The sequence below is a fragment of the Pinus tabuliformis genome, chromosome 3_2 (genome assembly GCF_031772625.1).
Source record: "Pinus tabuliformis cultivar Carrire ecotype Pingquan chromosome 3_2, CPIR1, whole genome shotgun sequence".
NCBI classification, from domain to species: Eukaryota; Viridiplantae; Streptophyta; class Pinopsida; order Pinales; family Pinaceae; genus Pinus; species Pinus tabuliformis.
Genome location: NC_142302.1, coordinates 874,582,524 through 874,654,612, shown reverse-complemented (window position 1 = coordinate 874,654,612; position 72,089 = coordinate 874,582,524). Strand labels below are relative to the sequence as shown.

The following is a 72,089-nucleotide window of genomic DNA, read 5'->3' as shown; positions in this document are numbered from 1 at the left end:
TTTGACTTAATAATATTGACTCACCCCCCCTCTCAGTATTATTTTCAACAGGATATATAAAAGGAGTTGCAATAGTTGAAGAAGAAACTCCGGGAAGAACAGGAGTTGCGCAAAAGAGAAAATGAAGTGCAATAGGGATAGACACAACCGGATGTCAACATGCACATATTGATGAAACCGTACCCATACAGGTTATAGAATCATTCGAGAAACTAGCATAGAGAAAGCAGGGTGAGCAGTCACAGGAGAAGGACTTAGCCCAAGAGATTGAACATATGCTAGAAGAGATGGACACAGACATGGTCCAGCCAGAGCTAGATCAAGATACATACCTCATGCCTCATAACCAAGAGGTCACCCCACTGACTTCATCATATCTGGAAGTAGAGAAAGTCCCAAGCGATCAAGGAGACATAGAGTTCCTTGAAGACAATCCAAAGGAAGAGATGCACAACATATCTTTCAGCGAGTCGCAACACAAAGTTGTGCAGTCACACAGAGTGCCTACTTTGGATGTCCACACATCTCCTGCACAGTTTGAAGAATGAGTGATCATATCTTATGTGTGAAAGAATCCAACATCATTGTCCAATGCTACCATAACATATGCCGAGGTCACCAGCTCGAGTGTTCGATTCTTGATAGTAGAGAATGAGTGCATGGCCAAGGAGTTAAAGGAAGCCAAGCAAGGAGGAGAACAGTTACATCATCTGCGAGAGAAGAGTTGAAGAGAGTGATATTGGATGAAGTATCGTCCCTCGAAATAGTCATGCGGATGTTGTATTCCATATTTGGCACCATGCATAAGGCCGTTGTCCATCTCAACGGTTAGCATCAACGTTGTGCTAAGAGAGCACGCATCTTACCAAATCTGCACACTATTATTGGCCACATGTAGACATGGAAAATGAGGTACAAAGGAGCCCCATTTCATTTGAAAAGATGATGAAGCCGAAGGTGGTAGAGTTGAAGGCACGCATCCAGAGTTAGATCCGGAACTATGAGAAACTCTCGCAGGTCATCCCAGTTTGTAAGCTTCACATGCAAGGGTGTTCAAAAGCATGGATGTGATTGTGTGCATGCACGTGATCCCATCTATTGGCACACTCACCGAGGTGAAGCCAAAGAACCAAGTCCAAACAGAGCTAGACATTAACCTTGACGAGTTGATGCATGTAGCTTCGAACATAGACTTGAAGTTTAGTGAACACACTATGCATCAGTATGTTGCTGGTCTTGATGTACTCAAGACTATTATGCACATGTTATCAGACAAGTTGGATAGAGGAGCTAAATCAGTATACCCGGATGCAATGGAGGAAAGAGTTTGCTTTGAGAAATATGTCACCATTAAGATGCGGACACCATCACAGACTACCAATCTTGGCATCAGTTCTCCACTATCTAACATCATGAGGATGTCGAAGACTTGGTCTTCCCATAGTTTTTCGAGTCTTAGTAGTGCCCTGCATGGCTTGCTCAAGCCTATTTTGTCTCACATGGGTACATGTGCAGATTGTAATGTAACATCTTGTAAAAGATAAAGACCAAGTGTTGATGGTCGAATGTAATAATCACGTAGTAGTTGAAGAGTCCAGAGGGTAGGTGAAGAGTCACAAAGGGGAATGTCAAGGGCCACCCCACCCTTTGCTATTTATAGAACCTTATAAATCATTGTACATGCTTTTGGTGCAAAAAATTGTTCTAGGTGTATCTTAGATAACTCTTGGAGTGTATTGTAATGAGCCTTGGCTTCTCCACAGTGCAGAACTAGTACATCTCTTTGGAGGAGCAGGTGGTATTGACTGTAACTTTCCATTATTGGAACTAGTGGTTGGTCATGGTTGTACTGTATGATTAGATCTTTCACTCTTAATATAACATAGCCAACACGTTTCATGCATATGTTGTTATTGTATTTTAGTTGTCTTTGTTTCTCTAATGATATATCTAGTTGTTTGTTTACACATGTGTATGAACTCTTTCTGTATATTTATGTATGAATCTTATTGAGATGTGTTGTTAGTCTAACCATCACTTTGGATTTTTGGTTCACCTGTCTTCTAGCCTGTGATGTATCTTTGCTTGTGTGTTCCCTTCCAAGCTACGTGTTTCCACAGGTTTCCAAGGGCCACACTCGTTCCACCTTCAGTGTGTTAGAACCCTTCATGCACCTTCCTTGGCTTGCTACAGTGGTCACACCCTTGCTACCAAAAAGGACATCCTACTTGCCTCTGTGCGCAAACGTGGTCAAGGCGATACCATATGACCCACTGCTGGGACTCCTACACCAAATGGTCTATGGTATAGTTGGGACTTCTTACCGAGGAGATCCCCTGACATGTTGGCTAGTCCAGTACCATCAACACAACTGTATTCTATTTTCGAGGTCGATCCAAAATAGTAATATTGAATTCTTGTAAGAGAAATAACCATGTTGTAATTATGCCATTAGTAATTGGTTTATTCATTAAGTACCTAATTTCATAATGATCTGTATGTACAATGTTTTCATAGCTAGTGATGTAATGTCTAAAAATTTTTATGGCATGGACAGCAGCTAAAAACTCCTTTTCTGTTACAGTATAGTTTAACTCTGCAGGAGTCAAATTTTTATTGGTATAGAAAATGGCATAAGGAGTTAAATGTTTTTTTCCTAGTACAACTCCTAATGTTGTATCTGAAGCATCGGTTGAAATGTGAAAACGTAATTTCCAGTTTGGCCCTCTCAGAATGTGTGCTTCAATTTTTTTTCTTTTGATGGTTCAAAAGATTTTTGGCAATTGAAACTCCAATTGAACTCACAATCTTTTGTGAGCAATTTGAAAAGTGGAGATGCAATTTTTATAAAGTTTTTTATAAATCTTCTATATTAACTAGTAAAACCAAGAAAACTTCTAGCATCTCATTGACAAGTTGGAATTCACAATTTAGAAATAACTTCTACTTTAGATGTGTCCACTCTAATTCCATTTCCTGAAATATGGTGTCCTAAAACAATCCCCTCAGTAAACACCATAAAACATTTTTCATGGCTTAATGAGAGATTTGCTTCCTTACATCTAATGAGATTTTTTTCCAAATTTTTAAGAGCTTCTTCAAAAGAATTTCCATAAACCATAAAATCATCCATGTAAACTTCCACAAAATCATGAATTAGATCAGAAAAAAATCTTAAAACTACCCTTTGGAATGCTACCGATGCATTACACAACCCAAAAGGAAGTAATCCGTAGGCATAGGTTCCCCATGGATAGGTGAAAGAGGTTTTATATTGATTTTCTAGAGCTATCTAAATCTGGTTATATCCTCGAAAACCATCTAGAAATGAGAAATATTTCTTTCCTGCCAATGTGTCTAAAACTTGATCTATGAAAGAAAGTGGAAAATGATCTTTTAAGGTGGCTTTATTCAATTCCCTATAGTCAATGTAAACTCTCCATTTTCCATTCTTTTTAGGAACAATTACCAATGGTGAAACCCACTGGCTATAAAATATTGGATAAATGAAATTCAAATTTAACAATTTTTGTAATTCCTCTTTAACACTTTCTCTCAAATTTGGATTCATTCTTCTCTAAGGCTATTAGATTTCTTTAGAAATTTCTTCAATGTAAATATGATGTATACAAGTATTAGGATCAATTCCTTTCAAGTTAGTATATTCCAATGCATAAGCAGAGGAATGTTCTTGTAACAAATGTATTAAATCTTTCTTTTGAAATTCTTCGAGATTATTATTGATATTCAAAGTTTTTCTAGGAAGATTTCTATTGGAGAATTGCCAATTTTTCCATAGAATGTAAAGATAATTGACGAGATGATAAATATTAAATATTGCATTGTTGAAAACTTTGATTAGATTCATAATATGAGGAAGACTCATTATTTTCCATTAATTTCAAAATCTGATCTTCCTCTATTTGTGAAGTAACAAACATTAGTTGCATATCAATATCATCATCTATCCATTCTTCACTTTCTACTTCTATTGTTGTTTTTGTAGGAGGATATAATGTGAATTTTTTTGTTGAACTTCAATCAGAAATAAACATATCACCAGATCTACAACTTATAAAAGCATCAGATGTAGCTAACCATGGTCTTCCTAGAATCAATGGATGTCCTCCTAAGTTACTATTGGGTGTTAGAATCATAAAATCAATAAGATACTCCCAAGAATCTAAGGATACAAATATGTATTCAAATACACCATCAGGTTTAATAATAGATCTATCTATTAATTACAACAATGTAGGTGTATATTGAAGATTAGGAAGTTTCAATTGATTCATAGTTTGTTTACTCATGACGTTTATAGGCGCTCCTAAATAAATCAATGTATTTGGAATTTCATACCATTGATACGTGTTTTCACAATGGGACTTCTTGGACAAGTTATTTATGAATTGTTGTTTTTCCCATCATGATATCTATAATTTTTCTAACTAACTGAATTCTTTTGATTTATTTTATCTTTCTTCCGGGTCTTTTAATACTCAACTCCCTAATTGTCTTTGCAAAAATTGGTATTTCCTTAATGGCTTGTAGCAAAGGAATTTTTATATAAACATTCTTCACCTCGTCTAACATATCATTATTAGGCAATAAAATCTATTTTTATACCCCTTCATCAATTTTTAATCTTTTAGGACAAGCTAGTTTTGAAATAGATACTGAAGGTTGTTCCATAATAGGAGTTGGAATGTCTTCAGAATGTGTAGGGGTGACTTGTTTTTTACATTTTTATTTTTCATTGAAAGGCTCCTCTTTTTCAGAGGCATTTTCCTTTTCACATTCTTGAATAAAAATTGTTGCAGACTTCTTTTCCATTATTGTACCAGATCGAAGCTGGACATTATTTAGATCTAGTGGAGTTATCATGTAAGTTTGGAAATGCTCTCCTTCCATATTGTAAATAGATTGTGAATTTCTATTATTATTTGGATTTGGAAGTGGTTGAGCAGGAAATTGATTTGGTCTTTGCAAAAATGGTAATGAAAGTTGTGAATTTGGATTTGGAGGTTGAGTTGGTTGAACATGTTGAGGAAAATATTATGGTCGAAAAATAGGATAAGGTTTCTGATATTGAAGATATTGAGAATATTCTCCATAAGGATTTTTCCATCCTTGTGTGCAAGGTGGAGGCTAAGATTGCTAAGGCATGGGTGTAGTCCAATTGTTTTGTGATGGTTGTGAAAATGCTTGAGTGTTAAATACCTAAGTCATATTTGGCTTTGCATTTTTCCATGGTCTCTTAGCAATAAAACAAAGAGGATCTTTTTGATTTGGTATTATTTTTTCTTGATAAACTACTCTAAGACCTGGTATTGAAGGACACACTTTGATATCATGATTTTCAGCACATATAACATAGGTTTTTACACCTTTTAAATCAAGAGGGAATTCTCCTAGAGCATGTTTCTTTCTAAATTTGGGAAAAAATATTGACAATGCAACATTTTCAGCATTTTCATTGTTTTTCACTTTAAGGGTATCTATTTTTTCACTAAGACTTCCCAAAATTCTTGTTTTAAAGTTGTCAAGCAAATTTATTAATTCAACCCTACTTACAATCCCAGTTGTAGATTTATTAATTCTAGACATGAGAGGATCTCTTGGATTTTTCCCAGTTCTTTCCTTACCTCTTGAAATGTGTATGCACAACTCAGAAATGTCTCCAAATGATAACTAAGAAATATCTCCCTTACCCATCAAATTGATGATATCAATCCACTCATTTCTCATGGATTTTAATAAGAGAGATTTAAAAGTTTCTTCATCTAGTTCATGCATTTTATCCCTTCTAACATTATAAGAAAATATTTCAATGAAATCTACAATATTTTCATCTTCTTTTTGCGTCATTTTAAAGACTTCATACTTAAGATTATGGGGCATACAATAATCCTTATATTTCTCTAATAATGTAGTTTTCATTTCTTCCAATGTTCTTATAGAGTGTGCTCCTAAGCCCACGAACCATTTTAATGTTGCATCCTTAAGATTTGTTGGAAACAATTTCGACTTTTGAGGGTCAATCAAATAATCATAAGATCTACACAAGACTTCAAACTCAAAGAGAAATGTTTCAGGATCCTCACTTCTTAATACATGAAAGTTTGGAAGGATGCAGGGTGAGGTGTTTTTCATTGTAGTTGTTGTATCTTCATTAAGGATAGGAAATTCAAAGGGTTATGGATCTCCCCTACCACCACCTCTCCCTCTTCCTCCACCTCTATTTCCTCCTCTTCCTCCTCCAATCCTAGGTTGTTCACCATTAACATTATGTACTTTCCCTTCCCCTTCTTTAGTCATTGTAGATTCTTCATAACTAGTATAGGGGTCCAAAATTGAATTTTCTAGTTCTTCTTCTAGCTCTTATAGTTTTGGTTCTTCTATCAACGATAAGTTAAAATATGTTTCTTCCTCTCCTCATTCACTAGGGATCTCTAGCTCTTTTCGTATAACTATTTCTCCAGTTCAAGATATGAAAACTACTCCTTCCATCGGGGATGTAGGATCTTCTTATTCTATTACTACTTCGGTTGATGAGGTTGGTGAATCTCTAGGTTGTATTTCGGATCTAAGTACCTCAGGAAGTTTATGTTTTCCTACAAAATATGGAATATGAGTTTGAGTTAGTTGTGTGTCACTACGAGGTCCTGGTGTTGCGAGAGATGTTGTTGGAATTAAACTTTTACCTCTACCTACAAATCTACCTCTAAAATATCTTTCCCTATGCATATCATTTTTGTTTTTTTTTAAAATAAAAGTAAAACTCCTATTTACACTTCCGTGACAATGACGCCAAAATGTTTGGTAATTTAATTAAAATTAAATTACTTGCATAAATTATCAACAAGGGCTAGTAAATTGATGAAGTGTAAGTGCACTGTTTGTGCTAGAATTCCTTGGTTATTCACACCTTTAAATTAAACTGAGTTATCGAAATATAGATTCTAAGTTAAGTTATTGAAATGCACATGAGTAGAGAAATTATTCCTAGAAAATAAAAAGATCACACTCTTTTATCAAAGACTACTTATGGAAATCTCACACTATGATTCAAAAGAAACTTTCACAGCTTTGCAAAAAAGTAAATCAATCCCACACCTATGAAAATTAATTGCACTCTTATAAAAATTATATCTAATTATGAAATCCACACAACTTATGAAAATATCAAACTTATAAATCAATCTCACACTTGTAAAATGAAATTTAACTCATAAAAACACACACACTCTCTCTCTCTGCTATATCTCTGAATTATTCTTTGAAAGAAACTCAATTCTCTAAAGGAATCAAATCATCTATCATAATAACACACTCTTGCATGAAAATCCAAAATGAATTGAAAATATATTCTCACTTTCTCAAAATCATAAATCGCTCTCGCTTGAAATAAATCCTATAATCAAGTCCTCTATTTTTAAGAATTACAATTTTAATATAAACACAATCTCTCACTATTGTTATCGTTACTCATTAAACTCAATTCATGTGCTCTTGAATCAATAAAGAAAATTAGTTAACAAGACAATCACATTGCTGCTAGTTAACTCAAATATAAACAAAAGAAAACGTTTTACAACATGCATCGAGAAAACAAGCTTAGGAAAAGAAACAAGGAAATTATACTTAAAGACATAAAAGAACATTGCGACTTTAGGGGGGCCTCCACAAGCAGATGGTCATGAGATCCAACTGAACAATCAACCATGCATCGAAATAAGAAGAATTCTTTATAACTGAATTGGAAACATAGTTTTAATTCTCAATCTCGCATCATAAAATCACAGTGTTTATTTTTTCTTACGAAGCCTTTTTATAAATCTCGTATCATTAAATGTGCAGAGCTTCATGCCTAGCTTCGCTTAAAAAGATACTAAAATTAACTATGAAAGATATCTTAATGGAATTCACTAATGAATTTCTATTAACAAAGAAAATTGTTAGGCATATATATCGCTCATCACTCGCCTCTATAGGTGACAAAGTTGATGTTTGCCTTTGATCATGTAACTGGAAGATTCCTTTGCCGATCTGGTTCATGAAGGTAAGAAGGAATCATGGAGTATATTGATCACTATCTTCCCATATATTTCTCGCTCCATCTAGCACCATAGAATGTATGAAACAATGGACTTGGTTGCAGAATCAAACATTAGCTACAGAATCATCCCAATCTGGTAGCTAAAACAAATATTAAACTAATAATAAAGAACATTATTAAATTATGAAATACAAGACTTTTATATACCTGTCATGCCATAGATTCTGTGATTTGTTTCCCATTGAGTGATTATGATGATAAAAAATGAGTAAAATAGATGGAAAAAGGTTGTAAAAAAGAAGCGATTATGAGGATCAACACATAATACTAGTTTAAAACACTCTACTACTAGAGAAATTGTTGTTCGTGAATCCTGATGCAAAGAAGCTGACCCTGATACCCTGGAAATTGTGAAAAGAATGACCTTTATTTCTATGTTTTCAATATTCTTGATTGGGATTTGTGACCCAACCTTGTCAGCGTTTGGTGCACAATACACGAAAATGAAATCATCAATGTTTAGGCCTCCATTGGCCATTTCCTTCAAATTGAGCACTTCTCCCCTCCCGGAAAGACCTGTAATGAAGTAAATATCTTCTACTTCAATTTGTAGTGGCATCAAATCTATGAAGAGTTATTCTTGCTCTGGGTCCCTATAATTGATTAACATCTCCAGTAATCTTGTGTGGGCTCTCAAATTTGGCATCATAAAAAACTTGAAGAAGACACAACATTTAAGTTTTTCCACATTCTTGGTCCTCCAAGACTTGGCTATCAACATCATTGTGCTCCCTTTCTCTCCAAATGATTGGCGTCCTGAAAATTTGGCAATTTCAATCATTAGAAAATTCTTTTCTGAATTTGGCTCTGCGTGTACGTGGTTTCTGTAAAACACAGTTGCATATATATGTGACTTTCCTTCTAACAACTCACATATAAGACTTTCTATATGCGGACCAATAGAACTAGACCCACGTATACACAAAAACAGTTTTTAAATTATTTTAAACAATTAAAGAGATCAATTCAATCATTGAAAATTAGATCCAAATGAATGAGAATGTGGTCAAGAATTACCTAGAGCATGCAATTTCCAAATCCATTTGTGAAATTGGTTGAATTTTCTTGCCCAAGTTTGCACCTAAAGATCTCTCCTCGACACTTTAACGGTAAAAATGAGTTGGGTAAGTTCTAAAAGATTATTTTATAATGGAAAAACTCAAACCCAATTTTATACTTTATTATTTTAATTTCATGAACTTTTTGACCTTGCTTGAGGTGTTTGGAAGTTCCATTTTCAGGGTAATGAATACTTTTCTTATGAATTAGTGATGTTTTCCTGTTGTTTCGATTCCATGATCGCTGACCTATCATGGCAGGTATTGTATTCTATACTGACATATATGCTAAGATCATTTTCCATTGCATTTTCCATCTTAACCCCATACTGAAATACTTAGCCACATGGTTGACCCCACTATGTTGTGATTTTTTAAGCTCTCTCACTCGCCATTTCGTAAAATTGTAGCATAGTGGTATAGCATTTTCTTCCATGGGATTCCTAGTTATAACCTCACTAGCATATGTTTCCCATGCTGCAAATCTTGTATAGGCTCAAGAGTTTTCTTTAGTCCCACCATGACTTTGTGTTGAAGTTGCATTCTTCTTCTTCTCTGATTTTATTATGGATTTATACCCTAGTGGCTCCCATGTGTTAAGTTGTGCTATTGCATTTCATATTGACCACTTGCACCCCTTTTGGCATTAATTAGGCTTCATTGGACTCGTGTATAAGCCACTTTTGACCATGACCTTTCTGTAAGATCAAGCCATGCATTCATTTGCATTTTTCGACTTGACACCCTTTTTCGTGGAGGAAACATTCCCCGAGTGTCGATGACCAATATCCACCACCTTGCATTAAGCATAGGAATATTCCAAACCCAGGAACAAGTGCACTTTCCCTTGACACTTGTTCTCTCCACTGTACTATAGGAATTGTTTTATTCTTTTCAAGCTTTATAATATGAGAAAAAAATTAAAATATTCCAAAAAAAGAGCGGGAATTTGACAATCTATTCATCATTTGATGGAAAAACGTTTAAGTTGTGTCACCAATGAACAAAGCACTTAAAAATGAGTCTTTCCTCCATCGAGATGAGGCTTAGTTTGACTTTAGGGAAGCCAAAACATTGTATTTGAGTTAGTACTCCACCGGTTGGTTAACTCTTCTGATCATATGGAGAGGTTTTCTATGCCTCCTGCATCACAATCTTATACAAAGTAATTTTATTTGCCATAAAGTCACATAAAGTTGTGCTTTTGTTCAAGGGAATTCCACCTGTTGTCTGCCATTATGCCGTGTCTCTTGACTCATTTCTGTCGGCCATACTTGGTTTGTCAAGTTATTCTCAGTATCAAATTACTTACTTAGTCCTTTACTCCTGTCAGTTAGGGAGGTACCCATTGACTTATTGTTGGTGAGTCAACTCTTATTGACTCCAACAAATTTCTCTGAGAGTATACCTAGAGTTCCACCCTGGACTTATTTATATCATTAATAGGTGACGTTGTGCTCAACATCGATTAGTATCAAGGGTCTATGACTAAGTGGTTTGCCTTGTGTTCGAAGTCATATTACATTATCAAACATTTGGATTCGTGTGGTACCTTGGTTTCCATTTGATCTTATTAGTGGATTCCTCACCTCTGGTTGGTTCAAAGGATTTATTCCATGTGCTAGCTACATTTTGTTAACACCATAAATATACTTCAAGGTGGTTATTTCATATTTATTCATCCAAGTCCTTCCAAATTATTGGCATGCAGGTTACACTCATGCTAGTTGATATGGGATTCCTTATTTCCTTCCTTCCAGTAGATATTTTCCCATAGACTCCAACTCATTTCACTAGAAACAATACCTAAAGTTATTTTTCAGTACCTTATTGTTTGCAGTCATCAGTGGTAGACTCCTTCACTATCGATGATGAGAATACATCAATGTGTCTTGATTAGTAGATTATTTTAAGTGTTCGACTTCAGCACATCCATTCACACTTGTTAGATTGTATTGGGGTACCTTGACACTCATTATCATTATTGGTGAGTTGTCTCATGTTTTTTAATGGTATACACCAATGAATGATAATCAAACAATTTCTCGTGTGGCCAGCTTCAGCTGATTTATTCCCATGGTGTTGAAATGTACCATCAGCGGTCGGTGAAGACCTCGAGTTGTGTTAGCATCTTAGTTCACTTGACAGTTCCTTTAGCTTTTTGGTAGTGGCACCTATCAACTCTATATGTTTCCCACTTTATTAGCAACATATTATATGTTGGCACTTGAGTTTATGTAGTACCACTACTCCACTTACATGACTTGGTACTTTTATAAGGATTAGTTATACAACATCATTGTCTAGACATCCTTCTATGTGATATTGAGACATAGCTCCGTTGTGTTATTTTTGTTGGAAAATCATAAAGACAATAAATATTTTCTTGATATTTATAATTACTTGTGATTCTTCTTATTATTATGATTCTTTATATATTCTTTCTTTAGTTCATCAAGCAATTACCAAAAGTAGCAGCACATAAAATAATGAACACAAGATGTTGGCACATGCCAGGGAAAAACCCCCCTCAAGTGGAAAACCAAGTCAAATTAATTCTTACTTTCTATTGTATTCTTTGAGACTCTTTACCCTAGACCTTGATCATACCTTCTCTCCACACCAAATCAACCTCTAGAAAATTGACCTCTTCCCAGTGACTTCGACTATGCAGCAACTTGTAGTAGCTAACAGCTTCCGACAATAGTCCAACTTGGAAGACTTCAATTTCCCAATCCAAAGCATGAAATAGAGAGAGACCACCACCAAATTTTTTGTTTTACTTGACTCCTTAGACTCATCCAAACTCGCATTCACTTTGGCTTCCTAGCAATAGACTTTCTGAGCTACCCATTTCACACTTCTATCTAGTAACAATATTTTCACACTTCTGCCCTCTAGAGGGAATTTAGACTTGATGAGAATTTATGATCCAAATGAATTCAATGTCCTTCGTTTTATAGGATTCTTGTGGGGTCGAATAGGGTATTAGGCCGACTTGATCTTCCCTTAGGCCAACATGGTCTAAAGGTTTGGTAATTCATATTTGACTCAACACTAAACCTTTTTACATTATTCAAATGCTCAAGAAGGGTCTCTTTAAATGTACAATAATTATACTGACTCAGAATAAATCCTAGAAGTCCTGAGTGGGGACTTTGACCTAAACAATGGTGAACCAAGCATGAAACCCCTGCTTTAATAAGTCACAATAATAATAATAATAATTATTTTCTTTATTCTTTTGACAAGTTCATTAGATGATGAGTTAAGTACATTATTGAAGATTGAACACAGTTACTTTTTCCAACACTCCCTCTTACCTAGGGAGTTATTCATAATGTACATATAAAATGGAAGATCTCAAACTATATGAAGAACTTTAGGCAACGCAATTCCATGGAATAGATTCCTGACGAGGGAAATCTATCCAAATAATCACTCAACATTTTAGGCACCACAATCCCATGGACTAGATTCCTGACCAAGGAAATCTATCTAGGTGGGACTAATATTGACTCAAGCTTTCAGCCCCTCTAGGTACCATCACACTTACTTGCTAACCATCAAACCAAAACAAATCCAGGTATGTATCCAAAATAAAGCTTTTTGATCAACACCACCTTTCCAACTTCGAGACTCATAAATCAACACAAAGTGTAAGCCAGATGTCATCTTAGGAAATGCTTCACTAACAAAGCCTCAACACCCCTTGACCCAATAGATTAAGAATGACCAATCTATCCCAATCAAATTGAATGGTAACCAACATGCTATCAAATCCTTTTATAGATTCACTTGTACAAACACAACCCTGATCAATAATATACTTTCACATGTACATAATCAAATACAAATCTCTGGGATCTTACAAACAACAAATGTTGCTTCTAAAATTTCCATAGTAGGACTATCAATCGAATATTTGAGAGAAGATTCATTGATCATATGTTTTTATTCCTACTTCATATGCAACAACATATTCTTCAACCAAATCCTGTTTTCTTCCTTTGAGTAGCACTTCGAAAATGCATTCTCTAATTTCATCTTCCTGCTCATGGCCTTCACTCAGACTTATGACTGCTATTCCTGGTCTAGTGCATGACACATGAAGTAAAGAACCATATCTGTCATGCCTTCTCAAACAGGAAGAAACTCTTTATCTAGACTCCCTCTTAATCTTAGGGAGATCTCTTCTATACATGCTTCCTTCATGAGATTAACTTCTTCTTTTTTGACATAGGAGAATCTTTTCGTGGCTTCTAGCCATTTGATCATAGATATCATCAACCTCATCATGCTTTTCACATCGAGCATCTTGACCAAGTTGGAGATTGTGTACTAGCACAACTTGCTTATCACATCAAGCATCTTCGCTAAGTTGAATATTGTGTACCTGCATAGCTTAGATAGAAAGTACAACCCAATATATAGAACTATGATGTTATCCATATCAAAATCACTAAAGAATCTCAAATTTATTCATATCACATACCCATACTCAATTACAAACAAGAGACATACATTCTTCAAGATATTGCTAGGGACTTTATACACCCTATACTACTTCATAAGAACATTTATTCCATATAGGGTTTCAATGTGTCTTCCAAAGGTATGACATTCCTTACTACAACATATATCAAACCTTAGAAACAATTCACACAAAGATATATCTATAAAGTGTCTAACAACCTTTCAAAATACACATGTTAGACTTCTCACTAGGGATTCATACAAATCCTAGATTTCATACACAAATAATCAACCAAGGTCAATCACAACATAATCATTAACTTGACCAACTTCTACTAGGGTTAGTTCCAACCCCTAGATTTTCAATCAACCATCAATCAGTCACTAACATGACTAGCCACCACTAGGGTTAGTTGAAAACCCTATATTTCCATTCAGTCATCAACCAAAATTTCAAATTTCAACAAATCTCTCACACATATCAAGTTATCATATAGTTAACATTCATCAGAGATTTCTACTTTGAGTGAGGTTCAACTCCAAAAACCTTAGAATTCCATTTTCACAAATTCACCATACTTATAGAGATCTCAAATCATCATATTCCACATATTTTACCTTGACTAATGTTTAATTCCAAAATGTTAGAATTCCATTTTCACAATATCAACAATCATTACATACATAGATTTAAGATTGTTATATTTCACACTAGATAATGTCACTACTACGATTTAACTCCTAAATCCTAGATTTTTAAATTTCAACAATCATCTAAAAGATTTCATACACATAATAGGCAATTTTAGCTTCACTAGGGTTTAACAATAACACCCTACATTTTCGGATATCATCATCCTAGAATCCCAGACAAGGAATTCCATTAAATCCTAAAATTCATGACCATCAATGACTAGGTCAACACATATCTAGGAATTCATAACCATACATAAGCATATCATATGTCCAACAACATTAATAAATGTTGACCTAGACCAATACAGGATTTCAACTAAAAGGACATATATATATATATATATATATATATATATATATATATATATATATATATATATATATATATATATATATATATATATATATATATATATGCCTAGATTTCATCACCATGCAAATACATTTCATATCGTGTGTTAGTCAAACCGAAATTCACAACAATATCAAAGAAGATTTAGACAAATAATGAGTTTGATTACACTAGGGTTTGATTACATAAACACACACATACCAAAGAGAATATTTTTAAGACAATGTAAGGGTCTTGCTCACACATTCTACCAAAACCAAATGATCTAGGGATCCAATGTAGAATCACACATTCCACCAAACCCTAATGAGCTAGGGTTCCAATGTAGAAACATAGCAAACCCAACATTACCAAAACTTCAAAGGTTAGGGATTTTAGACCTCATCATTCAACCCTAACAAGTTAGGATTTCCTCATCATACTAAAATCCCAAACATGACATCATAAATAAAATTTCAACTAGCATTTCACAATATCCCCAAGTAGTTTAGGGCTTCATACATTCACATTTTCATACCTTTGAGTTAGGGTTTATGAGAACTTGTCTAGGGTTCTTCATAGTCAACCAAGAATATGAGTGGGGTGGGTAGATTTATCAAGGGATGAATCACCCAAACAATAATCACTAAGATTCAATACAGCTATTCATAACAAAGTTAGTAATATATCATCAAATGAATAATCATTTTAATCAATGTATTTAAAGCATACCTTTGTTTCTTGACTAAACGTGTTTGAGAGATCCTCATCACAAATGTTTTTCCTAATCAAGACAACAGAGGGAGAAAGGTTATTAGTAGTTAAGAAAGGTGATTAGTATTTAATATAATCAAAACTAAATAAGCACATGAACACAAAACTAAAAAGACATGAGATACTTATCTTTGAGAGTTTTTGGAGCTCCCTCCAAAGATTGAGGGAAACCTACAAACTTAAAGCAATACAAAATTGTCTTTTCGAAAGATATGTTAAAAACCTATAAATTCTAAAATAGTTTATGTAAAGAAAATGACTTAATAGTGTAAGTCCGTAATGGCAGATTCTTTAGGCTTTACTTTCTTTGAGTCCCCTTCTTCAGTAAAGTTGGATTTCTCTCTTCTTCTCTCCTTATTCCTTGGATTCTTAGGAAAATCACTCTTGTAGTGCCCTTTCTTATGACATTAATAGCACTCTATCTTAGACATGTCAACTTTATTCCTTGGTCCCTTAGATCTCTTTCCTTTATGATGAGCAACAAAAGCATTTCATACTCCTTCACGATTGGCAACCATTGAGATCCTTAATTCTTCTTGACTATATGGAAATTAGTTCAATCCTCTTCTTCTTGAGTATTAGGTTAATCCTATTCTTCTAGGATCTAAACATAGATTTTCCTTCAATTTTGTTCTCACCCTTGATTGAGTTAGAAATCTTCCATGAATATAATAGACTCTTTCCCTGAGATAGTTCCTATGAATGTATCTGCCTTTTTCTTCTTTCTTCACCAAAGCTCTGATACCATGTTGGAAAATTAGAAAGGTAGTAAATATTTTCTTGATCTTAATAATTAATTGTGATGTTTCTTATTATTATAATTCTTTATATCTTATTTATTTAGTTCATCAAGCAATTACCAAAAGTAGAAACACATAAAACAATGAACATAAGTTGTAGGCACATGCAAGGGAAACACCCCCCTCGAAGTGAAAACCGAGTCAACGTAATTATTCCTTTCAATAGTATTATTTGAGACTCTTTACCCTAGAGCTTGACCATACCTTCCCTCCACACCAAGTTAGCCTCTAGAAGATTGACCTCTTCCGAGCAACTTCAACTATGCAACAAATTGTAGTAGCTAACAACTTCTCATAATAGTCCAACTTGGAAGACATCGATCTCCCAATCCAGAACACGAAACAGAGAGAAACCAACAGCAAAATTTCAATTTTCCATGACTCCTTAGACTCATCCAAACTTGTATTCACTTTGGGTTCCCGGAAATAAACTTTCTGAGCTATCCATTTCACAGTTTTTCCCAGCAACAAGATTTTCACACTTCTACCTAGTGGAGAGAATTCAAACTTGATGAGAAGAGATTTTCCAAATGAATTCGATTTCCTTCCTTTTATATGCTTTTTGTGGGGTTGAACAGGGTCTTAGGCCGACTTCATCTTCCCTTAGGCTGACATGGTGTGGAGGTTCCATAATCATATTTGAGTCAACATTTAACCTTTTTACATGATTCAAAAGCCCAATAAGGGTCTCTTTAAATGCACAATAATTCTATACACTTAGAATAAATTATATAAGTCCTCAATGGGGACTTTGACCTAAAAAATGATGACCCAAGCATGAAACACATGCTTTAATAAATCACAATAATAATAATAAAAATAAATAAATTATGTATTCTTTTGACAAGTACATTACATGATGACTTAAGTACATTATTGAAGATCAAACATAGTTACTTTTTCCAACACTTTTGCGGCTATGATCTAATGATCCATTATGTATTCTTCAACCCATTTTGTACACTTATGTATACATTTTGGATTCCATTATACTTGATTAGTGGACATGATTTAATAATTCTAAGCATGGGTATGCTCGCCTTAGACATGAGTTTTATTTTTGACTCCTTATGCATTTGATGGATTGGAATCTTGTGATTTCCTCCTAGGTTTTTGAATGGCTCCTCTCCTTACACTTGATATATTTCGACCATCATGTTCCCCTCTCACTTCATATAGTAGGGGAATATTCTATAACATCATGCAACACTCATGTAGACCCAATGCTCTTATATGGCCTTGGGTAGTCCCTTTACCCTTGCAGACTTGAAATTATCATTAAAATGTACATTCAAATTCTATATGCGACTCTTCCCACAAAAAAATGTGTACATACATGGGTCTCAGAACATTATACTCATGTATATAGTTTTAAATTTGAAAAAAATAAATAAAAAAACTATTTTTCACGTGGGGTTTACGGGTTTTACTGAGATCCCACCTGCAGGAGCCCATGGCCAAAATGAAAAAAAATAATTTGGGGTTGTATATATACACCCCTTGGGTAGGCTTAATGGATAGAATAAGAGAGATATCAACATTATACTCGATTTCCCCAAGATCAAGTCTACTTTTCCCACACCTCTTATGCTCTCCATCTCTAGGAAAACCTGGTTTCTATTGCAGAGATGCTTAGTCTCCTTATCTAGCATCTTCTTGCATTTATTAAAGAGGTTGTCTTCATGGCTCACACTCGGCGAATTCGGAGGAATTCGTGAATACCTTTGGATTGAATTAGGTTGTATCTATCCTATATTTATTGTTAGTCATCAATAAAAAAATCATGTCTTGTTCCCGATATATGTTATCATCTTCTGAATGATAGTCTAAATTGCCATTTATGATGATCTAACATATTATTATGCATGTACTTCGAATTATATATTCTATATATGCTTTTTTGATTGACCTATAGGTCTTCACATCCTAGAGGAAGCATAGGGTTTGGACCCTATGGGAACATCCTCAAATGTAGGACGCTCGGGTACATTCCTAGCTCAAAATTTTCTAATTCAAATGTTTGGCATGATGGATTGAGTGTTCTTTGTTGTTTGATCTATTCCGCTCTATTGATGCTTTCAACCCTAGCCTTAGCAATTATTTCCCTCCAACATAAAGTAATAAACCTATAAAGTTTAAGGTTTAATGAAGCTTGTTATTATCAATAGCTTACAGACCTAAGATATCAAAGGACATACTTGAGAAGGAAAAAATACTAAAATTAGCTAGTTTTTAAAGAAAATATGATAGCATATGTAGTGAAATGTTTGAAATGTGAAAGATAAATTTATAATATCGAAATTCAATAAGAAAATCACATATGTAAAATTGTCAATACTTTTACCATGGAAGTAATAAGGATACATTGTATACCATCTATCCCAATTTTAATTCTAGCTCCATATTTTATCTCAAAATTTTGGAAAAAATAGGTTCAATACCTAGTTGAGTTTTAATACAACCCATTGCCTAACTTTCTATAGAAAGAACTCAAGAGAATTGAAGTATATGTTTTGTATGTATGTAATGGATCAATAAGGGAGTTGTGAAGATTATTTATCATCTTGTGAAGTTTTCCTATAAAAATGGTTACCACCATTCTTTGAGGAGGACCCATTTAAATTTCTAGATGGATGGAAGTGTAATTCTCCTATGCGTTGGGACATTTTAAACAATGGAAGAATGCAAGCAATAGAACCTTAGAGGAAATCAAGATAATAATAACACAAGTCTATTAGAATGAGGGAAGTATATGATTCATCTAAGAGCAATTTTGATAAGAAAAAGATAGAAATAAATTCCAATTGGTGAAAAGGTATTCCTTTGAGTGAAGCTAAAGATAAGTCTCTTTATGTTTGGATAAATGTCCGAGTAAGATGGAACAATGATATTGTCGATATTTTGAAGTTTTCGCACACGTTGTTGTTGCAGTAGTTTGCAAATTGAATTTATAACGCTGAGGGTCTAATATTCACAAGTGGGCTAATTTTACATACATTTTCCAAACAAAAAAAGATTGACTAATAATTTGCCCAAAATTATTTTATCTTAATAAATTATAAATATTTTTACAAAATTACTATCAAATATTTTACAATTTCCATATAAGGGATTTGTAAAATTAGTCAAATTTCCATACTTAAAATTTTCGTGATATACAACCTCACATAATGAAGAGATGAACCACATTAGATGGGTCGGTCCACCAAAAACTCATAATGTGATTAATCCCAAAGAATTTATCAAAAACATGAAGAGATTCCAAATAATACCTTTATCATCATCAAATTTATATATATATATATATATATATATATATATATTATTCTTTAAATATTTTTAAAAACAATAAATATTTAAAGAGAAAAATAATCTTAATATTTTCTACATTTCTCCTTCCAATAGAAATCAATTTTGCCACCAACACCATAACAAAAACATGAATATAAAAATAAACATAAAATAATTACACAGTTAAAAGTCCTTTTACCATCTTTTATCCACCATGCCTATGCATTTACAACTTATTTGATAAATAACCAACAAAGTACTCTAACAAATTTTTTTAATTATATATTTATATTTTATTTTATGTAATCAGACATTTAATAAAATTTATAACATTTATTTAAAAAATAAAATTTAAATTTAAATTGTATAGATATATATCTATATAATTTTTAAATTTAAATTATATATATATATATATAACATAATTTATCTACGTCATACCCACCTAATCAAAATACATGAAGATATCTCATATAAGAAATTATATGATATACAATTTAAACTGAAAATATATAGGAGACCTTTCAAAATCATCACTTTACGCCCACATATTATTAAATTGATAATTTAATATAATATATAATGAGAAGTGGAAAAGGTATATACATGATATAAAGTGAAAGACTCACAAGTCAATTCTTATATATAGAGTGTCGTGATTAAGTAAAATTTGGAGAAAGTTCAATAGAGCCCACTGGAATTCAAAATTATTATCAACTCAATTCCCCCCGCAACTAAACGTTCAGGGCTGTGTTTTTCAAATTTCATCCAAAACCTAAAATATAGATGTAAAGTGTGAATGATTAAATTGCAATTTGATAATTTTGATAGCCTTCCGATATAATTTAGACGGTTGAGATTTCACCCTCAAGGTCTCAAAAATGGCAGACAATACGTTGCTATTCAGTGATCATTCGATAGCCGCCCATATATTATTGAGATTTGAAGATTTCGACAATGGGTGCGCGAAATTGGTCGATCATGAGTTTCTCTCCAGTCATGATTCAATAACCGCCCAAATAATTTTTAGGATCCTCAGATTTCAGCCATGGAGAATTTAAGAGTTCAGCTATGGGCGCACAAAAATTGGGAGATGATGAGTTCTCCGTAGTCATCATTAGCCAAGATTTCACCATTCAGCGCACCAAAACTGGTAGATAATGAGTTGCTCTCCAGTCATCATTAGGGCTATGTATATATCCCTTGAACCCTATGCATGATGATATGGTTATGTATATATCCCTTGAACCCTATGCATGATGATATGGTTATGTATATATCCCTTGAACCCTATGCATGATATATTATTTTCTGCCCTGTCACTGTCAGATAGGGTTATGTATATATCCCTTGAACCCTAAGCACGATATATTGTTTTCTGCCCTGTCGCTGTCAGAGAACAGTGAAGAGGGTACAACAGTTAGGGCATGCCAATGGCAGAACTATATGGGGTATGCCATAAAATATATGGTGGTGAAGGACGGGTAAGATCTCCATCATTCAGAAATGGGCACTGTGGAGATATACGCTCGTTAGTGGAGAATCTAATATCGGCCACCAACTGTCAGTCTCAACTACACAGAGGGTTGACATTGGGTATACACCGATCACGTGTCGTTGAAATTGGCAGACACGATGTACAGACCAGGAGGTCCAGTAAACGAAGACTAATGCTTGCCTTCATGATGTTCTCGTCACGTTCGTGAGAGTTAGCGCGTTTTAGCAATTTTATACTTATGAAAGTGGTCGACTTTTGGTTTTGCAATCATCCATTGAAACTCAAAATCCAAAATGAGTACCTGCTTTCTTCACACAGTGGGTCTCTTACATCATGCGCAATATAATTTGTTTTGAAGTTTTTTCTCATGAAACATGATTTCTGGTTATGCAGGACATCATAATTGTATTCTGTCGAAACTTCAGGGTGTTAGTATTACTTGTTGTAGAAAAAAAAATCAAATCAATTATATTACAAAGATTTTTTTTTTCCAGGAAATAGCAGGACAAGTATTTTAATTTCATTGAAGTTTTTCTCATTGAAACATAATTCTGGTTTTGCAGGACATCATGATTGTATATTGTCAAAATATGGAAGCTTTTATTATTACTTGTTGTAGAAAAATAATCAAATCAAATATATTACAAAGATTTTTTTCCAGGAAATAGCAGGTCAAGTATTTTAATTTCATTGAAGTTTTTGTCATTGAAACATAATTCTGGTTTTTCAGGTTGTCATGATTGTATATTGTCAAAAACTGGAAACTTTTATTATTACTTGTTGTAGAAAAATAATCAGACCACTTATGTTACCAAGATTTTTTCAGGAAAAGTCAGAACAAGTTTTTCAATGCCATTGTTGAGTATCATTCTAAAGTCATCGACATTTCTGATATGAATTTTCGTCATCACCCGTCAGACCTGAAATACAGAGTTCAGCTTTCAATTGTGAAAAGCTTTCTGAATTTTTCAAAAGCAAAATCTATGTCAAGCTGTCAATATTTGGGTGAGGAAAGTGTTGGTAAAACTGGCATGGACCCTCACAGTCAGTCTCCCTCTCGTGCTCGTACTCTGTCAGATGTTGTAACGCGCAGTTGTATCAAAATTCAAAGTTTGTACAGTACCTTCATTACCATTGTCATCAACCAAACAAAAACTATAATTCACATCATTACTTACTATTGCATCTCAGGCCTGAAAATGCAGGAAAGCTATTTATAACAGTTGTTGTCCAAAATCCAAATATATATTCATAACTATTATTATCCCATACTCTTCCTAGCTATGAAACTGAGGCTAACTTCATTTTTCAATCTCAACCGTGCCATTGTGAGGGGGAATTTCAAGAAATCTCTTCCTAAACACTGATACCATGATGAAATAAGAGATTTTACCATGGAATATCTAGCAAGGTAGGCCCTCACAAATATTTCTTTCCCTGTATATTGATTCTCAACCGATTTCCACCTCTAAAGTTTTCTTCCTCCTTTGTTCCTCATCCGATTTGGAGTTCGGAGTATAATATAAATATAGTAGCCGCCGATATTAGAAATATTTATAAGTAATTGCAGTAGATTTTGTTCTGTAAATATTTTGTTTAATGTTATAGAAAATCATGGGACATTTACAGAGATTCGTAATTTGTTACTATCATAATCATAATATAGAGTAATAATTCTCTGGATTATAAGGGATTTCATTGCTTAGTATAATTTTTATTTAGATTTTAAACATTTTTTTTTCATTCATTTCTTTTATATAACATGAAAATATATCATTTTAGTTTTTCTTTGATAGATTATTTGATTATCTAGGTAGTTTTGTGATTCGACCTATTTAAATTTCCAACTAATCCTGTGTACTATCGTATTCTGTTTTAAAAAAAACACACAAATATAGTATTCAATATTATATATATATATATATATATATATATATATATATATAATCTCAACAATTTAAAATAATGATAAAGACAATTCACATTGGGTTCACTGGGATCACTTCGGAATCGTATGTCATTCATTTTGGTGGAGACAATGGTATGCAATATTAAAATTTTATATTATAAAATATCTTGCGGTTATGGCTATATTTTATAAGATTTAAATTTATGGTTGTTGATATAGTTTATTTTCATATTTTTATATTTGATGGAAAATAAGTTATAAGTTTAGAGGTGAAAGGCTGTTAATGTATTTTAGGGTGAAAAAGGTTTTGGATTAAATTTGGTGGAAAAGGTTGGTGTGGCCAAACAAAGTGTCTATTTTTTAGTGATTTTGACAGGTTACATGCTAAAGATTGGTGTGGCCCAAAGAAAGTGTTATTCTTTAGTGATTTTGACAGCTTAAATGCTTTTAAATAGCTGTTACCCAAACTACACATGGCCAATCATCTCTCCACTGACATTATCTAATAAACAATATATAAAAAAAACAAAAAAATATAATTGTGTTTTTTTTTAAATAATCTATTTCCCAAATGATTAATCTCTTTTAATACATTAAATAGTTTTTTACTTCTTAAATTATAATATATACAGTTTAAACGCTTTAAAAATATGTTTTCCTTGGTAAGAAGTTTGAAGCAATAAAGAACTAATACTTTTCTTTAAATTTTAGTATTCAAATGGCTAGTACTATTATATAAAAATGATTATTTCTTACATTTTTATACAAAAAAACTAAATTATTATTGTAAAAAATTAACTCTTTATTTTCATTAACCAAATTATTATCCTACAAAACTTAACTCAGTATATTATTATTATTATGGTGAATAAATTAAAATTCAGTAATACATATTCACTATACGTGTGAATGAATTAACGGAACCATCCTCCTGTACTACATTGACTATCTATCTATATCTATATCTATATCTATATCTATATCTATATATATATATATATATATATCCCCTTAGCGTTAAAGAATATAAGAAGTAATTCCACTAATCATATCCCTATGTAAACAGATTGTTAGAACACTAAGAGAAAATCAGCCCCCATCATGATCCTCTTCAGAAAGCTATTTTAAAGTTAATATCCAAAAACACATGTGCAGTGAAGAAAACAAGAAATCAGCCCATTTTTATATACCAGTTTTTTTGGAAGGAAGGAAGTACATAAACTACAGATAAGTGCAGGTCAATTCATAAATATATTCGCAATCAGTAAATGAATTTCTAACGCCATTGACAAATCAGGTTTGCTGAAAATTAAATCCTGAACTCATATGTAATAACACACTTATCACCTCTCATATAGTAAAACTACGAAATAACTAATATTTTTATATTGTTTACATGCGCAATTACACTTATCTTCATTCTCATAATTCTTTATTTGCCAACCCAGCAGAAACAATTCTTCTGTTTGGTTTACAAGTGCCACTGAAGGACGTATATGAAATTTGAATTACGGTGTATAGAAAGCTTCAAAAAAAGAAATGCTACTTAAAAACCGAATAATTAATATTTTTATTCCTTGTCCTGAATTTGTTTCCTAGCTTCTATTGACAGATGAATTAAATGATCGATGTAGAACCATTTTGAGAGATATTCCACTCTTATTAAATCCTTGTCCGAGCTATCAACCTCTTACAGTGAGCTTAGAAAATCGTGTTGTTCGGACTGTGTGTCACTGCATGGCGAGTGCGTGTGTCTTCCTTCATATGTGGTGATAACCATCCGGGGATCATCAGCTAAACGCTCGACTCGCTTTTTCACACGACAATTATTCTGTGTGCAGCGGTAATAACTTCTGCAAAACAATGAACTCCCCTGTCAAATGCCGATATGGATGTTCTGTATCGTAACACGACATATACTTTACCATATTTACAGTCCACAGAAACAAGAAAACCTAATACTTCGCATAGAAAATTATCACCACAGATTACAGACTCTTCTCTCTGAAATTATTTTATTTTGATGAAGCGATCCGGATAATAACTTAAATTGGCTTTTATTGCCCACATCATGAATATCACACAAACAGATATGAATATGAAATTTCACTGACATGATTGTAAACTTCAGAAATTATCAATGATAAAAAATTTCCGAAATCTAACTAATATAAACAAGGCTAAATATCACCTCTTCACAATATTTCAAAATTTACAATTCAACACAATATTTCAAAATTTACAATTTAATGATTAAATTTTACTCAAATTTGTACATTTAAAAAATAAAAACAGCGATAACGAGCAAATCAAAAACTCCTCTACATCTTAAAAATAAAAACAACCCTAACAAACAAATCCAAAACTCCGGAATAAAAACAACCCTAACAAACAAATCCAAAACTCCGGAATAAAAACAACCCTAACAAACAAATCCAAAACTCCGGAAACCTAGAGTTACACTGACATAACTTTATTGCTTCTATTATATATGCCATAGCTTCAGCAAATCGGTTGGCTGCTAAATATTTCTAAATATATGATAAAAAGCCTGTATATTTTGACAATTTGCATAAATTCATATATTTTGATGTTTCGTAAGTGAATCAGGGTTGGCATATCACGCATTTATATAGTCGGTCTGGCAACACAAAACACATCTTATAATTTAGGTAACAACTACATATCCAGTGATACGAAACCCATACCTTGGATTAATTGACAATTTGGTTTACCTGGTGAATTGGTGAATATAGAGAATTATTTAAGAGAAAACCAACATAAAATAGAGTTAGAACTATTTGTTCACTTCACTTTCAAAATATTGAAATTTACTCTTTCAACTTTTTTTTTAATTCAAACACAGCTCACTAAACAGTCCACAGGAACCCATACCTTGGATTAACTGACCATTTGGTTTACCTGGTGAATTGGTGAATATAGAGAATTGTTTAAAAGAAAAGAACTACTTGTTCACCTCAGTATCAAAATATTCAAATTTAGTCTTTCAATTTTCTTTTTTATTCAAACACAATTCACTAAACACTCAACATCAATCAGAGGTATCCAAGCCTCTCTTTGTCTACTGTTTCGATAGCGGTGTGCGCATCTGAAGCCCATCATGTGACCACGGGACAGAGGTAGCAATTACTAAGAGTACTGCACTTTTCTTTCCATAGTTATTGGCTTCTGAATCAATTCTCTCATGTTGCATGGAATTGTGACAATTTGTTCATACATATAAATCTGGTGTATTTAGTTAGTAGTATTTGTAAAATTTCATAGCACTTTTATAAAATTTGCATATCTACTTCTGAATCAATTCGTTTATAAATATAAATCTGGTGTATTTAGTTACTCTAATGTTGATATTATGTGTAAATTTCATAGCATTTTTATAAAATTTCCATATTTCTTTCATATGCATGTCTTTTAATTTTATTTTTTTTAACATTCAATTAATTAACAATATTATTATTTTTAATATAAAATTCATTTAATAAGTTCTTTTGCTAAATTGTAAAACCAAATAAGAATATATACCTGTGTGGAGGATATTAACTATCCTTCATTTTATTTTATTTTTGATGTTATCATTGGATCTCCTAAATAAAACTCAATAACAATTGTATCCAAACTAAGTTGTTACGAATATACATGTTCCAATGAGCTTTCATGCAAAGCTTAAAAGTAATGGTTGACATAGTCCAAAGTGACATGTAACATATTTTATTTTCAAATATATAAAATAAAATCAATAACATACAGAACAATCATTTTATGTTCACACTCTTGATTAAAATTTCAAATATATAAAATAAAATCAATATTATACAAAACAACCTAGAACGATAAGAAAGGTAACAAAGTAAGAAAGGTTGTTTTCTCAAGTTTTACTTAAAAGACATACATGCACATAGCTATAAAGCATTAGTCTAGTGTGCCTTATTGAGTGGGTTCCTTTTCCAAATTGGATATGAAAATTTCTCCAACTATGAATACCTTTAAATATGTCATATTGGAGAAGAATACCACACACAAAACCATGAGTTTATAATTTTTATTTTTTATTTTTTTTATTTAAATTTTAATTGAGCCTAGAGGTTCATTCTATAAACCACGATGTTCATTCTATAAACCACTATGAGGGGATATGTAAGTTTGTCTATTAGTCACTTGAGTTGGCACATGCCCCTTAAAAATAAAAATAAAAATATAATAAAAAATAAATATGCAATAAAGTAATTAGAAATAGAAAAACATGTAAATAAAATGTTTAAATCTTATACTTTTCAAAATTATTTCAAATCTATATTTAAATAAACTATTTGAATATCTATGTCAACTAATATATGTTGAAATCATATCTATATATAGAAAAAAATTGTTTAAATAAAATATTTTAATGTCAAATATATATATATATATATATTAAGTTTTTAGGGTTAAATGTATATTTGGTCCTATATATACTTTATTTAACATTCAAAAATACAATTTAAAAAATTCAAAATAACACAATGTATTTTAGGTTCTAAAGAGGTTTGTACAAGAGAAAATTTGATCCCTTTGGGCTCATATTAGATGTGTTATTAATATGGATCTAAGCTTGTTTATTTAATGTAATTTTACCATTAGAGAAGAATACCGTGTGAAACCATGGTTTGTGAAAACCTATAACCAAAAATTTCCATCCATAAATTTACTATTTTATCTCAATTTTATTAAATTTATTAATTATTAATTATTATTATTATTATTATTATTTTATTTCTATTTTTATTTAATTTGGCCATTAGTGAAGAATACCATAGGACCTCACTTAAATTTAGTGTGTTATCTCAATTTTATTTTAATTATTATTATTATTATTATTATTTTCTAAGTAAGGCTAAACTATTATATTACAGCAAGAGCAAAATTACATCATCAAAATTACAACAGGGCCGCGGCCCTGTAAGACTTGTCCTGGGACAGACAGTAGACTCAGGAGTATTCATTCCAGGATTACATAGGATGGAAACTTAGAGCAACACTCATGTAGCTGACACATGGACAAAAACAACATAAACACTTGAAGAACACCAACACAGAACAGAGATAACAGATAACCGACACAATTACATAGTGACAGAGTGACAGACACATATGTGACCGCGAAGGGAGCTGACAGAGAAAAATTCTTGCTGTAAAACCTGGAGCGCGAGCTGGGCATGCTAGTCTTCATCAGTTGTCTGCGGTCCATCCTCCGTCTTGTAGCAGGGAGGCTGGAGGATAGCCTTACCAGGATTGCGCGTTCCACGGTCACTTGGGCCAGCACCATAGTCACGAACAGGTTCACTCGGGCCTGCTCCCGGGTCATGTATGGGCCTCAGCATCTCAACAGTAGGGAATTCCATTTCCAAAGTGGGAACAATCCCAGGAACACGCGGAGGGTTGGCACGGGGATTGCCTTCATCATCTTCATCTTCCCAAGGATTGCTGCAGTGCTCCACTGAAATAGTCACGAAAAAAGTGGAATTGGCCAAGGTACAAGGAAGGCGGTATCTAACCATTCGGTGCTCCGTGTGCCCACAATCCATTCTCGCTGGAGGTTCCACCATTCTGCCTCTGCCCGGGGGCCTTCCTCTCGATCTTCTGCGCTCAGAGGTTTCTTCAATTGAGGAAGAAGTCGAAGGGGCTCTTCCACTGTAGCCGCCCCTTCCACTGTTACCCCTTCCACGATTACGCCGCATACTGTTCCTCTGTACAGGATGTTCAATTCCCCAACGAAACTGCGGATGACTGGTTTGCAACACCACTATTTGCACAGGTTCACTGCCTGACCGAATTCTAGCCCTCCAATTGCCCAATTCTGTAGCTGCAGAACCTTGACCGTCACTCTCAAGGCCTGAATGAGAGCCGAGACAATGAACCTCCACCACTTCCTTCGAAACAAGAACAGGAGCCGACGAGAGATGCGGGTTTGTAACACCACCAGTCTCCCAAGTACGCAGCACCACCAAACTCTCGGGTTCGCAACTAGCTTGCTTGTAAGCCCGCCAATTGCCTAACTCTGTGGCTGCTAAACTGGCACAATCGCTCTCAGAGCCTGAGTGGGAGCCGAAGCGATGAACCTCCGTCACCTCCTTCAGGACCAGAACAGGAGGAGACGGGAAATGCGGGAGAATGTCCGAGAGTTTACAGCTATGATGCGCCATGTTTCACTTCTCAAGACGCGCAATGAATGTCGACGGGACGCCACTGCCATCAACCTTAACTTCCCTCCTTAAATGCTGCGTGCTGGTGTAGTTAGGGTGTGTCCTCCTGGCATGCGTGGCTTGTCTGGGCGGACACCTGCCCTGCGAACGAGCCTTAGTCTCTATGTGTCTAGCAACCACCCGCATCCAGGGATTATTATTATTATTATTAGTTTTAATGTAATTTGACAATTAATGAAGAATACCATATGACCTAAGTTAAATTTACTATGAAAGCCATAGTCTAACCACTAAATTAAGTGGGTCAATTATTCTCATAGGTAGAGTTGGATTTATAACAGATTCAAAAGTTGTTGAGTAGCTCATATATGTGGTGCACAATTTTGTTCAATTTGGGTAGTGGCTAATCCATTTCAACAAGGCACACACATATTCCAAAAATCCTTAGAGAAAAGTAATTACATGATCAAACTATTGGAAGAAGATAAGAAAAAGAAAGGAAAATGTAGGGGAAGGCTAAGGGGGGATCAATAGTGAGTAGGTCCACCAAGGACATTTCTAGAATGGGAGGGGCATGGTCATGTTACATAACATAATATAACATATGTTTTAATTTTAATTATTGTTATTATTATTGTTTTTTAATGTAATCTCATGAAGTAAAAATGTTACATAACACATTAAAAAAATATTCACATATTTAACTCTTACACATCTAACATCTAATGGCTACACATCTCCCCATGCTAGGCTTTATAGTGTTTCTAGGTACAAGAACATAATATTATCTTAAATTATCCTTAAAATATAATGTTATCAAAAATTAAAATAAAAATTTTAAAATAATTTATTTATTTACTAATATTTTAAATATTAGAATACCATTGTGATTAAAGTAATGGGAGATAAAGGGTTTATTCAATGTCCTATGTTCCAACTGTATATAATATAATGTTTAATTTTATATAGTACCAAATAAATAATGTTGACAAATGTTTGGTGTGTTCACTATAAATTAAATTCAATTATGAGTTTAAGTGTTTTGAAAGGAGATAATGATAGGTAAGAATATGGGGTTAGTTCTCATAAGTTTTATAACTATATTAACAAGTATATAAAACCTAAAACACCTTGAGAAACATGAATGATATATCCTTCTATATCTCAAAACTTAAAAGATGAAAAACATTTTATCATGGAGTGCATGGTCTACATCAATATCACATCTCATTTTCAACATAATGTGAGCCTATGGAAACCCAAGTGGTTTCAATAATATTATTTGCAAGCTATTTGATATTAGAAAATAGATAGATAGATATTCCCCTAAGGAACAAGATTTCCTACCTTAGAAATATTTATGGATCCTGTGATGGGGTGGAAACATTCCAAGTGGTTTTGTACAAGATGAAGTTTTGTATAGAAGACATAAATTTTGACATTAAGAAAATCACAAAATGAGAATCTAAGAACATTGTGGGATATGGAACTCAAATCTTAAAAATTGAAGGGTCTATCCTCATCCTTCATGTAGAAAAGCTCTTCAATTTTAAGTGTTAATTAGGGAGTGCCTAAATCATAGACTCGAAGACTCATTTCACCTATTTTTAAAAGTGGGGATAAAATATACCCCCCTAGTTATAAAAACATTTTGATTAGTTCCATTTTGGTCAAGCAACATACATGTATACTAGCATACAAGATCAACATATCGCTATAAAGCCATGAAGATGGAACTAAAGGCCAAACTATATTTAGAGGCTATCATTTGACTATGGACCACCTTGTTATACTTAGGATCATTGAAAATAATATCAAAATAATAAAATTGATCTTCATGTTGTTTAATTGACTTTAGAAAAGATTTTGACATAGTGCATAGGACTATCATCTAGAATAGATTAGAAGACACAAAATTTCTTTTAAATGGAGAGATACCACTAGAATATTATATGAGAATGTTATTTTCATGTTTACAAACTATTAGGGCTATCTAGAAAACATTAATTGTCATATAAGATTCAAGCAAGGTTATATTGATTCCCTTACCCATTTTGCAATATATATTGACAAGTTAGAAGACTATTTGTAAGATGCACGTTGTGCGAGTTTAACTCTTATTACTATAGTCATCCTTGATTCTATAGCCTAACTCTTGTTGATATAATCATCATCCTTCTTCTTTACACTATTAATACTGTACTTATTGTGATGAATTCTTATGACCTTGGTAAGAAACTAAAATTCATTAAGGACTTCTACTCTAATATAAATATGACTATAAACAATCACAAAACAAAGCTTATGGCAATTAGATATAATATATTACCTATCATACTTTGATTTATGACAACAACATCATGGAGGAAGTACCTTCATATAAATATCTCAAAATTGATATTCATGAGAAGTTCAATTAAAGCTATAGTGTTGAGAAATACATAAATGGAGGGTGGAAATCATAATATGGGCTTGAAAACAATTATAAATTAGGAGAGATTTGGCAATCAAATAGGAAAAAATTCATGTTCAAGACTCTTGTCACGCCCATTATGTTATATGGATGTGAATTTGGGGATGTTGTATCATTAAAGAATCTTAGAGAAAATTGTAGTTGATCTAGAACAATTTTAAAATTATAATCTCAAAATTAGATACAATATAACTTGTTTTTTCCTCCTCCTAGAAGTGAGTATTTCATCCTTTGAGAATATAGTTATGATTAATTTTTTAATATACAAGAGTAAGATAAACAACTTGATTGTAGGAGGATCTAAAGAAGTCATTATGAGAAATACATATAATATTAAATAAATTATTATATATAAATTTAAGGAGAATCTAAGAACTAGAGGGTAAAGAAAAGTAAAGAAATCATATGGAGGATGTCAATTACTAATCTAGAATATTATTTTTCTCTCTAGTTTGACTAGTGTAGAGACAAACTTCGGCATTGCTAAAACAATAACACTCTCTCATAAGTTGCATACTAATATAAATGTTGGACAATTTCGAAAACAATGTGGGATGAAAGAATACATTGTCTTTGTCATATTTATGATAGAAAGACTATTGAATATGATAATTACTTACTCCTAAAATGTCTTAGATACCAAAATTTGATCATTAATGACTATCTTAATGTTTTTAGGGCACATAAATAACATTTTAGAGAAATCAAAGTAATCCCTTTCCTTTATAAGGTCTAATAAACCAATTTTATTTTTCGTAAACACTAATTATCATCACCCTCATCATATATAAACAAAAAATAAGAAAAAAAATATTTCACTAGTAGGTGATTTTGACATACAAGTATGAGGAAGATGTGTATTTATTCAATCCTTCACCATAAGTTTAGACTTGACATTTAAAAGAAATATAAGAATATTCATTGTTTTCTATAAAATAAATATTTCAATGAAATATAAGAGATCTCTAATGTTTTCAATATTCAACATAGAGTATACAAAATGTGCATATATATAATATATATGAAGATATTAAAAAAAAAAATTTACCTTAATATGAAATCTTATTTTATATTAGAAGTATTGAAAAAACAATTATACCTTAAAATATGTGATACTTTTTAATATCACATATTAAACATAAAAATATATTTATATCATAAAATTTATAATATAATTTCATTTGCACATTAATATAATGCATTTTAAATGAGGAAAATGGAGTTCGCACTTGAATTTGGGGTTTTATCCTATTGTCACTCTCACCCATCCACTGTTGTGGGCCATGGGTTCGATCATTGTATTGAGTTTTCACTATGGTGTGGTGACATAGATCCTAGATTTCTCAGAAGTATTGACAGTTGGGTGCATTTGTTCATGTCTATGGTGGAACAACCTTTCCTATTTTTCCGCTTGGTTTTTTTCTCTGTGAGCAATAGAAGGCAATGTTTTGCAAGTGTTTCACATGTCTACCTATGTTCTAAACATAAATTGTAGGTTCGTGGTCCAACAAAGTATCGAGCCTCTATTTAATTTGGTTGGTCTATGGTTTGTTTGTGATCGTTGCGATGGGTGTGCCCAAACAGGATGCTTATCATGTCCCCTTACATTTCCGTACCATTTTCTCTTTGTGCTCTGTTACTATGTAACTAGAGTCGATGAAATTTACATTTCCTATGCACAATGGGTTACCTTTTCTTTAGAACACTCCCAATTGTTCTCGTGGGTTCGGGAATTATGTTCCTCTAGTAGAGTTCAAGCATAAAAGCTTTCATATTTTTATTAAAAATATGAGTGGGAAGACCTCAATATTATGGACAAGGTTCTATCACTTTGTTTTCTCTTTTAAATAGAGTACAAAAGAAAATGGGGCATACCTACAATATACCATAATATTCTATATGAAGGGAAGATGCTCCATGATTCTTCCAAGATAAAAGGTTATGGAATCATGAGGAATTGAACCATTGTCATGAATATGACACTATAAGGAGAAGCTGCAAGTCTCAAGATACCTATTGGAGCATTTGTCTCTTTCAAGGATGGAGTAAAAGGGAAGTATTCCATCCCAATAGATCATATCCAAAACAATTGAGGAACTTACACTGTAGAACAAATGGAACAACCTTCAACCATGGAAGTTAATATTCCAAAGATAAATTCTCTATCCTTTGCTCTCCATTCAAAGGTTGTCATATGTACTTCAATGACATTTGCCAGAAACATGAAGCTTTACACTAGTGGGATTTTTCTTCTTGGACATACAACTGTGATCTTTATTTATGTTCCAAATATTTCTTGATTGTTCAATTAGATACACAGAAAGATCTAGAGTTTGTTCTAAATGAAGCGTCATGGTTTTGGGGTACAAATTGGCTCTTTATTACTCCATTGTTTCAACAATTGTATGCCATAGATATGGTGGTCTCTATATTTCTGGTTTGGGTGAGACGTCCAAACCTTCCTCTTCCCTTCTAGCACAATAAGGTCCTAGAGGACATTGGAAATACTCACCGTAAATTTAAAAAGATGGACCTCAAAAGAACAAAGAAACGTTTATTTACTTTTGTCATAATTTTTGTGGAAGTAGACCCTAGCAAAGGTCTACTAGATCACATTATATTGAAACATAAAAACATTCAATGATATAAAGTATTAGATTATGAAAATAAGAAATTCAAATGTTTATATGTTTCCAAACATGACATTTAGAGAACACATGTTCACATGCTAAAATGAATCCAAAATAGAAAAGGAGGCATGCCCATAGGCAAAAAGGATGGCAAGTATTATATACTCATCTCATAGAAGAATAAGAAGAAGATATAATGGAAATCCATCCATTACAATCTAGGCTCAACGTGATAACCAAGAAGCAAGGAAAATTAGGGTTCAAAACAATATTTTTTCTCTTATTGTGAAAGATGATGATTTTAATGAGATCTAGAAAAATGATTAAATAGGGGCAAAAAACAAGCACATGAATCTAAAAGCTCAACTCATACAAAGAAACCACATCAAAAGAAATAAAAAATGAACTTTCAATGGTTACTTCAAAACCAAACTCTAAAAAAAAAAAAAAAACTAAATAATTATTATTATATTTAACTTCCTATTTCTCTTATTGTAAGTTTATTTCAATTCTTTTCTTTTTACCTCAATGCCATAAGACTTTATTTTTAAAACAAAATTAATTTTATTCTTTCTTTTATAATAAATAAAATTACTAAAAAAATAATACATTTTAAACAAATATAAAGTTGATTCAATAACTGCTTGATAAAGCTGAAATATTCAAATAATTAATTAAATTATTTAAATATTTTATCTTATAATTTAAAATACAACTTTTTATAAGTTAAGACGTCATTAACCTGCATTTTATTTTTATTTTTTATGATTTGGTACATCATTAATACTTTTAACACTTTTATCAATTTGCTTTTAATACCTTAATTGTATAACTTTTAAATACTTAGAATGGTTTACTTTTCTCTTTTCATAATATTTAAGGTATATATGTGTAAGTGTTTAGTATACAATTATTAAAAAAATTAACAAAAATAATTAACATAGTGGATAAGAAGTATTTACCGATGCCGAAGTAATTATGACGTGAAAAAGGTCGGCACAAATGACGTGAAAAAGGTCGGCACAAAGAAGCCCGTTCATTATTATTAATCTATTATAGGAAGAAGAAGAAGAATAAATGTGTACTTTGATTAGATTTTGATTTTGATTATTTCTGTTTTAATGTTTTGTTCGTTATTAATCTAGTGTAGGATGAAGAAGAATAAATGTGTACCTTGACTAGATATTGATTTTGATTATTTCCTTTTTAATATTTGATTCGCATATTATGTTAAAATTGTAATTTTAAATTAAATAAAATATTTAAATGGTGAAATATTAATTAATTGTAATTAATTATATATAAATAATTATAATTATATTATATATATATATATATAAATAAAATATATAATTTAACTAATTAATTATTATTGTTTCAAAATTATATAGGTTAATATAGAGTAAAAAATATTATAATATTTATCCAAGGAACTTAATTTGAGGATTATAGTATTTTATTAATTCAATGTTTTATAAGAATAAAGAGAAAATTTTATAGATAAAAAATGTCTTTAAAATGGTCACTATAATCTTAGTTTCTCATGCTTTAGCTTGATGACGATGCAATTTTTTAAGGATTCAATGACGATGCAACCCTTTATCGATTTGGCTAGTTTTCTGTTATCATCCTCAGCGTTCTTGCCATCTCTTACTGGTATGTGTTTCGAGCTACGAGATTTGGGTAGCCCTTTTGCTAATTGGCCTTTTGTCCTTTGTTATTGTCTTCCTGTTGCAGCTTTTTTGTGGCGGTGTCTTGGTTTTGAGAAGGGAGTTGAGGGAGTGGGGTTGATGCAACTTTTTAGTCATCTTGACTCTTGGTTCAAGCCTCTTTTCTTTCACTTTATTGATGTTGTGGAGTTGGGAGTTGAGGGAGTGTGGTTGCCACAGTTGTTTTGTCATTTTTAGCCACGGATTCATGCATCATCTTCTTCATTTGCAGAGGATATGACGTTGTTGTGGATATTGCCTTTCATATGGTATTTTGGACATCCAACGCCCAATTTATTTTTTACCGAGGTTTCAATTTTTCTTTTCTTCTCTTTCTAGGTTTGCAGTGTCCATGCTTGGCCTTTTATCCTTTCCTTAGTAATTTTCCTTGGGTTTGATTTCTCTAGGTTTTTTTGGAGATTTCTTGGGGCTATCTCGATGCCCTGTGCCTAGTTTTTTTACAAATGTTTAATGGATCTCTAATTTTTGGATGAATCTTCATATGGGAGCCTTGAGCTCTTCTTTGTTGGTAGGCCTTTTGGCTCATGTGCTTGTAATGCATTTGGAAATTTTCAAAATGCAATTTTGTCCCCTTTTTCATGTTGAATAAACTTATGGTTTTTCTAATATTTATCCAAGGAACTTAATTTGAGTGTTATAGTATCTTATTAATTCAATGTTTTCTACGAATAAACAGAAAACTTTATAGATAAAAAATGTCTTTAAAATGGTCACTATAATCTTCATGTCTCGTGCTCTAGCTCGATGACGATGCAACTCTTTATAGATTCGATGACGATGCAACCCTTTATCGATTTGGCTTGTTGTCTGTTATCATCCTGGGCATTCTTGCCATCTCTTACTGGTCCGTCTTTCAAGTTAGTAGATTTGGGTAGCCCTTTTTCTAATAGGCCTTTTGTCCTTTGTCATTGTCTTCCTGTTGTAGCTTTTTTCTGGCGGTGTCTTGGTTTTGAGAAGGGAGTTGAGGTAGTGGAGTTGATGCAACTTTTTAGTCATGTTGACTCTTGGTTCGAGCCTCTTTTCTTTCACTTTATTGATGCTGTGGAGTTGGGAGTTCAGGGAGTGTAGTTGCGACAGTTGTTTTGTCATTTTCGGCCTCAGATTCATGCCTCATCTTTGTCATTTGCAGAGGATATGACGTTATTGTGGATATTGCCCTTCATCTGGTATTTTGGACATCCAATGCCCAATTTTTTTGCCGGGGTTTCAATTTTTCTTTGCTTCTATTTCTAGGTTTTCGGTGGCCATGCTTGGCCTTTTAGCCTTTCCTTAGTAATTTTCCTTGGGTTTCATTTATCTAGGTTTTTTTTGGAGATTTCCTAGGGCTATCTCGACACTCTATGCCCAGTTTTTTATATATGTTTAATGGATCTCCGATTTTTGGATGAATGTTCATATGGGAGCCTTGAGCTCTTCTTTGTTGGTAGGCCTTTTGGCTCATGTACTTGTAATGCCCTCAAACATTTTCAAAATGCAATTTTGTCCCTTATTTCATCTTGAATAAAGTTCTGATTTTTATAATATTTATCCAAGGAAGTTAATTTGAGTGTTATAGTATCTTATTAATTCAATGTTTTATATAAATAAAGAGAAAACTTTATAGATAAAAAAGTGTCTTTAAAATGGTCACTATAATCTCCGTTTTTCATGCTCTAGCTCGATGACAATGCAACTCTTTATGGATTCGATGACGATGCAACCCTTTAATGATTTGGCTCATTGTCTGTTATCATCCTCGGCGTTCTTGCCATCTCTTACTCGTCCATGTTTCGAGTTACTAGATTTGGGTAGCTCTTTTGATAATTGGCCTTTTGTCCTTAGTCATTGTCTTCCTGTTGTAGCTTTTTTCTCGTGGTGTCTTGGTTTTGAGAAGGGAGTTGAGGGAGTGGGGTTGACGCAAATTTTTAGTCATGTTGACTCTCGGTTCGAGCCTCTTTTATTTCACTTTATTTATGTTGTGGAGTTGGGAGTTGAGGGAGTGTGGTTGCCACAGTTTTTTTGTCATTTTTGGCCCCAGATTCGTGCCTCATCTTCTTCATTTGTAGAGGATATAACGTTCTTGTGGATATTTCCTTTCATCTAGTATTTTTTACATCCTATGCCCAATTTTTTTTGCTGAGGTTTCAATTTTTCTTTGCTTCTCTTTCTAGGTTTTCTGTGGCCATGCTTGACCTTTTAGCCTTTCCTTAGTAATTCTCCTTGGGTTTGATTTCTCTTTGTTTTTACTGGAGATTTCTTGGGGCTATCTCAACGCCCTATGCCCATTTTTTTATAAATGTTTAATGGATCTCCAATTTTTGGATGAATCTGCATATGGGAGCCTTGAGCTCTTCTTTGTTGGTAGGCCTTTTGGCTCATGTGCTTGTAATGCCCTCTGACATTTTCAAAATGCAATTTTGTCCCGTTTTTCATGTTGAATAAAGTTATGACTTTTATAATATTTATCCAAGGAAGTTAATTTGAGTGTTATAGTATCTTATTAATTCAATGTTTTATATGAATAAAGAGAAACCTTTATATATAAAAAATGTCTTTAAAATGGTCACTATAATCTTCGTTTCTCATGCTCTAGCTCGATGACGATGAAACTCTTTATTGATTCGATGACGATGCAACCCTTTATCAATTTGGCTCATTGTATGTTATCATCGTCAGTGTTCTTACCATCTCTTACTGGTTCGTGTTTCGAGTTACCGGATTTGGGTAGCCCTTTTGCTAATTGTCCTTTTGTCCTTTGTCATTGTCTTCCCGTTGCAGCTTTTTTCTGGCGGTGTCTTGGTTTTGAGAAGGGAGTTGAGGGAGTGGGGTTGATGCAACTTTTTAGTTGTCTTGACTCTCGATTCCAGCCTCTTTTCTTTCACTTTATTGATGTTTTGGAGTTGGGAGTTGAGGATATGATTCGTGCCTCATCTTCTTCATTTGTAGAGGATATGACGTTGTTGTGGATATTGCCTTTCATCTGGTATTTTGGACATCCTATGCCCAATTCTTTTTGTCAGGGTTTCAATTTTTCTTTGCTTCTCTTTCTACGTTTTTGGTGGCCATGCTTGGCCTTGTAGCCTTTCCTTAGTAATTTTCCTTAGGTTTGATTTCTCTAGGTTTCTTTTGGAGATTTCTTGGGGCTATCTCAATGCCTTGTGCTCAGTTTTTTGTAAATGTTTAATGGACCTCCGATTTTTGGATGAATGCTCACATGGGAGCCTTGAGCTCTTCTTTGTTGCTAGGCCTTTTGGCTCATGTTCTTGTAATGCCCTCAAACATTTTCAAAATGCAAATTTGTCCCCTTTTTCATGTTGAATAAAGTTATAATTTTTTCCTTGGAAAAAAAATGTCTTTAAAATGGTTTAGAACAAGATATTTATTGTGAGAGAAATAAAGATAAAATCTGTGTGCTATGAAATTTTAAAGCTATAAGAAAAACTAATAAAGCTATTATTTTTAAAAATTATTTCAACCCTAATCCTATATGCCTAAATTAGGACATTGTTTTGCATAAAGGATATAAAATAAACTCTCACGACTTGGTTGAGAATTTATTTTGTACCAAGCGAATCGATATTTTTATTTTTGAATATTTTATACTTTCTAGTGGTCTAATGAAATTTCCAAAATCCACCTAGATGACTTGTGTTCATGGACATGAGAATAGTGTCATAGATTGTGTGAAATTAGGCACCCCAATTTATAATCAAATAGACAATTTTGACTTGTTAATTGACAATGAGCTTGACTTCAATTATCGATCATTATCCTAAATATAAATATTTTCATGCAAAAAATTCCCATTTAAGAGAATTGCCAAAATGACTTGATTTTTGGTGAAAGCAAATATGACATTTCTTGAGAGGATATAAAATATAATGAAATAATTATCACATCTAATGCAAATAAAATTTAATATTGAATACCTTGATCATAATTTTATGGTGATCGTCTCTAATTCCATTAAAAATTTCTATATCAAGGTGTTCTTTAAAAAGGAAAAGAGAAATTTCAACCCTTAGTATGATAAAGAATCTAAGATTGCTAGAAAATCCATTATGGTTACTTCTAATGAGTCCCTAAAATGTAGCAAGATAACTAGATACAAAGCCCCATTATAATGGAAAATAGATGTAATGACATAAATAGAATTGAAGAGTATCTTTTGCAACAATCTATGTTAAATCTTAAGAAATTTTGGAAGCCAATTTTGACTCATAAAAATAAATAAAACAATACAATTCTCTTGAGGGACTAGAGTCCATATGTGAAAATCTCTTAGAATCCCTTAATTTCATGGACAGAATTGAAATTGCTTCTATATTGGAATAATTTTTTCAATAGAAGATAAATTTTGGGTTAAGAAGCGTGTAAAAGAGAAACTAAGTACATGAAAGTCTAACAAGATGAAATCTTAAAAGTTTGAGGATTATTATCATCCTTCACATCCATAAGCTTGTTAACTTAGCAATCAAGTAGAGCTTCCCTAAACCTTAGACCCAAACCCTTATTATAGTTATTCTCAAATGTGGAGATAAAATGAATACCTTTAATTATAAGATAATTATTACTAACCCATTTCTAGCCACGTGATATGAAATTATTTTGTAAAAAAGGATTAGTGCATGGCTAAAAAACCATGGAAAAATAGCTAAATACCAAGCCATATTTAGTAGTTATCATTCAATTTGGACTACCTTCTTATGCTTAATATCATTATAAAGGAGAACCATGATAATAAAACCAATATCATATGTTGTTTTATTGAATTTATAAAATACTTCGACATAGTTCCTAGGACTATCCTCTACAGTATATTAGAAGAGATAAAAGTTCCTTCCAAGTTGAGAATTGTTACGGTAAGGTTGTATGAGAATTTTGTTTCCAAGTTTATGAACATTAAGTATTAATTATAATAAACTAGCCTAGATCCAACTTAACTCCAGATCTATTAAGTGTTAAGAGGGATTAAATCTCTCATGGTACAAACCTCTTTTTTAAGTGTAAAACTTGAGGAAATGTTTTCATATCGAGAGATTTGATCCCTCTCGGTGCTTAATATATTCATAGTTAAGATGGATCTAGGCGAGTTTGATATTGACGATATAATATTTTTAATGCTAACATTCGATCTCCTAAATAAAACTCGATAACAATTGTATCTAAAAAAATTGTTATGAACGTATGAGAGACATATTCTAGTGAATTTTTATGTGGAGGCTAAAACTAATGGTTGATATAGTCTTAATTGAGAAACTCTAATAAATTTTAATGCAGACAAACAAATATAAATAAAATGTAGGACTACATGTACTAGGTTTTATTTTTTTATGCTCGCATTTTTCTTCACACTCAAGATTAAAATTTGAAACACATAAAATAAAATGAATAACATGTTTAACAACTAGGAAAAATCTAATGTTTAAAGGTTATGTAACAAAGTGAGAAAGACATTTTTTCCCAAGTTTTACCTCGAAGACATGCAATTGCAGAGCTATAAAGTCTTTGTGTAGTGTTCTTTTATTGAGTGTTTTTTTTTTCCAAATTGGGTATGAAAATTGCTCAGGGTTGTGATATTTGTTGTGAAAATTAGGATTTATTTTGGTCCAGCTAAAAAAATTTATTGCAATGAATGTCTCATGTTATCAAAGAATACCTTTAAATAGGCTACATTAGAGAAGAATAGCATGGGAAAGTTCATGGGTTGATAAAACCTAGAGCCCAAAATCCTCCATCTGTAAATTTACTATTTTATCTCAAACTTAATTTGATTATTTACTATTAAATTTTTATTTTATTTTCTTCTTAATTTTTTTATTTTTTATTTTAATGTAATTTTACCATTAGAGAAGAATGCGATGGGTAAAACCATGGGTTGTGAATTCCTTTAGCCTAAAAACCTCCATCCATAAATTTACTATTTTATCTAAATTTCATTAAAATTATTAATTTTTATTTTTTATTTTTTTTATTTTTTATTTTGTAAAATTTATTTTTATTTTAATCTTATTTTTATATATCTTTTTCATTAGAGAATAATACCATGTGAAACCCATGGTTGTAAAAACTTGGAGACCAAAAACCTCTAGTAAATTTACTATTTTATCTCAATTTTATTTTAATTATTAATTATTATTTTTTGTTATTTTAAATTTTTAAATTTTTTATACATAACATATGTATACTTATGAGCCTAGAATTTAAAATATATTCACATATTTAACTCCTACACATCTAACATCTAATGTATACACATATAACATCTACCATCTATCGCCTACACATCTACCCCATACTAGGTTGTAGAGCATCTCTAGACACAATTAATTGTAATATAGGAGTTAGAAGCTTCATATTAATTTTAATATTCATTGAAAAGTTAGTATTTTGTCTATAATAATAAATTTGTGTCAACCTAACTCTCACTACCATAGTAATATCCCTCTTCATTCCATATATTATTATGGTGAGAACTCCCAATGAGCTTGGTAAAAAGATAAAAATCTTGAAATATTTCTTTTCTAATATGCGTATGACTATTAACATTTACAAATAAAAGATAATGATATTTAAATCAAATAAGGTATCTTATATTAATTTCACACATGAATGAAATGGCCTAGAGGAAATGACTTCCTACAAATATCTTAGAATCAATCCTCATCACGAGATTAATTGGAAATTTAGCAACAAGGAAATGTTAAATGGAGAAAAAAAGATTATTGCATTCCTAAAATCCATTTTAAATCAAATGACCTCTCATTGTGGGATAAGAACAAACCTCTTGGATATCATCATCACTCCTTTTATCTTACATGGTTTTGATGTTTGGGGATATAATATCTCTATAGTATCATCACAATGGATATAGAGAATACAAAAGCTTTTTTATAACTTATAATATCCAAACTAAAGAAAATACACATTCTTGTATCCTCCTCATAGATGCGATTCTTTCCCTAACTTAGAGTAAGGCTGCGATGAGGTATCTAAGAGAAGAAAAAGATAAACTACATGAATTACAGAAGGCTTCTTAAGACTACTTCAAACTCTAGCCAAAATCACTTGTGTATTAAGAAGTGTGCAGTGTTGTTTATTAGTAAATTGAAATATGTAGAGAAATGAATATTATATTATTAATAATAATTTTTATTATTTAAAATACTTTGCAACCACAATAGCTAAATAAATAACTAGAATAGTATAATGTTGCCATAACGCTATGAATAGAAGGAATGTTCACCTACCTCTTTGAGGGCAGAACCTCAAATTGAAAAGAGATCCATTTGAAAATAATTTCACAAAAAATACCATTACATTGGTTCCATTTCCTATATAATACTATTTACCTCATAGATCACTCTAGAGAAGGAAATTTCTAGTAGGAAAGAGCCTCTATCAATCGTTCTTACATATACTTCTTTTACACTACTACATGGGCCTTACATATATTTCTTTTACACTACTACATGGAACTCATTTATTAGAGATGCCCCTCATAAAAATAAATGAAAAGAAACATATCTAAATTCTCCTCTTTATAAAATCCCTCCTACTTAAAATGTAGAATTTCCGTCATGGGTGGATATGAGGAAATTTTTGAAAGATTTTTGTTGTTTCCCATGTAACATCCTTAAGATATGTATCCTTCCATTGTATTAGGAAATTTTATACAATGCACTAGTAGAGATAACACTCCTTTTTTCAAGTGTAGACTTAGTATGAAACTAAATGGAACATTCTTCATCATAATTAAGAAGGCTAGTTTGAACATGATAGTTAGATCCAACCAATTGAATTAAGAAAGAGATGTGAAAGATTCTATGGATTTTAGAGTGGCTCAGAAGTTCCAACTTTTAGCTTTGGAGAAATATCATAGTTGTGTTTTCCTTTTAGGGGGGTCTTCTTAAAAGGTTTTAGATGATGAAACACCTAGTCCCTTCATCAAGATGATGTCCATAGTGGTGTTCATTATCTTGTTACTTCATCCTATTTTGAGACATGCCTTGATTATCTTTCAGAGTGTAGAGAATGTTAGCCTTAGTAGTGAGGTTTTTCTGACCTTTCTTACCTATGATACACTTGGTAAGTATGATAGTGCCAATGGGGGATTTTTTTCCACACATAGCCTCAATAGGTGTCATTCAAATGGCACGATGATACATAGTATTATATAACTCTTCTACTACGGAGAACCAATGAACCCATTAGGACTACCATTGTAATGAAAAGCACCTCAAATATGCTTCCAAAAACGTTTTGGTAGTTTTTTTGCAATCCTGATTCTCGGTGTATAAGTAGTGCTAAGATGTAATTGAGCACCTTAGATCTTGAAGAGTTCTTACCAAAAAATTCTAGTAAAAGTGAGATCATGGTCTATTACAATATAGTGCAATATAGCATGGAATTTAAATATATTATCCATGATCTTGAATTAAGTGATAATGGAAGATTTAAAGTGGTGTTGCAAAGCACAAAAATGAGTATATTTGGATGGGTGATAAACCACAACCATGGGGATGGACTTATTACCTAATCAGAGTAACCTCACAATCAATTCCATATAAATGTCATTCCATACAACTAGTGGAATAGGTAATGGTTTTATCTCAACTAGAGATTTCACTATTTCTCCCTCACCCCATTTGAAAATGCCATATTTTTCCATATAGTACATATGTACTTCCTCATTCCTTCCCCCAAAAAATGAATGTATGACCCATTCATATGATTTATGAAGGCTATAATGACTTTCTATTACAAATGCATGGAGTTTTAATAATATTTTTTATATTACATAGAGTATTTTCTAAAATATAGACACCCTCTATAAAAATAGGTATTCATTGTGCCATGTGTACCACTAAAAATCATGAGGGGCCATTTGATGTTTTGGATTAGGTATAAAATCTTGGAATCTACAAACCATTCCTTATGTACCCCATTCAACTAATTTTCTACAACATGGGTGAGTAGAAATATAAAACCTTCCTCTCCATAGTTTCAAGAGAGAGAATCTTCTAGAATTCTCCTTGGCCTTCTTATAAGTGATATCACAATCATAGTTAGCTATTTTGGTGATTCCTTTTTATTTATATGATGTTGAATATTTTTCTTGAAGAATAATTTAAGGATATGATGATTAACTGAATTTCAAAATGTTTCCCAAATAGGTAGGGATGCCAAACTTCCACAACGTGAAAGATAGCCATAATTTCATTTTAATAGGTAAAATTTCTAAAGTGCATCTCATAGACTTCAGGTTTGGTAACTTCCAGTGCTATTACCTCTTTCATGAGGATTTCTCTATATATCTACCTAAGGATTCATATTATAAATAAGAATCATTTGTGATGTTTTGTATAACAAGTGTTGGGGTTGTATGCATGCATTTTTTCAAATCCTAGAAGGCCTCATCTATGGATTCATTCCAACTAGAAGGATTGATTTTGAACAAGGAATTGAGGGGAGTAGAAATATTTCTATAATTATTGATGAACTTTTTGTAGTAATTGGTGAGACCAAGAAAACTTATAAATTTTTAAGTGTCTTAGCATGTGACCAATCCTTCATTGCTTCAATTTTCTTTGGGTCCATTTCTAAGCATCATTACTAGGAATATGAATGAATTAGAGCTCCTAAGAAATAGCTATGGATATATAGGAATTGTAAGATATAATTCACATGGTTCAAATATGAATGAAACATTTTAACATAGATATAGTTTTTGTAAAAGAAAAGAAGGACAAAATGATGTAGAAAGGGTTGAAAGACGTGACTCGTGAGAGTATAGAATGTGCAAGGCACATTGTATATGCCAAAGGTTATCACCAAGAAATCAATATGACCCTTATGACTGTCATAAGGATTTTTCGGAATATCAACCTCTTTCATTTATATTTGGTGATAAATGGAGCAAAGGTCAACTTTTCTAAATAATGTAGTGCCTTTGAGTTCATCTAAGAGATCACCAATACCTAGAATGAGGAAATGACCCCTGGTGGTTAATTTATTAAGAGCTTTAATGTTGGGACAAATGAACCAATTTCCTTATATTTTTAGTACCATGAAAATTGGTGATGAATAAGAAATAGTAGTAGAGTGGATGACACCAAAAACTAGGAACTTCTAAACTAGTGTTTCAATTTCAGCTTTTTAGGAATAATGGGTAGTGATAATGGCATATATTAAGTGGAAGGCTATTTCATATGAGAGTAATAGAATGATCATATATTCCTTAAGAGTGTGGAAGTATTATAAGCATGAAGTAGGGTATAAAGATAATTATTGCACTCTTTTAATTATTGCAAGAAGTAGACATGCATGAAATATTTAGCCTATGGAAGTAGGGTGAGCCATTAAGAGTAGGCCACTTATATCCTCCTTTAGGCTACTGATAAGTAATTCACCAAATATTATATCTAACATGGATTTGGTCTAGAAATAAAGTTTCCTAATAGTGGATATGAACTATTCAATTGTATAATATTGCTTAACTTGGTATAGTAGCCCAAACAAGAAGCATCTAGTTGAAAATGTCCATAGAGGTATACAACATATTATGTTTAGAAAATATAAGGGTTGTGGGTGTTCTTATTCCATTAGCACTATTTCTAGCATTAAGGGCCAAATATGTAGACACACATAAATTTTGACAGAGTCATCACTGATGCGATACAGGGAAAATTGATCTTCCATGTCAATGGCCCAACTTATGGGGACAAAGCCATAAAATTTTTTAGATAGGCTTGGTGAGGCTAGTGTCATGTTTGAGTCATAGGGTCATGAAAAAATTGGTGAGATTCAGGCCTCATGTCATTTAATAATTAAACTCTCTTTTGTTGAAATGGTTAGTCCTTGAGTTCATCATACATGTTATTTAAAACCTAGTGGATATTCCATAGATAGTTTGTCATAATAGGTCTAAAAAAATAATATGAAATATGTATTATGAAGTCTAATTTTCTATAGATCCCATATCTATTATTATTATTTTTGTTATTTATGAATGGAATATATATTATGTAAGGAATAAATAACATGTAAAAAATACCACTCACAAACCACAATAACGCAAATATATGACTTGGAAAACCATTTTTATAAAAACCCAAGTTGGAAGTTGAATATGATTTTGACCTCTTTCTCTAAATGGAGATGATGAAAATAAAAAGGAATGAGACTTGTGGTATGTGGGCTACTATACAAAACAAACACTCTTTGTTTTTCCATGTCTCTACTAACTCTTTACTACTCTACTCTATTGTGGAACAAAATGCACTTGAATAGAATGGAACCCCTTTCCTTCTAGTGGTCTGCTTATAACACAACTGAACAGCCAATTAATGGTTAAATTTTATCTATTCCATTATTAATATGACTTACCGCTAGACCCTTCTAGCATATTCTTCATAAGGACCACATGATTACCAACTTTCCATCAGTAAAGAGGGTCAGCATGGCATCCTCTTAAATTATAGTGGTCAAACAAAATAGCTCAACTCTTGGGAGGCATAATGTTTTAGAACTAAAAATTGATTAATGTGATTCTTATACCATTGTAAAGGTCTTCAAGTGGAGATATTTCCATGGGTTATGGAGCTTAGGTGATAATCTTTTACCCACAAAAAATCTCATTTAAGGGCTTAAACTAGCCCCAAAATGTGTTTGAGCCCAATTCTCCAAATTGGGCCCCAAAACTAATATTTCTCCTAGAAGCTAATTTATCCAATTCTTCCACCTTGAAAAAATAAATATGGATGAAAGACAATATAGTGATCCAATCCAAATCATAGCTTGTCATATTGGAAGGCTTTTGGTCCCCAAGATATTTTATAGAATGGTGTGACGAAATTTTTCCTCTACCTTCAACCTAGAGTACCAGTTAGCATTTCCTATAAGTTGTCCTTTCAAATCATTCTTACGAAGCTCATACTACCCTTATATTTTAGTTCTCGACATTTTCTACATAATTGTATACTCTATCAACTCTCCCTAAGAATCTTGTGTAAATCCTCTATAGAAAGTAGTACCTATTCCTCTTCTTGATCTAGAATAGAAGGTTCATGGATATTCATATTTTCCTTGTTCACCTCTCATTAAATGTACATGTATGACGGTAGAGTGATTTTATAAGGATCATATTCCAACTTTTCTAGTATTTCAAAAGGACCATATCACAGAGCCTTGATTTTCTCACGAAAACCCTATAGATTCTCCTTATTCAATTGTAATAATACTTGGTCTCCCATATTGAATAAATTATTTTTCTTGGGATGATCATTCTTGGCCTTTTACTTTTCCTATTCTTTGTTTAATGTCTCCTATACTTGTAGATTTATCTACCTAAAATCTCAACAAATTTATCTATCCTTAAAGTATCCCTTGTGAAATCTCTCCTCACTCCTTGTTTTCCATATGCAATAGCTAAATGATAAGGTGATAAATATCTAAAATAAGTTTCATATGGTGACTTACCAGTAGATTTTTAGGTTACGATGTCATAAGAGTGTTGTATATATACCATATTTTCATCCCAAGTCTTTGAATTCTTTTAATTGTAACCCCTTGAAAGCTACATCACAATCCTATTGACTAGTTCTATTTTCCAATTTGTTTGTGGATGTTATGTTGTACACCTATTCAAATTCATTTCAATATGTTCCAACAATTTCATCGAAAATGCATTGATAATTTTTTTTTCCCTATCTCAAAATATGCTCCTTTGTATCCCAACGTACCCCTAGAACTATCCAAAGAACAAGTTTGTTGTCTCTTTCTCATTGATGTATTTTTACAGGGCATGAAAATGCATGTCTTCTTAAACGAATCAATTTCCATGAACATGTAGTCATTTTCTTTCCTAGTTTTTGGTAAACCTCGAATAAAGTTCATGGAAATGACTTTCCAATGAGGAGTGAGTACAAGTAAATGAAGTTATAGGCCTTGTTTCCTGTTATTCGGAATGCTAGTATGAAAAACTATACATCATTTTATGAACCTAGCTACATCTTCTTGCATCCTAATCCAATACACATACCACTATAAATTGGCCACTATCTATGCTCTGCCAAAATGCCATACAATATTCAAGGTGTGCGCCTCCATTATTGGATATAGTTGGTTACTTCTAGGAACACATATATTGTCTAGCTAATAGGGTAACCCATTCTAGAGATGATAGTCAACTATGATGTCACCATTGTCCACATGATTCTAGCTCTATAAATACTGAAACACCTACTTGAAGTCCTCATCCTTTGTATATGGTTCCTTGTATGCATCATGGGCGAAATGCTCCATGTGCATCAGAGTTCCAAAGCTATGATATTTTCTATGGGTGGCCTTGAAAGCATATTATCCAACCTATTTTTTATTTCCTTCTTGCACTTGAGTACTAAATGAAACTATTGTAAAAACCCTATCCAATTGTAATGCATTATCTATTGTAATGTTCTTTGGGGTTGAAGGTGATGCAGTGGTCGTTGATATATGAGGATGACCTTTTCTTTTCCCATTAGATAGTATTTCCACTTTTTGACAACTTGTATTAGGGGATATTTTTCCTTGTCACAGGTATGGTATTTCACAACTACCCCATCAAAAACTTTAGAATATTAGTGCACATGCCTTCCTCTCTCCATTAAAATTGCTCCCATAGCATATTAACTTGGATATTCCTCCACTTCAAAGTGATATTTCAAGTTGAGCAATGAAATAATCAATGCTTGACTAATTTTCTTATTTAGATCCTGAAAGGCCTTCTCGTGATCCCTTCTCTTCTAGAAACCCTTTCCAGTGATTTTTATGGAATGGAATGATGTTGTTACTACTCTAAGAAAGGTTATGAATTTCCTTAGGTATTGTGATACACAAATAGAAGTACTAAACTAAAAAACATTGGGAAGCATCAACCACTTCATTATGGCATCCATCCTTGAAGTATCTATCGTTAGCTCTCCTCCAGCAATCACATATCCTAAATGCAGAAAAATCTATTGTGAAAACTCACACTTATTGAGATTTTCTAGAAATTGATGCTTCTTCAATGTCTCTAGCACCTACATAAAATGCGATATGTGCTTCTCCCATGTAGCATTGTATATAGATATATCATCTAAATGCATAACAATAAACAAATCTAAATATGTTCGGAGTATATCATTCATTAACATAATAAACTTATATGGTGCGTTGAATAAACCAAATGGATTTACTAGCCACTCATAAAACCTTGTTTGGTTTTGAAGGAATTTCTATAGGTATCTTCTTCTCTTACTTAGACCTAGTGATATCTTGCTTTTAAGTCTAGCTTGGTGAATTAATTTTCATGTTGCAAATAGCCAAGTAGATCATATATTCTTGGAAACAAGTACCTATTCCTGAGTATAATTTTGTTTAACACCATGTAATCAATGGGAATTTTCCTAGTCCCATCCTTCATTGGCACAATTATTATGTGTGACACACATGCTGAGGTACTTGGTCAAATAGTACCATGTTCCAACTATTACAATTGATTCTTCATCTCATTTGATTCTATAGTAGAATGCATGTACAACCTGATGATTAGCGACACATATTCAGGAAATAGTTGGATCTCATGCTCCACATCACTCTTTAGTGGCATTAGTCCTTTAGGTTCTCATAACACTCCACTGTATACCCATAAGAACTCATAGTTTTTGTATCTAGTCATTATTACACCCCAAAAGGGATGCCTTTACTATCATTGAATTCTCTAAAGGCTAACTTATTTTAATAATAACTAAACATACTTATTTATATAACTAATTAATTTATTGGTTTGGTTTGTACTTACTAGTGAAATGTTTGACTTGCCCTTTTCCCTGTTGATGATGAAGGTTTTTTCATTCTTTATGAGGCAATAATTTATGGCTATTTGCATGAACATTATATCTTTCATGTATACATAGGGACTCTCAAACGTAACTCCACATTTATCAAGTGGAATTATCCAATTATACTTCATCAACAAAATTAGCATTGATAGCAAATTTTATTTTCCGCTCTATTGGTACCTTAATTTCTACATCCTTATCTATACACCCTAATGGATATGGGATTGGATGATCATGAACATCCAATCATAGTTAGTTGACAAATTTACTATACTGATATTCGTATGAGATCCTGAGTCATATAGAGCATCAATTTTTTTCTTCTTGACCTATATTTTTATATGGGAGAGTTTGGTCATCTCCTTCCCTTGATGTTGTTCAAGGATACTCAAACTTACCCCCTTTTTCACTAATGTATAGATAATATTGACATCCATATTTGACTTTATTTCCACCTAATTGCTCAAATATATGTCCATCATATTTTCTTCTTCCTGTACTTCTTTCGAATCTTCTAGTTGACTTTTGGATGTAGTTACTGTCACTTCTCCTTGATATGAGAATTCATGTCACAATGGTTGTAGTGGTTTTTAGGAGCTTGGAAATGGTGTGTTGTGGCTGTTGTCTTCTTTTCCTCTCCCCCTCTTCCATTTTTTCTTCCCTTCATTGAAATCTTACTCATGTTCCTTTTGCTTTGATTCACTTAACTTTTCTTTCTTCTAGCCTATGCTTTCTACATAATATTCTTATATAGAAGACCCATCCAGCGTTCTATATTTGAACATCATCACTTACTTTCATGTATGGATATGTAATTCACCTATATACTTGAGGAGTACATCTAAATTCTTAGGAGAGATACCTACATTACTTCCGTCTTCATAATTTCTATGTGTACTCCTATACACTCTTCCCTTAACTCTACATAAAGTAAGTCCACCATATCCACTAGTCATGGACATACCTAATAGGGTAGAATTTGGAATTTATGAGATTTTTAAAATTCTCTCACTTAGTCACTAAAGTATCCCTCTATGGCCCCAAGGATTTTGTGTGGCCTTCCCACCAAGTAAATGCATGGACCTTTAGTTTCCTATGAGAAAATAATTTTTTCTATTCCTCCTCTATATGCTGAAGACTAAAATAAACATTTAAATACTGCAAGATTAATTCTCATTTTCAAGTGTCAAACTAATGTTGATATGGTTAATGTTGACCTTCAATTCCATATTGAAGAGGGACAATGAATGGTTCACAATACTTAAACTTGGTTTTTATTTTATAGGATATTCCATAGACACCTTCTCGGGTTCTTATCAATACCATAATTTTCCCTTTGATTTGACCTCTAATTTCAAACCTCTTTCTTCTCCAATTCCAAGTTTGTTTTCCAAAGACACCACAAGGATTTTCACATTACAAGTGATATCTATGACTTGCTCTTGCAGCCTTGCAAATATCTGATTTGCTAGATCTTAAGGGTTATTAAAAATATATTCATTGAACATGGAAAGGGATTTATGAATTTTTACTTTAACCAATCTAGTTCCTTTGAAAATTCTAAGAAAATACCCAAATATAGATTTTTAGATACCAAAATGATCCATACACATCCCTGAATGTTATAATAGATACTCTATCCCATTAAATAAAATAAAAGAATCCAAAATCTATACTATGAAGGGTGAGTTTCTTCTGACTCTAGACCTATTACTATGAATTTTGTTATTTATGCATGCCACATTTATAATGTTGAGAATAAAGATTAGGTAAAATAAACAACTCACAAACCAAAATAACACCAAGAATGATTTAGGAAGCCCTTTTGAGAGAAAGAGGAATAGGAATGTGAGGTTGCTTTGGTTTCTCAGGTCCCCTAAATGGAAATAATGTAAATATAAAGGAGTGAGACGTTTGACACATGGATTGCTATGAAACACAAACCCTCTTTGTTCTACCATCTCTATATTCACTCGCATATACTTTCCTCTACCATGGAACAAAACTCACTTGAATAGAATGGAACTCAGTGTCCTTCCAATGTATGAATTATAACAAAGATCAATAGCAAAATAGTGGTTAAATTTGACCCATTAAACCGTTAGTATGAGTTACAACTTGAGCCTTCTAGAGTCTTCTTCATAGATCCCATATTGATAACCATTTTTCCATGAGTAAATGGGAGCGGATATGGTATTCTCTCAAATTATGGTGATCATACATGATAGGTCAAATTATCGGAGACATAATGGTTGCATATGAACTCTCATTCTCATGATTATTTCATAATTAGAATGGGATTAAAAAGTATAATATCATCTAGTGGTGTGGAATTTAAGCAAAGAAAATTGACACAAAATTGTTTCATTTAACACCTTAAAATAGCCCTAAAAGGTTTCTGACCCTAATTCTCCAAACTGGATCCCACCATTAAGACTACTCCTGTAAGTTGATTTCTCTAATTTTTCCACATGAATTTATCAAGATGGATGAAAAGTAATATAATGACCTAATCCAATTCAGTTCATGACCATGAGTCACAAGAACTATAAAACTAATTCTAGTTTGCTGAGATTTGGATTGATGAAGGAGAAAATATTCTTGGTAAAGGAGTAATTGATCACAGAATGCTTTTGAGGTGGAGATTCACTTAGTGAGATCATGGTTTCCAGTGGTTGTAGGGATGGGGTTACATAAGGAAAATGGCATCGAATAGTGGTACCAAAGTGGTTGATGCTACTTTATGTGTTTATTAATATAGTCCCTTAGTAATGAGGTTAGTGAGTCAAATAAAATGGCTCATGAAAGAGTGGTACAATGATAGTTAATATGACATGAAGATTTTATTAATATAGGTCCTAAATAAGGCCAGGGTGAGGACCCAAAATATTTTGATTTTTTTCTCTTTTCATTTAAATTAATGAAGAATAATTCTCCCACTTAAATAGTACTATAACTAATAAAAATTGGAAATTTGTTAATACTATAGTTTATGTAGGAATTTCATTGACTCGTAGCACGAATCAAGGATTTTTAGTGACTCGTTGTACACATTTTCATGACATTCCTTTTAGATTTATTTTCCTAAACCAACAACAAGGAGTATGGTTTCAAGGATCATGAATACAAGGGGATGCAAAGTGCTATATCTCTTTGATATGTATACACGGTTCAATAGTTGTAGTTGACCCATTTTCTCAAGGATCCAACTAAGGAGGATTTTTTGTGTCCTTAATTGTACTATCTAATTAGGAAGGTGCTACAGAGTAATATTCTTAAGAATCACTCGTTGTGCCACTATAGTTTCTATATGGTAAATTGTCTTATGTAATGTTGGTTTTAGGAAAATCAATTGAGTTATGATATACTTCGGGGTATATGGAACTTCTATATAGTAGTGCCTTCGAATCTAGCAGTACTTGAATGGGTACAAAAAATGTATACAAGAGTGTCTAACCGAGTGAAATTTATTGAATTTATGCTTCCCCTATCATATTTTCACATATTAAATGATAGGTCAATATATTAATTATATACATTAGAAGATGTTCTAGCTTGAAAAAATACTTTCTAAAGCCTAATATGTTTAGAAGGTGATCTAATATGGTATTATGTATTAGTAAGTTGCAAGTGGTAGAGTAGAAATAGTATATTTTACCTAGATTTATTATATAAATGATTGGTTGAAACCATATTCACCAAAAAAAGAACCGAAAAGGAACCAAAACATTATACCTTTTTTTCACTGGAGTCAATGACTACTTTCCTCTTTGAAGGGGAATACTCCATTTAGGTAGGTTTTTGACTATGAATTTCTTAACAAGGAACCTTATCAAATTTCTTTTATTTCTTTATGTAGTGCTATTTACCACGTGGGAACATCATAGAGAAAGTAATTTGTAGTAGAAAAAATATTCTAGTAAATCATTTTACATTTACTACTTTCCCAATACTACGTGGGAACATCATAGAGAAAGTAATTTGTAGTAAGAAAAATATTCTAGTAAATCATTTTACATTTACTACTTTCCCAATACTCGATCGGCCCATTTCACTAGAGATGGCTTCCATACATAGCAATGCATAACAAGTTAGGGGACTTCTAACCCAAGGAAGACATTAGGATCCCATGCCATAGCTAAATCATTTAGGAACAAACGATGAGGTCTCTCTAGAAAATAATGATAATATAAAAATATTACTACCTCTAAATTTAAGGAAAATTATGGTCCAAATAGGAATTGGAGGATGCAAGACAATTAAGATAATGTAAATAGGTGGTTAATACTAATGTGTAATATCAAGGTTGTCTCTTTGTATTGACCAAGATAAAAACGCGAATCAACATTGCTAAAATAAGAACAAACTCCCTTAAACTCCATAGTAAATATGGCATTGGACATTTCCGCAAACATTAGGTATATAGGGTTTATCATTTTTGTGACATTAAGAGGTTTGAGTACCATAAATAAAATTTTAGAGAGAAACAAGTAATTCCCTATACTTTTCAAGCTCCATTAAACCAAATTTATTCTGAATGGATGTTAATAATCTCACTCTCACACACATACACATAATTTTTTTAAAATTAAATAAAATATTTATTTTTGCTTTATTTTTAAATTTACTTATAAATATATTTTATATCAAATTTCAACCATTGTAAATGATTTGACAACTTATCAATTTTTTTTAAGGTGTACATTTTTATCATTTAAATCCATGCCATTTATTTTCTCTCTCATATTAAATGAATAAAAAATTATACCTCAAGAAATTTGATCCATTTTGATCATTTAAAATGTTGATCTTAAGATAAATCTATATTGATTTATTTATTTTTAAATGTTGTCATGTATATATGTAGTTATTTATTTATTTATTTTGATATTACTAATATAAATACATATGCAATTTTTTATTTTTTTATTATAAATTAATATTACATGAAAACGCCTCCCCCTTACTTTACTATAGCCCTCCTACCTATTCTTGGTTCAATGTGGACTATTTTTCTTTTCAAATAAAAAAAAAAACATATTTTTTATTTTATTTTTTATTTATAATCATAAATAAATAAGTCTTCATTACTTTTTTTTTTTTTTTTTTCAAATTAATTAAAAATATATTTTCTTTTCTATTACCATAACTCTTTCGTAATTAAACTCAAAAACTTAAATTTAAATTTATCTTAAAATAAACTTATATTTTAAAAAATATTAAGTGGAAATATTTGTTTTCCATCTTTGAATGTAAAGATAATGTATTACGTGATAACATCTCTCATTATTCTCTAAATACAATAAATAATATTTTAAATAATTTCCTTTTACTTATATTTAATAAATTGTTATCTATCTTATTAAAATAATAATATAATATTTGTCCACATAGTTTTGGATAGATAATGATGAAGTATTGTGTTAAGACACTCTTTAATGTAAAATCATTCATTCAATTCCCTATCTCAATCAAAATAATATATTAGATATAATAAAAATGTAATCAACCAAACTTAAAAAAAAATTAATAATAATATAATCTTTATAAATAATTACGATTTTATAAATTTTAAAAAACTTTTAAATATTTTATTAAAAATAAATTACAAAACCTCTTCTCTCCGCACAAGATTTTCTTTACTTATTCACTGAAATGATCAGATATAAGCAATCTTATGTATTGCACACTAATAGTTGAACAAAACATTTTTGTTTACTTTCTTCCTATTTTAGAAATCTGGAACTAGCTTAACTTATTCGGGAGTATTTTGAATCTTCATCAACTTCCTGAAATTCGCTACATCCCAATATTTAGAACCACTTCATATTATTATTCGAAGAATTCGTCGTATTCCCTGTGTGATTTGCTGATGATAATTTTTCTTTTCTTTTTCCACTTAATTTGTTCGCACATTAAACTGTTTTAGAAGTTTTTCTAATGTTTTAAATTTATTCTATTACTTTATGGTATCAAATTTTAAAAATTGGGACAAAACAATTAAATTTATATTATTTTTTATCAAAAATTATACATTAACTTTAAGAAAGTGGGAAATTCTTTTTTATCTATAGTTTAAATTTTTATTTTCTCTTTATAGTTTCAGTTGGATTTCCTTCTTATGTAAACCGCAATGAAATAAAGAATGTGGTTCCAGGAGCCTGGGAGTTCTTGCATCGAATGATATGTGTACAATTGATTGCTCAAAGGGATTAAATTTTCTACTTTTTCAACTTAATTGCCTTTTCTTGATTCTCTCTATTTTTTTGTTGAAATTTCTCTTGTTTTGTTGAGTCTTCATTCATGTGGAGGATTTAAGTTCTTCAAATGGATACATAAGTATGGTTTATTATGAGGTTTTTATTTTTACTTAAAAATAAGGTTATATACTTATTTTAGTTAATGTCGACTTTGTCTTCATTTTTTATTTTTCGGTTGAAGTTTAGTTAATTTTACTCTTGGGATTACTTAAAGTTGTTATTCTCTTCTGAGGCATCCATAAATTTATTTGAAACATTTGACTTGAAAAGTTTATGTTTGTGTAAATTATTTTGTTTAAAGAATAGTTGGTCATAATCTAAAAGTTTGACAGGTATTTAACTATCAACAGGAAATTTGATTATATCAAGAAGTCTTTTTGAAAGTTGAGCTCCACTAAAAAGAATGCATTGATAAAAAATTCTACATTTCCTTAATGATGTGGTGCCAGCTTGTTTTTGTTTGTCAAATTGTCTAAGTTCTCCATAGATTACATCACACTTGACCTATGGTTTGAGAAACCATGATTAGGACTCATCTAAATTCAAAATCACATGGGGATCACCCAACCTAAACCACACCCACCCTTAACATGACATAATTTTGTAACTACATAATAGAGTTACTTAAGGTCTACTCATCATCACCAGCTATTTTAGACTTCATAAACTATATAGTATCCAATCTTATTTTTTATCACTTTAATAAAAAATTTGAGAGATAATATAACGTAACCCATTAAAAAAAAATAGAAAAAATAAAATCAACTTCCAATCGTAGAACCATATGTTCACATAAATTCCCTTTTAGGTTGTGAAAGGAGCTATTCTATGAAATATTTTTCCATGGTTTTCTTTTCAAAAAAAAATCTGTATATTTTGTTATTGGTTAAGTTTGCATGAACACACTAATCAAGATAGGGTTTGTATAACCATCGTGGTTTGTCCTATGCTCCAAGGATGATTGGCTTAGCTTTGCGAATGTTTTCTAGTCTCGTGACAATCCAAAAATGCAAGTTAAACTATTTTGAGGCTTTAGCTAGTTGTTGACTAAAAGTAGTGTCACGAAAGTGTCTATAGTAATGTTCTTTTGTAATTTATAAATTTATCTTATTAAATTTATCTTTCTTATCTACCAGGTTCATTTTGTAATTTATAAATTTATCTTCATTATGTACCATGTTCATTTTGAGTTTATAAATTTATCTCAACTTTATTTTCTTTCTATATCTTAGACTTATTTTTTACTTTTAGTTTACAATTTTTTTTTCTCTCTATATTAGACTTAGTTGTTGGATCCATAATGATAAAAGGGATAACTAAACCATTACTACTCCAATGCTATAACAAAATTAGTTTAGTAATGTTTTCTAGCTTTTCAAAAAGTTCGGAATGGTTGTTCAACGTCATTTTGAAATGTTTTCTATGCGTTAATTAAAGTTAGCGACTATAATAAAATTTTCCATTAGGCTTACATTTTCAACTACCTTTGCTCTAGGTTTGGGGATAAATGAATCTAAGAGTAAACCTCAAAAAGGGTTTAATATTCTAAGAAGATAATAAAATTATAAAGGTTTAATAATAGAGCAAGATAATAAAATTATAAACATAATTATAATAATAAGTATCCATTAAAATAATTAAAATTTTATTTAAAATATACATTTTAAATTTTAATTAATTTAAGAGTGAGATTATTAAATTTTAATTTTAATATAAAATTTAGTAAATTTTAATAATTATGAATTTTTATTTATGTTATATTTTTGGGTATTATAATTTATAGATGAAATAGTTCTTATCATGATATTTTTTTTCATGAATTTTAATCAAAATCTTGTAGAGATTTTTAAAGTTTGAGCTTAAGTTGTTTAATCTATAAGTTTTTAAGATTTTTTCGAGGTGCTGAACTCATTGATGCATTCAAAAATGTATTTAAACAAAAAAAAAGGTTACATTCTTGCTTGAAGTTATATAGCCAATTTAAATAAAAAAAAACTATTTTGTCTATATTAAGCTCATTTTTTTAATCAAATTATTGAATTAGGAAAACATCTATTTTCTTATATAAAGGCCACCGTCCCACACTCACATATACTAATTTTCACATATGGTTACAATTTGAAGAACACCTTCCAACCTTGATATTTTGTAGGTGAAAACCATATATGACCTTATTTGTAGGGATTCTCTTATTATTTTGTTGTAGTTATTTTTCTCTTCATAATTGGTTCCTATTTGGAACATGTTCTTCCACCTACATGCCTACTTATTATGATTTGTACAATTTTATTCCTAGGGCTTCTTCTATTTTAATATTATCGCTCTAAGGCTCATCAAGGCTTTTTATTTAAGAGAAACATTTTTACTTGTGCAGGTCTCCATCCAATGTTAGGAACACTCTTCTAGTAGTATGTCATATTTCTAAAATCCTTTCTTCATAAAATTCCTCCACATAAGAAAATTTCCTCAAATAAAGGTGAATATATTGTGTCCAACATCATTCAAGATCTAGATAGTACTATCATTAAGGATTGAATATGCTGGTATATGGTTCCCAATTATAATTTCTAGCCATATACCCAACCCAAATTTCATTGCCCAAATATAAAAATAAATTTGAGATGATATTCTAGACTCATGGATCCATGATCTAACTTCGTAATTCACAATGTTACAATAGATGGATAAATATCATTGTTTTTTCTTCACATAAAACCCTTTATATGGTGTTGGACAAGTATGGTGAAAATATGGACTTGAAGCTACTTTAACATTTATTAAATTCAATAGTGATAGAAAACCAAACTCAAATACCATGTCCATCACCATTTTGGACACTCTATGTATTTCCCTCAAACAAATATTTTAACCTCCTTTCCATGTGCAAAATCTAATGTATGTATGGATGAAGCAACATTAAGCCTTGGGAAAAAGAATCCATTAATACATTGATAATTTAACCAAGCTCTAGAAGCAATTAAATATCCTAAATATTGAAGTGGAATTGACTCCCAAGTTTACTTATGGTTTGCTAGTAAGTTTTGGGCATGAATTGGCTCTGTTCAAGAATAAAAATTTAATCAATCCCTCCACCATGCCATCACTATGGAACATAAAATTGATAAATGCATTGATATTTGTGTTAATCTCCCATATTCTTCCAATAATCATTTCAATAATATGACGGAAACATTCAACCCTTGGTATTAAAACTAACCATTGTACTAGTGTACCTTTATGAAATCTAAATTGGTGTCATTGTGATAAATCTTAATTCCATTATTCATCCAATGTTCATGCTTTTGAACACCAATCCACTCCAAAAAAATGTATACAATGATGAAAATAATTAGAGAACTCATTCCCGACATTTTTTTTAATAATTCAACTCCATGTCATAACCCATATCCCCATTATTAAATAGTTAGTCTCACCAACCTTAACATGATAGAACATTTGTTACTAGTAATGATGGAGGGAAAGCTTATAAATATTATTTTCAAACACAATTGTCAAGTGAAATACTAATTATCCAAGATCGTCCTTAATAATGTTGGCCAAAAGGAACTCATCTCCAAGAAATTGTGAATTTTCTTCATATTACAATTAATTAACACCCCTCTCCATATAATTCTATCTAGATAAAAAATAATAGACCTTGTATTCTATTTAAGAAATATTGCACCACAATGTTTTCCACAAGTGCTATTTTTACGTATTTCCAAATACAATGTATATCCACTTTACTATTTTGACTTACTCTTGGCCTCCTAAATTAATGTCACAATAATTTTCTATAAAATTAATTTCCAAACACATATAAACTACTTAAAGAAGACAAAACCTATGAACTCACCTTTACTTCAAATTCTTACCCATAACTATTGATTCAAACTTGACATCTTGAAAGGGTCCTCGAGTTAAGTCATTCTTTCTCCCATACATACGAAGTATTAACCCTACCTCAACCTCTCCATAAACCTTAGTATATTATCGTTTGTTTTCTCAATTCTCTTATCTCCAGGTCATGATAACCCATCCATTGTTCTATTATCTCTCAAGCAACAAAATAATGTAATAGCATTCTTTATTACCCTCAGAGACATGTTTTCAATTTCATATCTTTCCTTCCTTATCCATTGCACTTAAATTACCACAGTTTTCACATGGCTATGCACCAAAATATCCACCATTGTTAACATGCTCTAGATATCTAAAGGTTTAATTTGTGACTTAAATCCATACATAGATGAAAACTATTGATCAAGATAAGGCCTCATTTCATGAAAAATATATCCAATGACAACATCGCTTAAACAATTAGTAAGATATTCCCTATCATCCATTACCAATCTTCACTCATGAGTAATATTTTTAAAGGATGACATGCCACTACTATGCTTTTATAGACTTAGGATCCTTCAAGAACTACCTATCTCTTATAAGAGTCATCATACCATGCTCTACCTATTTTAAAAGTTCACCGTGATAGAACTCAATTACTAATCTATCCTGATGATGAGCCACCGTGGAGGGCTCGAAACGTCGATACAAACAAATCATGGATGCGAAAACTCTGGAAGAAAACAACATAGTTCTCTAATACATGAGTGATCCTCTTGTCCTTATATCCCTAGAACAATAACAATGCTCCATATTCCTAAACATCAACACTTTCTTGTTACTTGAACTCAACAAGTAGCTATCTAGTGTGTTTCTCATATAAAAGGAGATATGACAACATGCACTAGATCCATTTGGGTAGTACCTATGGCACATGACATCTATTACTAGAAATGAGAAATTCATTTAGAAAATAATTATATGAAAACTATATGTCATAATCACTCTATTTCATGTTGGAATTTGATAACACCTTTAGCGCACCAATTTCACGCATGGATAATTCTTAATAGTGTCCCTATTTTGACCCTCACTTGAAAACTTCTAGGTGTGCTCATATGAAAGGTGTTTCTAGGCTTGCATTAGTTGGATTCATCATTTATGGTATAAAGTAGTAGTTTTATCTTCAACCCTTGAAAGTGAATATATTATACAATGTTCTTTACTTGCACACCTAAGTAACACACATTGTCATATTCCCCTCTATGGGTTAACTTGACATTTTCACTTCATATACCTACCTCAAAATTACACATTCCTATGTACGCCACTCAATATATCTCTCCACTTACATAGTGTATATGTTCTATTGAAGCCTTTTTCCATTGGGTTCAATCTCTTTCCAACATGACCTCCCACAAGGCAAGACAAATGAATATATCCTATACATACTCAATGCTCATTTTTCAATAATAACAATTGTTTCCCTATAATTTTATCTCTTGTTGCAACGTAGTGGAAAACATGAAGATTGTTTCCTCCAATAAATTTTAGATCTTGGAAACACACTTATATCATCTACACGCTCAAACTCACACATATATAAACTAGATACTACTAAGTAACCATTGTTTTTTGTCATCCTATCATTAATTCAAACTAGGACACCACTCATTCTATTTCACTAAATGGTGAATCAAAAGTTAACTTTTGTTTAGCTCCTAAACACATTAAACTTCAATAAACTTCAATATGCCTCAATTATTCGATCTACAGCCTACACCACATTAAACTTCAATATGCCTTAATTATTCGATCTACAGCCTACACCATACTTATCTATTATGCACATCTTTAATTAAGCTTCTCTATTATTTTTACTTCCTACAAAAAAATGTTAAATATTTATTTTGACGTCGTTCTTTTGTATAAAATACTTGGCATGTTTCATATCCTCACTTGGTATGAAACCTTTTCTCATCAACTAAGATGGATACCATAGGAGTGATTTTCCATTTTACCGAACCTATTAGTGTATAGAAGTTTGATTGGTGTAGAAAATTTACGTAAATATGATTTCTATCTGAAATTCTTTAATGACTTTAACCAAAATTAACACATGTTATGTTATAATGAAATGATTATCAATTACATGACTGCATAATTTTTCGAGTTTCATTTATTAGAAATGGATATCCTTTGTAATAGGATTCTACGTATATTATATATGTCTCATTTATTTAATTATATTAGAATATATTTAAATAATTGAAAACCAAAATAGTGACTATGGGAGCTCAATATAACTATAGTTATGTAGTGTTGAAATAATTCATGGTGGCCGCGCTTTATCATGGAACCAGCCGTCCTCAATATTTTTGAGCGTTTGTTTTCGTTATCTTGGTATATTTATATGCGTTGTTCTTGTCCTTTGGTTATCTTGGTAGATTTATAAGCAACTTTCATTCAATATATCTATCTTTTTAACGTTTCTATAAGGTGGTTAAGATCCTTGTGTCACATTTAGTAGAATGTTGGATCAGTTACGCTCCTTGTTGTCTCATTTAAGAAACGTGTTGGAACAGTCCTTGGTATCATGTGGCATCTAATTTGGTCATGTTAATTATTATGTATTTCAATTTTTAGTTATAATTGTTTCTCCATGTGATTGTATATTCTATCGCAATAGCAAGTGGGATGTAAATAGATTGTTTTTATAATTTTAATCATCTTCTCATTTTCTTTGTTAAAGAATTATGAGGGTAAGATTATAATAATATTTTATAAAATGTATTATTTTTATTATTGTTTTATAAAATTTGAAATATAATTAATTAATTTAGTTATATAAATTAAAGGGTTATTAAATGTTATTAGATATCAAAATATTTATTTTATAATATGTGTTATATTACTAAAAAAATTTTAAATGAATTATAACCAAAGTATTTATTATTATTGTTAAATAATAAAAGAATTAATATATAGGTTAACGATATATATTTAAACCATAATTTACTTCATATTACTGATATGATTTTTTTAAAATAATATGAATTTTTTTTAATTAATCAATTTAATTAAAAAGAGAAAAATAATATAACTACTTCAAAGATAAATATCAACTTTTAATTTGTATATATTACTATTAATATTCTAGTAAATTCATATTAAATATATACTCTCCACCTAATAATTATTACTAGACACACTTATTATTATTATTATTATTATTATTATATTATGAATTAAACATATATACATTTTAAGAAACATGTAGAAACATGTAGTAAGATTCTCTACAAGGGAGATTCACCCTCACTTTATTATAAAGATTTAGTATATAAATAGGTTTTGTTACAATGTCATATGGCACTACCATTTTCTAATTGATACTACATGCCCAAAAACCCAGTCATATGACACATGTTCATATATAATTTTTTTTATTTAATCAATTTAAATAAAATGGTAGAAAGTACATAACTACTTTTGAGATAAATCTCAATTTTTAGCATGTGACTACTACTAATTATAATCTAGAATATTTCATGGAGGCTAAATTCATATCATTCACCTAATAATTATAGATAACTAGTGCAAAAATACAAATGAAATGACTCATAAAAACTAATAGGAATAAATCCATAATAAACATCAAAACACTTACATTTCACATTGCTAAGATTAAAAAAAATCATGAAAACTAACTAAATTATAATTTTCTTTTAAATTATTATTATTATTAATTATACAAATAATTAATATATAAATTAAACATATATGCATCTTAAATAACATGAAACAAGATTCTTAATCATGGAGATTTATTAGTTTATCATGGAGATTCTTAATCTCTAAATAGACTTTGTTACAATTTAATGGATTAATACCATGACTTTTAAATACCCAAAACACCTCAAAAAATCTATCTCACTTCGAATGACATTTCATCATATCATATTTTTTTACTTAATCAATTTAATTAAATTAGTAATAATAACATAATTAATGTATACATAAATCTCATTCTTTGATTTGTATATTTTATTAAATCTCAATCTTTAATGTGTATATTTTATTATAAATAGTCTAAAATATTCCATAAAAATTAAATATTTAATAACTACATAATAATTATTAATAATTAAATTAAAATTCTAAACATACTATTACAAAATAAACACACATAACACTTATAAAAAAATACAATTTATTAATTTAAATCTATTAATCTAAACCTATTAACTTTCATGTCTTCCGTGCTGAAAGCAAGACATTAAAATTACATGTCACACAAAACGTTTCTTCACCTCGGATAGTATGGTGTTAAATCACTTATTTCTAAACATAAGGATTTTCATATTTATGCACGTAATTTTTTTGAATTATGAATATATATATATATATATATATATATATATAATAAAATATTTATGTGGCTAGCTAGTAAAATTTTGTTTTTTCACATTTTTCATTAATGAGAATATGTCTCTCAAGATTTAAACCCAAGTGTTTCATCATCATTCTTAATAAATTATTTTTTTTGTAATTTATATTTTTTATAAATTATTATATTTAACAATCCATCTATATAAATTAAATAATTAAATATAAATAGATATCAAAACATTTACTTGGTAATATATTACACATTATTAAAATAAATAAATAAAAAAAATAATTTTTTAAATAATTATAAATAAAAAATAATATATAACCCAATATATATATATATATATAAAAAATATGTATCATAAAAATTATTAATCTATAAATTTAGGTTATTATAATATTATAAATTCATATTATAAATTTTCAATAATATAATCTTACAAATCATAAATTATTTAAAAATCTTTCAACCAATTATTTATAATAAATTAAAATTTTAAAATTCTGATTTTAAAATAAACATACACATTTAAATATCTCTCTTAAAACATAAACAAAGTATTTCAATAATTTTTTAACTCCATTCTTATTATATAAATTACTCTAAATAAATAACTACCCACTTGATCTCTTCATCTTTCTCTATTGAGAACGATACAAAAGTGGATGGAATAAACTCCGTGATCGTGACCCTAATCCTTTAGAAATTAATTTATATCAACATGTATCATTTTCTTATAGTGTTAAGGACATTAAATTATACTTTTAATTTCACCATCCATGAACCATGTTACCAACTTCCTTTCTTCTCTTCCTTTTTTCTTTCTTTCTTGTCTTCGTGGTTTGAGATTGTAATGTAACTTGAGAGAGCCCAAAGCATTTCAAGAGATTATAGCTATTGTTAAGAAAATTCCATATGTTATTATATAATTTTTTTAATATTTGGTCACATATAAATTAACCAATATGTATCAATTTTTTTTAGTGTTCATGACATTAACTTATATTTTTAATTTTATCATTCATGAACCATGTTATCATCTTTCTTTTTTCTTTCTTTCTTCTCTTCCTCGTTTGAGAACGTAATGTAACTTTCTCAGGAAATTTTCTTGCTAAGAAAGTTGAGATTGTCAATGTACTTGAGAGAGTGCAAAGCATATTTTTCATTGGAAATTGTTGGTATTGCTAAGAAAGTTCCATAGGTTATTATATCAATTTTTTTACTATTTTGTCACATATAAATTAGCTTTTATTAAAATTATATTTTTAATTAGTAAAATTGTATCTTTAACTTGTAATTTAAGTTAAATTAATAAAATTTATAAATATATAAAATATATTCTCATTTTTATATTTTTTATAAAAAATATAGTTAATTAAATTATTTTAAATAGTCAAATAAAATGGTTATTATGTTATTTTATTTATATACATTTAAATTAAATATTATTTATTATGGTTAAATTAAATATTAAATTGGTGTATAATTTTTTTGTTTATAACAAAAAGATTTATGAAGTAATTTGACTAATAAAATAATACACTTACACTACCCCTTAAATTTCAACTTGTAACCTTTTCCAAAGAACACATACACTTAACCTATAAACTAGAATTCAATCTAATCCTAACTCACTATCAAAATTATTCCATTTTCATTTTCATTATGGTTTAGCCCACTTAAATTATATATTATAAATTTGAAATTCATATATATAATAGTATATATATATATATATATATATATATAGAAAAAAAACATGTAAGTATTTTTTTAATCTTGGAGATTCTTAATTTGTAAATAGGCTTTGTTACACTAGAGTGGGCATAATAGTTAAAAGCATGTGTTTCCTCCTAAAAGATAATTGATTCATTACTATATGAGGGAACACTATGTATGCCTTCATAGACGTAGCAGTGAGGTCCCTTATCCCACAAACAAGGGAGTCTCATACACTAATTTGGTATCTAACTTGGTTGTGACCTTAGAATTGGATAATATTATCCATCAAAACCATGGTTTATTAATATCACATGCCCAAAAAACTATAACTAATTTCACATGACAATTATTTCAATTAATTATTTTAACTAAAAAGGGAAAAATGACATAACTACTTTTAACATAAACCTAAATCTTTAATCTATAATTACGATTAAAAATATTTTAAAATATTAGGTATCTATTATTTATAATTACTATTAAAAATATTTTATAACTATAATTAATAATTAAATTAAAATTTAAAAAACTTTATTTTAAAATAAACAATTATTATTAAATAAATTTTTATAAAATAAATTTTTATTTTCAATTAACTAAATAATAATTATATTAAAAAATATTAAATATTATTTTATATATAAAACTATAAAAACATAATATAAAACTTAAAATTATTATTAACAAATTATATATTTATTTAAGATTTCAAAAAATATATTTTATTATTTTAATATATTAATTTAAATTTAAATTTAACAAATACTTAAAATATCATATTTTTAATATACTATTTCACTTAATATAATATCAAGTAAATAGTTCGATGCTGAAGTATCAACCTTAATATTCAGTAAATAGTATGATGCTGAAGTATGAACCTTAACACTGAACTAGTATCAAATAAAGTAAAAAGTAAAGTAAATATGAAATACTATGCTATAAGTCAATCATTCACTTACGGCCTTTTCATAATTTACATTGAATATCACCTTATTTCCATGCAACCATCCAAATAGATCAGCCTGCTTTGCTTACTAGATGGTACTTCAATATTTAGAATCAAACAGATTAAGATTATTAAAGTGTTATCAAAATTATAGAAGGAATATCAATGGTTTAGTACGGCAAATGTTCATTGGCGGTTTCCCTAGTGGGCAGTTTTAAACATAAATGCTCTCACATGTATTCGACTGGTAATCTAATACTCTTCAAGAAGGAAAACTTCCAATACTGAGGGCGTGCTCCGGTCTAGCCTCAGCCTAGATCCGGAAAAGAGAGGAGGAACGCGGATAGTTGATGTAAATTTTTTCATTTTACAATAAATGTTCAGTATACTTTTCGTACTATCAACGTAAAAAGCTTCTATACCAATGGCTAAAACTATCCGGCCTGCTGTAACTAGGGGGTTGTAAATGCTTACTACTGGATTTAAGAAATCCAGTAAACTATGTGGTATTAAACTATTTAGCTAGCTGGGCCGACGGACTGTATATGCTTAAGGTTGGGTTTAAGAAAGTAAATTATTTGAAGGTGGACATATACCGCTGCTGTCGATTAACTGCCTCACACTTGGATAACTCTCGCCCTATACCAATCGAAATCGACCCACAATAATGTATGTGGCTCTTAACAGTTAGTCGTTAGAATTTGAGTCAGATACATCAATTCGAACGTTAGCTAAGAGCCAGTAACATCCATCTCAAGAGTTACAGTACCATTTGTCTAGCTCTTTTTGCTGGAAGGCTCCCTATTCTATGGATAAGCTTGATACTACTGCTTTTCAGAATATCACTCTCTGCTGTACAACTTGTTTGAATAATGGCATATATGTATTTAAGGCATTTAATCAGAAGAAAAAAAAAAAAAAAAACGTACCCATGATTTCTCTTAACCTTAACATTAAATTTGAGGTCAAAATCTTTTGCTGTGGGATAAAATCGCTCCGTTGAATAGCATTTAAAAAAGACAAAACAAAATAATGACAAAGAAAAATAAATTAACATGGTGTACCATAAATTGAGATCGGTCCATCTGCTTTTTCTTCTATGTTGACATTTGGGGTCAAAATACAGTTCAGTTAACTAGGCTATTAATTGAGATTTCTCTGGGTTGCACTACCTACAGCTCGCTTTACAAAATAGCAGCAACACATACATCATAATTTCCAAATATCCTCACTTGCAAGGAAAACAAAGTCTTTTTTTTTAATGCAGAGATAAAGCTCAAGATTTCTTCTTATGCAAATATACTGAACCAAAAAAAATGTGTTTTAGATATGTTTGTAGATGTTTCTGAAGTTAAACTATGTGAAATAACTTGAAAAGTCCAACATTTTTGGTCGACACTCGTAGAGACTCATGATCATCAAGATCGAAAGAATAAAAAATAAAAAAAAAATCAGGAGTGCTGAGATTTTACACTTTGAAAATGCTGGGATTCTATACTTATATTCCTAAGTTATTTCACACAATTTAATTCCAAAAACATTTACAAGTGTTTTACATAGAAAACATCTACAAACGCAATATATCGAGCCTAAAAACTGAAATGGAAGGTGGAAAAATAAATGTGATTATTATATAGAGACCAGATTTTTTTAAGAACTCAAGCTGAAGCATCAAAAAGAACCAGGATCTTTCCTCAAGGTGTGCAGAATAAAGGCCCTAATAAACTTTTGGGAGTTTTGTAAGCCTGTGAACGTAGAAATCAGTCATTATGAAGCAATCAATCACAAAATCTAGGATATTTCTTCTCAGGCACGAGGGATAGATGGAATCAGGATAACAAAACCAATAAATTGTGGAGAGTTAAGAACGCTTATGAACGTAAAAATCAGCCATATGTGTGGAACAATCATTGAGTTATGGTAATAGAGGACCTAGGGTGCAAAATTATTTTTGCATGGTAATAGAGGACCTAGGGTGCAATTTTTCTTTCCATCTATCTATCTATGTTAGCTTAAGGGTTGTTGTTGCAGCACTCAGAAAAAATATGTCTGAGAAATATGAAGAAACAGTGTCAAAATTGCAAAGGGAAGAGCGTATAACCTGGGATGATGGGTGTTCTTGACAACTTTCTGGCCATACTTTCTCCATTTGTAACCATCGTCCAGCACATCTACATCGCTCATGGTCTGGAAACAGAACCTTGGCTCCCTCAGCTTTCTTCTCACTTTCACCTTCTTCATCTTCACATCACAACTAGACGACGATCCCCACCTATAATTTATTCAAACCCCACAAGGTTAGCAAATAGTTTTAACAGTGGTGGTTATTTCACCAGCCTTATTGCCAAATAAATCATGTCTGTAAACCAGACTTACCACAGGTTACTCAAATTTTTTAGGCCCTCTGTTCTTTTTGCGTTATCTGGGACGCTTGATTCAAAGCTTTGATCATCTGTCGATCTCAAGAGACTTATCTCTGGCAGATTATTTCTGTACTCAATGTGGGATATTGTGTCTGTGCAGCTAAAGTTAACCTGATCACCAGCATGGCCAAGAGGTGATGAGATCATACCACGTTGAGTGTCATTATATTCTGTTGAGTTGATTAGCAGGGCCTGATCTTGAGAAACCCTATTTGAGAAAGCAGAATACTCTCCAGAAAGCTTGAGATGGCCTGGCCGGAGAAAACAATAATCAGAATTATCACTCTGAGAAGCAAAATTAGATGGCTGCAGTTCACCCTCTTGTACTCCATTTCTTTCGTGAAAAGTCTCCTGAAATGAATTCATTGAATGAACTAGCTCATGCTGAGGCCTAGTTAGGAAATATCCTTGCATACACTCAGCTGAAACAAAAGGATTTATCTGACCATAACTCTCCGGCATATTTGCTGTTAGGGCCACTAAAGGTTCAAGATGTTGAGAAAGATCAGCGCTGCAACAATGAGATCATGCCCTTTTGAACGACGTGTGCATTTGGTCCTGTTGTGAATCGAACCCTGGACCTCAGATTCTGGAAAGAACAGAGCAGAGAAGGGGAGAGGGTTTATTGGGTACTTGCAGGATCTATGAGGAGATGTTTGCCTGACTGTAAAGTGATAAGAGGTGACAGAGATCTACAGAAATGGCTGACAAAAAGAAAATTTCGTGACGGGATGAGTACAGATTGAGATCGAGCTGGGAAATGATGAAGATTGGTGATCAATATGAGGGAAAGATTGCAATCGAGATCAGTCGGCTTCTTGATTTTTCTTGATTTTCTTGTTCAAATGCTTGCAGGCCTTGTTGTTGTTGTTGAGGTTTGGCGGTGATAATGATGATGGAGTACTTAGTGATCACGAGGGTTGATCATTCGTTATCTGTTGACTTTGGTAAAGTTGGTTTCGGAATTTCTCTCTTATCGCTTAAAGGAGTGGATGCCATGGATTTGCTCGCTATTTGCAGTAATCATGGGGTTTCTTGGTTCAAAAGATTTGCGCAGAGGCTGCTTCCCCAGTCTCACTCTTACCGTGATAATGTTGGCTTTGTCTAATGAGGTGACCATTTAACCTGAATTTTTAGTGAGAAGTTAGCTAATTTTTATTTTCAATAAATTTAATTGTGCGTGTTTAAATAGTTTTTTAATAGGTAGAAATGGATTTAGTTTTATTTATGCACTTAAATTTTGAAATTAGATCTTAGTGATTTTTTCTTTTAAATTTAATTCAAAAGGTATTTAAATTATTTTCTACAGTAGAAATAGATTCAACATCATTTAACTAAACTAGACAAGCAAAAGCCAGATTTCCAAAACTTAAGCAAATTTTACACAAAATTATTTTCTATTATTTTTCCAGGCAAAAATGTAGCCTGGTTAGACTACTCTACTCTCTCTTTCGTTTGTCTTACGTGACAGATGCCGTCATGATATACGTTGGAGAGGACCGGCAGAGACATCATCATCTCCACATTCATCGACTCTGATCATTTTACATGAATTTCCGCTCTCTCATTTTTAATATTTTCGTTTCGTTTCAAAGGAATCGATCGATTGGGTTTTGTTGTTTTGCAATGATTCTCTCTAGTTTCTGTTCATGTGGGCATGATCATGTA

General features: G+C 31.4%; 1 protein-coding gene across 1 annotated transcript; it reads right to left on the bottom strand.

Moving 5' to 3' along the window:
* Positions 1–24,310: 24,310 nt before the first annotated feature.
* On the bottom strand, positions 24,311–71,512 carry LOC149183404 (WRKY transcription factor 71-like). The gene is made up of 3 exons (XM_089418725.1): positions 70,375–71,512; positions 70,100–70,270; positions 24,311–24,805 (listed from the first exon to the last, which is right to left on the bottom strand). The coding sequence occupies exons 1-3, from the start codon at positions 70,881–70,883 to the stop codon at positions 24,643–24,645; spliced, it is 843 nt and encodes a 280-aa protein (XP_089274851.1). The 5' UTR covers positions 70,884–71,512; the 3' UTR covers positions 24,311–24,642.
* Positions 71,513–72,089: the final 577 nt, after the last annotated feature.

Bases quoted from the DNA above. Each gene is read 5' to 3' on its own strand.
- LOC149183404 (XM_089418725.1), bottom strand. From the start codon at position 70,883: ATGCCGGAGAGTTATGGTCAGATAAATCCTTTTGTTTCAGCTGAGTGT. The intron at 70,271-70,374 runs GTAAGTCTGGTT...AATAAATTATAG, and splicing joins AAAAATTTGAGTAACCTGTG to GTGGGGATCGTCGTCTAGTT. The intron at 24,806-70,099 runs GTTATACGCTCT...ATTGTTTTGCAG, and splicing joins AAGAACACCCATCATCCCAG to AAGTTATTACCGCTGCACAC.